Source organism: Petaurus breviceps, unplaced genomic scaffold (assembly GCF_028583685.1).
Source record: "Petaurus breviceps papuanus isolate PSGF00001 unplaced genomic scaffold, PetGlider_PUasm1.0 90330, whole genome shotgun sequence".
Classification (NCBI taxonomy): domain Eukaryota; kingdom Metazoa; phylum Chordata; class Mammalia; order Diprotodontia; family Petauridae; genus Petaurus; species Petaurus breviceps.
In genome coordinates, this window is record NW_027187219.1 from 1,843,442 (window position 1) to 1,915,530 (window position 72,089).

At 39.6% G+C, this 72,089-nt stretch overlaps 1 protein-coding gene, 1 long non-coding RNA gene and 1 pseudogene across 2 annotated transcripts in view; all 3 read right to left on the reverse strand.

Moving 5' to 3' along the window:
* Positions 1-2,489, reverse strand: part of LOC138177058 (uncharacterized) — a 15,603-nt gene extending 13,114 nt beyond the window's left edge. Inside the window, exon 1 of the long non-coding RNA XR_011172424.1 lies at positions 2,412-2,489. This is a non-coding gene — a long non-coding RNA (uncharacterized lncRNA). The remainder of the gene's footprint in view (positions 1-2,411) is intronic.
* A 7,062-nt stretch (positions 2,490-9,551) lies between these two features.
* Positions 9,552-10,102, reverse strand: LOC138177059 (small ribosomal subunit protein uS13-like; annotated as a pseudogene).
* A 29,528-nt stretch (positions 10,103-39,630) lies between these two features.
* On the reverse strand, positions 39,631-55,809 carry LOC138177060 (high affinity immunoglobulin epsilon receptor subunit beta-like). The gene is made up of 7 exons (XM_069108037.1): positions 55,364-55,809; positions 48,519-48,675; positions 47,691-47,825; positions 43,524-43,580; positions 42,762-42,917; positions 42,302-42,409; positions 39,631-40,189 (listed from the first exon to the last, which is right to left on the reverse strand). The coding sequence occupies exons 2-7, from the start codon at positions 48,657-48,659 to the stop codon at positions 40,007-40,009; spliced, it is 780 nt and encodes a 259-aa protein (XP_068964138.1). The 5' UTR covers positions 48,660-48,675; positions 55,364-55,809; the 3' UTR covers positions 39,631-40,006.
* Between the last annotated feature and the right edge of the window lie 16,280 nt (positions 55,810-72,089).

Genomic DNA, 72,089 nt, shown 5'->3' on the forward strand with positions numbered 1-72,089 from the left:
TTAAAATCAAATCTGCTAATATTGTTTAAAAAAAACCTGTTTTGTTTGTTTACTTTTTCTTTTAAATTCTATTAATTGTTTCTTTGATATTTAAGATTTCTATTTTGGTGGTTAAGAGAAGATTTAAATTTGTTAATTTTGATTTTTAGTTGTATTCCCCATTTGTTTATCTGTTCTTTTTCTCTTTTATTCATGGAAGTGTTTAGAGATAAATATTTTGCCCTTAAGACTTCTTTGCCTACATCTCCTGAAACCTGATATTTTGTCTTATCGATATCATTATTGTAAGAGGGGATATTATGGTGTCTTGTTTTGATCCCACAAAAGTTATTGGGAGGTAATCAACAGCTGTGGGAAAGTTCACTTACCTTATTTTACTAAAGCATTGGCCATCCTGGCCCCAGGGGGAACTCAAAAGGTGGGGGTAGGACAAACAGCCCAGACCCTAGAGGTCAAGCCCCTGTCACAAGTATTCTCATTACCATGCCTTCGTAGTTTGCATAAAGAGGGAATGTAGGGAAATAAAGTGAAGAATTTGAGGAATTTGAACTAACTGTAACTCTAACAGGAAGGACAGAACTGTCTAACCTCACTCCTGCTTCTATATCAGTGTGGATGTTCTTAGAGAGCACCACACATGCTTTCTCACAAGAAGAGTAATAAATGCCCTCCTCTGCCCACTCAATTTCTGAGTTCTTTCAATGAGAGGGGGTTTGCCATGTTAAGAGGCATACCATGTGGATCTTCTTGAGGGCACCCAGGGAAGCAGTGAAGAGTGGGAGCTCATCTGGGCTAACTCCCAGACCCTGGCTGGGACATAAGCATGTTCTCACATTCTCATATATTTCCAAAATTTCCTTTTCGACTTACTTATTGCTTAGAATTAAAATATTTTTTTCCAATTAATTTTAACTGATTCTTCAGTGGTACTTTATTGAATCTGATTCTACCTGTATGACACCTGCTGATATTAGGGTTCTGAGGGGATATGTGTATTATCTCTTCTTATTAGAATGTAAATAGTTCAGCCTCGTTAAATCTCTTATGTTTGGTCACTCATATTAACCATTTTCTATTTCTATTGACTTTTAATTTGCATTTTAAGTTTATACTCAACTCTGGTCTTTTCATCAGGAATTATTAAAAGTCCTCTATTTCATTAAAGATCACATTTTAAAAGATCCTGTCTTATTAATGCTCAGGTTTTGTAGGTAAGTTATTCTTTTTAAAAAAATTTTTTTTAAAGCAATCGGGGTTAAGTAACTTGCTCAAGGTTACACGGCCAGTTATTTCTGGGTGTGGTGCTGAGTATCTGAGCCCGGATTTGATCCAGGTCATCCCGACACTGGAGCTGGTGCTCTTACTCACTAAGCCACCTGGACACCCCTAAGCAATTGGGGTTAAGTAACTTGCTCAAGGTTACACGGCTAGGTGTTTCTGGGTGGGTGCTAAGTGTCTGAGTCCGGGATTCGATCTCCAGGTCTTCTCAACACTGGAGCCAATGCTCTTACTCGCTGTGCTACCTGGCCGCCCCTAGGTAAGTTATTCTTGGTTGCAAACTTATATAAGCTTATATAAGAAAAAGCTTAAATTTTGAGTTGATATAAAGTGAGGAACTAAGTCTGTCACAGTTGATCATCACTAAAATACTACAAAGGACTCATGATGAAAAGTACTATCAGCCCCAGAAAGAGGACTGATGAACACTGAGCGAAGATTGGACCATATTTTTAAGCTTTTCTTATTTTTCCTAGCTTTTTAATTTTTTCAACATGGCTAATATGGTAATTTATTTTTCATGACTTTGTAAGTATAATAGACATCATATTTCTTACATTCTCAATGGATAGGGGTGGAGGGAGGGAGAGAATTTATAGCTAAAAATAAAAATGTAAAAAAGAAGAATGAAGGTGAGAAAATAATAAAAATAAAATAAAAGTATAAAACTAAAATAAGGGACAACTCATTCATCTTGGGGAGCCCCATTGGTGATGCTTAAACAGGAGTTATCTTTTGATTTTTTTTATCAAGATGGAAATGGGAATGTTTATAGCATCCTAAACTGAGGGCTAGGAAGGATTTTAGAGGCAAGTAAGATGAAATATTTAAATATGCAAATAAGAAAAGTATGGTCTGGAGAGGTTAAAATAGATATTAAAGAGAGAAGAAAATTAAATCATTTCTAATAAACATGTACTAAGTGCCTTAATATGTGTAAGGAGGAAGAATATAAAAACTTCATTGGTAACAAGTCTACCCAAGGAAAACTATTCTGGACACATTCCTGGCCTTTAAGATGACTCCTATGTTCTCTAAAGCCAGTTCTGAGTGTTTCTGTGGCACCTGTAAGAGTGATCCAGTCCAGTATATCATTTGTAAAAGAAAGGATAATTAAACAATAACAGTTTTACCTTGTGTCTGGGGGATACAGCAATAGCTTGAGCACATCAGATCCATCCTTGGTCCCACAGTCAGTGCTGAGAATGACTGATAAGAAAAGAAAGACACTAGTAATACAATTGCCTACTCTAGGCTTTTTGTCACTACAGTCAAAGGAGTCTTTTTTTCCCCTTTCCAATGGTGAGAAAATGGTAATAAATTCCTTCCTCTTTTTCATTAAGCTGGGGAAAGAACTGCTACTCTCCAGGACCTTTGTGGCTGAAGCTGCAACAGAAAAGGAACCTGTGATGATGAACTGGAGGCAGAAAGAGAATATTTCAGTGTTGGATTTCCTATATCCTGTTCTCTTCATTCTTCCTTTCATTCAATCAAATTCTAAATCTATTTCCTATGATATGTTGACAACACATACAATATTTTGTCCCCTACCTCCATGCCTTTGGACAGATTTGCCCCTCATTCCTGGAAAATTTGGCAATGTAGCACCTACTGCCAGGTGACTACCATTAAACAAGGTCTTGCCTGAGACCTTGATCATTTTTCTTCTTTCTTGTCTCTTTGTTCTTGATTATAGTTGAATGAGTATTATAAAGGTGGATATATCCAGGGTGATAGGTCATCTTGTTATTTTGAAAGTTAAGCCATATTTGACAGTCAGAGATGAATGGATGTCAGGGAAACTGATGGTGTTGGTAGTGGAGGTTGTCTCTTGTAAGTATCATAGTACTTTTGGAGTAGATAGCCACTTTCTTTTCTTTTTTGGATTTTTCTTTTTGCTTTTTGGAGGGGGGAAGGTAGGGCAATTGGGGTTAAGTGGCTTGCCCAAGGACACTGGGCTAGTTTTGTGTTAAGTGTCTGAGGCTATAATTGAACTCAGGTCCTCCTGACTCCAGGGCTGGTGCTCCATTCACTGTGCCACCTAACTGTCCCAGAGATAGCCACTTTCAAAATGAGGACTGGCCAAAAATCTGCTTGCTTTATCATAAGCATTGTGTAGACAGTACAGAGCAGAGGTGAAATGCAAAATACCTGCTATTCATTGAATGATACAAACCTAGTAGTGGTATTGCTGGCTCAAAAGGTAAGCACAGAGCCATTGCCTTTTAGGCATAATTACAAATTGTTCTCCAGAATGGTTGGACTAGCTCACAATTCCATTGACAATACAGTGAGTACCTACTTTTTCATATCCCCTCCAGTATTTATCATTTACTTCTTCTGTCCCACTAGTCAATCTGACAAGCATGACATGGCACCTTAGAGTTGTTTTAATTTGCATTCTCTAATCAATTATTGTTTAGCATAATTTTCTTGTGACTTTTGATAGCTTTGGTTTCCTCTTTTGAAGACTGCCTATTGATAGCCTTTGACCACATGTCAATTGGGGAATGGCTCTTATTTTTATATATTTGTTTCAGCTCCTCATATATAAAATACTTTTCTTTTATTGAATATCCACCTTTTTTCATTGATGATGAAGCTCAGATTTGTAGAACATGTCATTTTGGGTTGAATCTTGATCTTTACTTTTAGAAATATATTATTCCATACTTTCCTGCTGTTTCTGGTAGGTTTATAATAATTTTCCATTTTTCAGATTTCTAGTACTTTATATATGAATGTATTTATCTCAATAAGATCTGCCATTGGTTTGTTAATTTAACCAGTGTATGAACTGATTCAACCATTCTGGAGAGCAATCTGGAACTATGCCCAAAAGGCTATAAATAATTTTTGACTGTTTGACCCAGCAATACCATTTGTAGAGTTGTATACCAAAGAGATCATGGAAGTGGGAGGAAGACCCACGTGTACAAAAATATTTATAGCAGCTCTTTTTTGTGGTGGCAAAGAATTGGAAATTAAGGGGATGCCATCAATTGCAGAATGGCTAAACAAGTTGTGGTATATGAATGTAATGGAATACTATTGTGCTATAAGAAACGAGGAGCTGATGGACTTCACATTTACCTGGAGAGGCATATGAACTGATGCTGAGTCAGAAGAGTAGAACCAGGAAAAATTTGTACACAATTACAGACACAACATATGTGTGACGACCAACTTTGATAGACAGGACTCTTTTCAGCAATGCAGGGTTATAAGTCAACTTCAAAAGACTCATGATGGAGAGAGATGTCTACATTTAGAGAAAGAACAGTTTGAATGCAGATTGAGGCAAACTACCCGCTCTCTTTCTTTTTCTTGTTTGGTTTTGTTTCCTCTTTCCCATTGTTCATTCCATCCAATACAATCCTTCTTTATAATCTGACTAATGCCTAATGTGAAAGTGTTTGCAGATCCTATACTTGATTGCATGCTGCCATGGTGGGGGAGGGGAGGGAAGGGGAGAAAATATGAAACTCAAGGAATTATGGAACTGAATCTTGTAAACTACAAGTAAACAAACAATTAATAAAGACCAAAAAAAAAATTAACCACTGTGTATCTCAGATTCTGCAGCATAGATTTTCTTTTTTTTTTTTGGGGGGGGGGCTATTTTCTTATGTGTGTTTTTTTCTAGAGGAAACCTGTGGATTATTTCAGTTGTTATTTTTATTTCATTATCCAGAAGTTCTGGGAAATTTTCTTGTATTATTTCTTGCATTATGGTGCTAAGGGTTTTTGACATGTTCTTTTAGGAGGCCTAATATCTTTGGGTTATTTCTCTGAATTTTCATGTGTTTTGTTTGTATTGATCATTCATGATTTTTGTTTATGTTTATTGCATTTTGAATCTCCTAGATTGTTCTCCCGTCCAATATACCAATATGACCAGTTAGTTCTTTCTTTTGTTTTGTTGGAGAGACTCCATATTGTGGACTTAAGTTTTTCTATTATCATTATTTTTCCTGTTGCGCAGGCCACAACTCTTATAATTTATTTCCTTTTTAACTTGTTTTAAGACTCTAATTTCTCTCTTCAACCATTAGTGAACATTCTGTTCTGGTTTCCTTATCTGGCAATTCATAGGGTTCAATGCTCCATCAAATGCTGACTCAATTTCCTTTATCTTACATTATTTATTTAGGGACATTCCCAGTTGGTTATATGCTTTGGTAGTCATGATTTCTTCTATTTTATTGACTTCTCTGTTGATTTATTTACTTAGGTTTAAAGTTTCTTAATTGAGTTTTTCCCACCTCAGATGTATGGTATATATATATATATATATATATATATATATATATATACCCTTATATTCTTTTATTGTTCACTTTTCTGACTTATTCTCTTTTGATAATTAATTGCTTCCCTGGCATCTAGACATCAAACTGTCTCAGCTCACTCCCATGATAGAGAATTCACTTTTCTCTGGCCTCATTCCCTGATCTAATATATTTTTTTTCCAGGGACAAGATAGTGCCTAGCTGAATTCCAACTCCTTTTCCTTCAGAACTGGTGCAAACCTTAGCCCTCTAAACAAACACACACACACACACACACACACACACACACACACACACACTGGTGGACCATCCAGGTCCTCTCTGTTCTTTGACTCTTTGGCTGAGCCCTATCTCCTCAGGTAGAGGGCACTCTTTTCTTTCTAGAGTTCTTCCTTTTCCAAAAGCAGGTTGTAAGACTTGAGGTTTGTTGTTTTTTGCTACAAAATTTTAGGGTGAAGGGAGGATCAGGGTCTACTAGTAGAAACCATAGCAGCAGCAGCAGTAAAATGGTTGAGTGGATCCCTGAAACTAAGCAAATGGGTTGAATTATGCACTGTCAGAGTGCATGTTAGGTGAGTGCATTAGGGATTATTTTCCCCTATTTTTTATTCATAAAAGCATTGCCTTTTTAGACTTCTTACTATCATAGCATGTGGAGATAGTGATAAAGGTTCTCTCCCTGTAGCAAATTTCTCTTTGGGGAGTTTTTGACAATCAGCGAGCACTGGACAAAGTGACTAGTCCTCCATTGTGTTACATATATGTTCAGGAAGTCCTCATTGCATAGTATAATTGTCATTAAAAGTTTAAAGTTAGGTTTATAAGTTATTTTAAGGTAAGTTTCTGAATGCCATTTTTTGTTTATTTGGAATGTGTGTATGTATGAATGCATACTCATGAGTGTTCTGTATTTTACTTTCCGTTTGTTATAAGAATAATTGCCTGTCTTATGGCAGATTTGTATTGTAAATTGTGAACCTATTTTATTACCCTCTCCACCTTCTTTTGGGTGGGGTAGACCTAAGGATTAGCCAAAATTACCTTAAGCAATTTTCCCTGAATTTGTGGTTCCTGTCTGGTCTTCACTTATAAGGAGTGGCAACTTTAGGCATTTTCCATGGGGAGGGTTAGGGTGTTGGAGTGTCAATGGCCTCTGTCTCACACACACACACACACACACACACACGCATGCATGTGTGTTTGTTTATATTGCTATCTACCTATCATTTCCATGAGTTCAAATCCAGCCTCTGACACTTACTAGATGTGTGACCCTGTAAATTTGTTTGCCTCAGTTTCCTCATCTGTAAAATGAGCTGGAGAAGGGAATGGCAAATTAGTCCAGTATCTTTGCCAAGAAAACCCCAAAATAGGGTCACAAAGAGTTGGGTATGACTGACACGACACAACAACAATACCTATCATCTATTTGTCTACATATTTATCATGTATCAGTTTAGATATATGATCTAATTGGTGTAGGGTACTCTAAGTAAGAAAACTCCTAGAAATGTGTATCAGCTGCTTTAGATCTGCAGCTTAGAGTTGAGTAAGGGCACTTAGTGTCACACAGCCACTATGTCAGGGACTCGAACCCAGTTCTCGATCCTGAGGCTGATTCTTTACTCAGTATACCTTATTGTCTCTCTAAAGAGCTTGTAGAAAATACAAACTAATTCCTCATTAGATTGTGACATGATGGGAATTCACCTATATTTGAGTTGTCAAAGTGAACTGATCTGGCCAAGGTCTCTGATCTGTTTCTATCATATCAAGGTCTATCATGATCCCTTTGCCTCCTACACCAGAGACTACTGGGGAAGGGAGGACCTGGGAGGAAGTACCAGTGTGGTTTGAATCCATGTTGCTTCCTATTTCCGAAGTCTAAGGCATGTGGTTAAACATTTCAGAAGTAGCTCCAATGATTGCTCAAGGTTACATGGCCAGGTGTTTCTGGGTGGGTGCTAAGTGTCTGAGCCCGGGATTAGATCACAGGTCATCCTAACACTGGAGCAGGTGCTCTTACTTTCTGTGCTACCTGGCCGCCCCCAATGATTCTATTCTTAAAGGCTCATGCCCAGAAGTTATAGCCTGAGTATGTGAGAAAGTATATGGTATTCACATAAGAAAAGAGAAACCATTACTAAGAGGAAATTTTCCAGGTAGATCTGGATTTGGACCATCTGAAAATGAAAGAAAGGAGGTTGAGTCAATTCACTGGTAATAGAACCCCAACTCTTCTGTCTTAGAGCCCTACATTTACAAACTGTTGTGGAAAAAATCTTTAAATGTTGAATCAGAGAACTCACTTCAAATCTTTTCTTTCATACTTCTTACCACTTTGAGCTTCTCTTCACTCATTTAGAAAATGACATAATTGAATTACATCAGAAGTGTCAAATGCATGTTCTACCATACTTCTGAGTACGGCCCAAACCAGATTAAAAACTGATTGGGGCTGTGGTGGAGCCAAGAGAGCAGAGTGAAAGCAGGAACTCACTCAAACTCCTCTGTGAATTCCTCCAGTAACTTCTAAAAAGTGAATCTGAACAGATTTTAGAGTGGTAGAATCCACTGGGAGATGGAATGTGGCAGATTTTCAGTCCAGCAAGATGTGCAGTTGGGACTCTGCAGGGGAAGCACAGAGCACAGGGGCTGCACCAGCACAGACCTGAGACCTGACCAGAGTGGAGCCAGAGAGAACCCAGGAGAGCTGATTCACCGCCACAGGGGCAATTCCCAGACCTCTCACCACAGAATGGGGTACCTGTTGGAGATAAGTAAGAGAAAGTGCAGGGCCTGTGGCAGCAGCAGCTAATTCTGGGGTGACCAACCAACAGCCTAGATGTTTAAAAATCAACTACCTGAACTCCAGGGAGCCAAAATGGCAGAGTAAATCCTACTGCTCAATTCTTTCCCTAAGACCTTGAAAACCCAGAGAATATTGCCTCAGGGCAAAATCCTGAAATAGTGCAACCAGTAGCAGGTTTGGGAGTCTTAGAGGAAGGGCTTGGGGGTGATTGTGCCTAGGCTAAGGTACAGGGTGGGAGCTGTCCTAACAAGCCCCATTTCAGCTGACCAGCAGGAGATCCTGAACCCCAGGGGGGTGGAGCCAGGAAGCACTAACACCAGAACTCCAGGTGTGCCTTCACACAACCAGGGGAACCAGCAGGCACTGGCGTGTGGCCACAGAGCTACCAGCAGCTGAGCCTGACAGAGTTTTAGCTGGGATGTTGAATCCTGAAGCAGCCAGACCACCCCTCCTCCACACCTTATACTTTGAGCTTCAGAGCAACCTTGAAGCAAGTCAGAAAGTCCTGGCCTTGGCCTCAGTCTAAACCCTCAGAGGACACAGCACACAAAGTCAATAACCAGATCCCTAGCTCCCAGCATAAGAAGCATGGGTCAGAGCCCTCTATACCCCAGAAGCAGAAATCCACTTAGGCCAGGAAATGGGCAATCACAATGGGGAAGAAGCAAACTGGAAGAATGAAAATGATTAAATCCTTTTATAGTGAGGCAGATAGAATGGATTAAAAACCATAGCCTTACAATATGCTGTCTACAAGAAGCACATCTGAAACAGGGTGATATACATAGGGTAAAGGTAAAAGGCTAGAATAGAACATATTATGCTTCAGCTAAAGTAAAAAAAAAGTCCTCATCTCAGATAAAGCAAAAGCAAAAATAGATTTAACTAAAAGAGATAAGGAAGGAAACTATATCTTGCTAAAAGGCACCATTGACAATAAAGCAATATCATTACTACATATATATGCACCAAGCAGTATAGCATCCAAATTCCTACAGGAGAAGTTAAGGGAGTTAGAGGAAGAAATAGATAGCAAAACTATACTTGTAGGGGATGTCAATCTCCCCCTCTCTGAACTTGATAAATCTAACCACAAAATAAACAAGAAAGAATTTAAGAAGGTGAATAGAACGTTAGAGAAGCTTCTTGGTTTTTTTTTTGTTATAAACTTTATTTTTTTTTGTTATAAAGTATTTATTAATAGACAAGGCCAGTGACATAGTTTACTTCTTCTTGGACATACCCACAGTGGGACCCCTGCGACCTGTAGTCTTGGTGTGCTGGCCTCGGACCTGGAGACCCCAGAAATGCTGAAGCCCATGATGTGCCCGAATCTTCTTCAGTTGCTCCAGATCTTCACGAAGCTTATTATCCAAACCATTGGCCAGAACCTGGCTATATTTTCCATCCTTCTGTCTGGGAACCAGCCTGGAATCTTGTATTGCCGGGGATTCTGCATGATGGTGATCACGCACTCCACCTCATCTTCAGTGAGCTCACCAGCCCTCTTGGTAAGGTCAGTGTCTGCTTTCCTCAGTACTACATGAGCATATCTTCTACCCACACCCTTGATGGCTAGGATGGCAAAAGCTATTTTCTGCCTTCCATCCATGTTGGTGTCAAGCACTCTCAAAATGTGCTGGAACTTCTTGGGGATTACAACAGACATGGCTGCAATGGCTATGTGAGAGCCTTCTCTCGAGAAGGTAGATCTTATAGACCTCTGGAGAAAATTAAATGGGGATAAAAAGGAATATACCTTCTTTTCAGCAGTACATGGCACATACACAAAAATAGACCATATACTAGGACATAAAAACCTTACAATCTAGTGCAGAAAGGCAGAAATACTAAATGAATCCCTTTCAGATCATGATGCAATAAAAATTGTATGTAATAAAGGGCCATGGGAAGATATATTAAAAGCTAATTGGAAACTAAATAATTTAATCTTAAAGAATGAGTGGATCAAACAAGAAATCATAGAAACAATCAGTAATTTCATTCAAGAGAATGACAATAATGAGACAACATATGAAAACTCTTGGGATGCAGCAAAAGCAGTTCTTAGGGGAAGTTTTATATCTCTGACTGCATACATAAATAAAATAGAGAAAATGGAGATCAACAAATTGGGCATGCAACTGAAAAAGCTAGAAAAAGAACAAATTTTAAATCCCCAATTATATACTAAATTGGAAATACTGAAAACCAAAGAAGAGATTGATAAAATTGAAAGTAAGAAAAGTACTGAACTAATACATAAAACTAAGAGCTGGTTTTATGGAAAAAAAAACCAATGAAATTGATAGAATTTTAGTCAATTTGGTAAAAAATAAAAGAAGGAAACTAAATTACCAGTATCAAAATGAAAAGGGTGAATTAACGTCCAACGAAGAGGAAATTAAAGCAATAATTAGGAATTATTTTGACCAACTGTATGCCCATAAATTTGACAATCTTAATGAAATGGATGAATATTTACAAAAAAATAAAAATTTCCCAGATTAATTTAAGAGGAAGTAGAATACTTAACCCCATCCAGAAAGAGAAATTGAACAACCCATTAATGAACTCCCTAGGAAAAAATCTCCAGGGCCAGATGGTTTTACAAGTAAATTCTATCAAACATTTAAAGAAAAATTGATTCTAATGCTTTACAAACTATTTGGGAAAATTGGAAAAGAAGGATTCCTACCAAATTCTTTCTATGACACAAATATGGTACTGATGCCTAAATCAGCAAGAGCAAAAACAGAGAATGAAAATTATATAAACATTTCCTCATGAATATAGATGCAAAAATTTTAAATAAAATATTAGCAAAAAGACTATAGCAATGTATCACAATTATAATACACTTTGATCAGGTAGGATTTCTTCCAGGAATGCAATGATGGTTCAATATTAGGAAAACTATTAGTGTAATTGATCATATCAACAATAAAACTAGTAGAAACCATATGATTATCTCAATAAATGCAGAAAAAGTCTTTGACAAAATGCAACGCCTATTTTTATTAAAAACACTAGAAATTATAGGAATAAATGGAGTCTTCCTTAAAATAATAAGTAGGATGTATCTAAAACCATCAGCAAGTGTTATATGTAATGGGGATAAGCTAGAAGCATTTCCAGTAAGATCGGGAGTGAAACAAGGATGTCCACTATCACCCCTCTTATTCAATTTGGTAGTAGAATTGTTAGCTGTAGCAATAAGAGAAGAAAAAGAAATAGAAAGAATTAGCTTAGGCAAAGCAGAGACTAGGCTGTCACTCTTTGCAGATAAAATATTTTGGAATCTACCTGCCAAAACAAACCCAGGAAGCATATGAACAGAATTATGAAGTGAGATATAACTAATTGGAAAAACATCAGTTGCTCGTGGCTAGGTTGAGCTAATATAATAAAAATGACAATTTTACCTAAACTATTTAGTGCCATACCAGTACATCTACCAGAAAATTATTTTATAGAGCTAGAAAAAATAATAACAAAATTCATCTGGAAGAACAAAAGGTCCATAATATCAAAGGAATTAATGAAAAAATGCTAGGGAAGGTGGCCTAGCCATATCAGATTTTAAACTGTATTATAAAGCAGCAGTCATCAAAACTACTTGGTACTGACTGAGGAATAGAGTGGTGGATCAGTGGAATAGATTAGGTACATGAGACACAGAAGTCAATGACTATAGCAGTCTACTGTTTGAAAAACCCAAAGACCCTAGCTTCTGAGATAATCATTCATAAAAACTGCTGGGAAAACTGGAAAAATAGTATTGCATAAACTGGGCATAGACAAATATCTTACACCATATACCAAAATAAAGTCTAAGTGGGTACATGATCTAGATATAAGACTGAGACTGTAAGTAATCTGGGAGAGCAAGTAATAGTTTACCTGTCAGATTTATGGAGAAGGGAGGAATTTATGACTAAACAAGTGATAGAGGGCATTATGAAATGCAAAATGGATAATTTTGATTACATTAAATTGAAAAGTTTTTATACAAATAAAATTAATGTAACCAAGATTAGGAGGGAAGTGGAAAATTGGGAAATGATTTTTACAACCAGTGTCTCTGATAAAGGCTTCATCTCTAAAATATACAGAGAATTAAGTAAAATTTTTAAGAATACAAGTAGTTCCATGGTTAAAGGATATGAACAGGCAGTTTTCAGAGGAAGAAATTAAAGATATTTATAAACATATGAAAAAATTCTGTAAATCACTATTGATTAGAGAAATGCAAATCAAAAGAACTCTGAGGTACCGAATCTCACCAGTCAGATTGGCTAAGATGACAAAACAGGAAAATGATAAATGCTGAAGAGGATGTGGAAAAATTGGAACACTAATGAATTATTGGTGGAGTTGTGAACTGATCCAATCTTTCTGGAGAGCAATTTGGAGCTATACCCAAAGGGCTATAAAAAAGTGCATACCCTTTGACCCAGCAATACCACTTCTAGGGCTGCATCCTAAAGTGATCATTCAAGTGGGAAGAAGACCCATTTACACAAAAATATTTATAGCAGCTCTTTTTTGTCATGGCAAAGAATTGGAAATCAAAGGAATGCCCATCAATTGGGGAATGGCTAAACAAGTTGTGGTATATGAATATAACGGAATGCTATTGTGCTATAAGAAATGAGGAGCAGATGGACTTCATAATAACCTGGAGAGACTTATATAAACTGATGCTGAGTGAGGAGAGCAGAATCAGGAGAACTTTGTACACAATTACAGACACATCGTATCTATGACTGATAACTTTGATAGACTGGGCTCTTCTCAGCAATGCAAAGTTATAAGACAAAGTTAAAAGACTCATGATGGAAAGGATATCCATATCCAGAGAAAAGAACAAGGGAGTTTGAATGAAAATTGAAGAAAACTACTTGTTCCTCTTTTGTGTTCAGTTTTGTTTCGCTCCTTCTTTCTCATTTTTCACTTCATTCGTTATAATTCTTCTTTACAACCTGACTAATGCTTAATGTGAAGGTATTTGTAGAGTCTGTGTCAGATTGCATGCTGCCATGGGGGGGAGGGAGGAGGAGAGGGAGGGCGAGAATATTTGGAACTCAAGGGATTGTGGAATTGAATGTGGTAAACTAAAAGTAGATAAACAAATTCAATCAAATAAAATTGAAAAAAATATTGAATAACATCAAATCTCCTTGTATCCTAGTAATCCATTGCCAAGGTCCATTTAATCAGATCAATTTGTCTTGAGTCTCAGGGGTTCCTAGTAGTGGTTTGGCCTCAGGAAATACCTTCTTAGACATTCTTGAATAGGCCTCATTTGCAGGACAGCTCCAAAGCGGGCTCTACTGCTGTTCCAAGTCATTTATAGAAATTCCTAGGTAATTCTGCTAAAATCTGTCAATAACAAGATTTAATGCAATTTAGTACAACCCCTAAATTGGGTTTTCCAATAACTAGTTCATGTGGTGAAACTCAGTTCAAGCCTCATGATTTTCTGATCCTATTAGCAGCAAATCTATATGATGAAAATGGGAACCCATTATTCACCTAAAACTTTAGACAATTTCACTTTTTTTTACATATCACTTGATGTTTCTTTATTCTTTATTTTACTTTAACCTTGTACTTGATATCAGAATCTAAAAAAAACCTCATGAGTATCTGACTTGTAAAATGAACACCTCTATCTTTTAAAATGATCAGACAAATACTTTAAAATGGAAAAGTAATTTCACCTTCTTTAGTTATCAACGAAATTTTCTATGTAAAATCTTAAATCAAATTTTGAGAACTTAATGTATTTAAAGCCTGAATTTCCCACTAAAAACATTTGAAAATCTATCACATCCAAAAGCTCCATATTTTTCACAAGTTACCAGAGCCAGACTCAGAATTAGACAGGAAGAAAATTTCCTATTCTTAAAGGAAATAGCACCATGAGAAAACTAAGTCATGTTAAATCAAGGTGGAATCAGAACTTTCCTGATCCTCCTTGTTTTTGGTGCCTTTCTTACCAAAGTACCTCATAGTTAATTATATTGATTTATATTCTATATACACACATTCTGTATGTAAATATGTATTTATTGCTATTGTCCCCACTAATATATGTTTCTTTTGATGGAAGATTATTTTGTTCACTGCAAGCGTCTTACTCATAGTAGTCACTTAATAAATGTCTGTTGATTGATGGAGACTGAGGCAAGGGAGAGTATGTAACTTACCCAACATCACCCAAATAGTTAAGAGTAAAACCTGAATTTGAACCAATGTCTTCTGACTAAAAGTCCAGTGTTCTTTTTACTATACCACACTGCTATATTTATTTTGCCTTTTGGAGGGCAATTGGGGCTAAGTAACTTGCCCAAGGTTACACAGCTAGTTTCTTGTGTGGGTGTAAAGTGTCTGAGGCCAGAACCAAACTCAGGTCCTTCCGACTCAGGGGCCAGCACTTTGCTCACTACGCCACCTAGCCTCCCCCACACTGCTTTCTTTTCCCTATCTTATATATCACTTTTCCTCAGATACATATTACAAGAATGAAACACACTGACTGTATAAGGAAATTCAAATTGTAGGAAGGGAAATTATTTGCTTAAGGTCACACCTATATTTGAGCAGAAATCCCAGGGTATTTTCCACTATACCACATAGCAGAGGACTTTGGTTTCAGTGTTCTGGGAAGTAGTCAGTCTTAAAGGGAACTGTGATGCTTAAAACAAATAGGCTTTACACATTGATAAGAATTTTCCTTATTGTTTTTTTCAGCTCATGGGTCTAAATATTAAGATTATATTTCTATTTCTTTGCCAATTTATTTAAAAGTCAGGAAGGATGTGTCTCTTCTCCCATAGAGATACTGTGTTCTAGGTTTTGCCTGGCCCTCTTTTCAAGCAGCTTCCTATCATATCTATTGCTGTTGCTTCTGTTTTTCTAAAAATACAACTAAGAAAGGGTGTAAATAATAGATACAGTAAAAAAAAAAAATTTATGTGTAAGCAAATTCCCAGGCAGTTCCTCTGATTTAACTTAAGCCATTTTATTTTTGTGCATTACAAGCAAAATTAATTTGAGAAAGAGAATTACCCCTACAGATTCTGGAGCCCCATATTTCTAGACCATTCTCATTGACCACAAAATGCATGATGAAGAAGGACCAGTCTCTTGCTGCCAATGGTACAAGTTCAAACCTAATCTCAGATGCTTACTACTTATGTGATCCAGGGCAAGTCACTTATCCTCTGTCTGCCTTAATTTCCTCAACTGTAAAATGGATCAAATGAGACAATGTTTGTAAAACATTTAGTATGGTTCCTGGAACGTATGCGGTGCTTAATAAATGCTTATTTCCTTTCTTTACTTCCACCTGTACCCATTTAGAGTCTGGAATACCCTATTGAAGTATGAGTGTTTCTTGGAAAGCCCCTAAACAGCTGAGGACAAAGGGAGAAAGAAAACTGGATATCCAAATGTAAGAAAGAAATTAATTTTGAAACATCTTTCAAAGGCAACCTGGTATAGCAGACTGTGGACAATTCACTGGGAGTCTGGAGATCTTCATTGCAGTCCTCATCCATTACAGTCTTACCTTGGTCAAGTCACTTCCCTTCTTTGATCTTCAGTTTTCTTCTTCAGCAAAAAGATGGACTTCAATTCGATCAGGGGTAATAAACTTTTTGTATCCTATGAACACATTTGGCAATCTTAATAAAACAAATGAATACCTTCAGAATAATATTTTGAAATTCATAATACAAAAATAAGGATTTCAAAGGAAAATAGTTACATTGTTTAATGCCAAGCAAAGGCAACTTCCAAGGTTCAAAATGCCAACATAGTAACTCTCCATTTTATTCAGTGACAAATTAAGGCAAAACATTCACAGAACAGAGAAAATCAGAATACAGCATTCACCAAGTATGATCCAATAATTTCCAAGTACTACTCCACCCCTGGACAGTACATTCATTTAGTCAATCACAAAGTCTCTCTTCTCAAATGGAGATGAAGATTTGTTCCCAGTCATAAACAAGGTATATTCATTTGGTCAATCACAGATCACAAAAAGTCAAGTTTCCCACCCCCGGATCACAACTGAATTGCAATTATCATCAGTTAATGCCAAGCACCTTCTCAAAAGAGTCAGTGGAGAGCACAAAGGCCATCTACCCCTGAAGCTACAGCAAGGTTAAGATAGCATCACAGCATTCCATACCCAAAGAAAGGTCTTTTCTTCCTCTTGAGTTGAGGCAAGTTCTAAGCAATCTCTGTTCCTGGGGAGATAAAGCTTAACAAAGCCACAATATACATTGCCAGTGTCCTCATCAATTCACTCTCTGCCTGCAGAACAGTTTCAGGACTCCCAGAAATATCAGCAAGATCCTCTTCCAGGATTTCTGTAAACATACAACAAGAAAATTCTTCTTCAGGGCTCCTGACCCAACAGCAAGGTTCCAGAACCTCTGCAACAGCAGCACTATCCTTCACCAGCAGACGAATCTGGCAAAACAACATCAAAACAGACGGACAAAATACCGGCATCACAGCCATGTCTCCTTAGTCCTTGGCAGCTCCAGGTGGGGCAGCTCTGAAAAGTCCTGGGCAGCTCTAAGTGGCCCTCAGCAATCCTCTCTCTGCCTCCACAATGCTGCTTCCAAAAGTTCTTCTGCCCCTCTCTCTGCTTGGGCCTTCTCTATATCCACGGCACCAGCTCTTCCCAGTTCTGCCCTCTTTTTTTACATCAAGTCCATCCCACAAGTGATTCATAAACTCTGGGTTTCAACACTCAACCCCAAAACCAAGCCAATAGAGGGGTATCTTTAAATTCCATTACTATTACAATTGTAATAATGAGATACCTCTTTCCTACCCAAGTTCATGGACTCTCTCACATCTAGCCACAAATGCCTTAGGGGTCCATAAACCCAAGGTTCATAATATCAAGATCAGCATATCTAGACTATCTTCTAGAATTAACATGCTGTATTATATGTTCTAGTTTCCTCTCTAATGTCTTGTATTTTATGTTCTAAATTCCTTTCTAGGTTTAAATATTTTATGTTCTTTCTCCTAGGGATTTAACTCTGACCTTCTATATCTTACACTCTAAGTTTTCTGATAGGTCTGATATTCCATATTCCAGGGTCCTTCTGAGTTTGTTGAGCACAACTCCACCCTTCCCTTCCCCTAATTGATCTGTGAGCAGGCATTTCAGCACAACTCCACCCTTCCCTCCCTTAATTGATCAGTGAGCAGGAATTTCAGCCTAGGATAAAATCCCTGCTCCACTCTTCCCAGTCCCCTGCCCTCCCCCCAACCCCACACATCCCCATCTCCATCCATTCTAGGTTCCCTGTCCCTCAGCCTAGGGAAAAACTTTGAGGGTACGGGAAAATTCAAATATACACTGATCAATCACTGATTGTAGTTTCAGTTTACGTAACCTGACTATTGTAATCTCTTTAAAAACCGGCACATTGTCCATGCCAACTCACTGTCTGATCTGGGTATGTGACCCTGGCAGTTCCACAGTAATAAAATTCACTTCCAAATTTATTCTTGGGGATCTTCTGTCTCAATCCTTTAGGCTCTACATAATTGGAGGCCCCAGCAAGATCTTCTGTGTTCCGTGGCACTACAAAGATCCCCGAATAAGAAGAGCTCTCAGCCTTGGGAGGTAGGCATCTGCTTGCCCCAATCCCTAAGGGGTTATCCCCTGAGGATGTTACAGAGCCCCAGGTCTCAAGGAGGGAAAGATCGCACCTGCCTTCCTACTTCGACTTACTCCTCATTTGGCCTTTCATGGATCCAGGACCTCCAGTTTGGGAGTGAATAAAATTTTGTTCTGGTTAAAATTCTGTTCTGTTTCTTGGAGGGGGAGGGCTAAATGTAGCCATTGGGTGCCAGAGGCATCTCCTTCTCACCGGGCAAATCTTGAGATGTCAAGGCCTCTTGCCTGTCAGTACTCTGGTTAATGTTTGTATGTCCTTTATGTGTCCTACACTCGCTTGAACTCATTTGCTTCCTGTTCAGAATCTGTGGGAGGTGAACAAACAGCTAGGGACTATTGTTTGTCTGTATGTGTACTATGTTTGTAAAGTTTTGTCTTGAGCTCATTTGCTTAAAGCCTCCCCATTTTTATTCTGCAAAACTGGTAATTCGAGTGGCTATCAGACGAGCACCTTCAAGAGCTTTTCTGATTTCCACTGGGAAGACATATTTGTTTATAAGACTATATTGTTTGTCTGTCTTTTCGTCCTAGAACATGGGAGGTTCAGCCAGTACATCAAAAACTTCCCTGGGTTGCATACTAAGCCATTTTAGAGTAGCCTATCAGGATGGGGCAGATTATGTGGTCCCCTTGAAGAAGAGGAAACTAATTTCTTATTGCATAAATGAGTGGTCCACATTTGGAGAGGGCTGGCCCCCTCAGGGAAGTTTCAATAAGCAAATTATCCAATCAGTGTGGTGAGTGGTCACAAGGAATCCAGGACATCCAGATCAGTTTCCTTATATTGATGTCTGGCTAGATCTCGTCACCCATCCTCCTCCCTGGCTTAGGAAATGTTCTTTCCAAAGGAGTATCCGAATCCTTGTGGCCCACCCACTCTGGGATACTCCTATTGACCCCGAGGCCCCTAAAAATGCCAGAGCCTTAAATATTGCCTTTGTTTCCCAGTCTGCCCCTGACATTAAAAAGAAACTCCAGAAACAGGAGGGTTTTGAGAGCATGATTATATTCCAACTGGTATAAATTGCCCAAAAGGTTTATGACAACAGGGACAGGACCTCTGATAAAGCAGACAAGAAGCTTGCCCAGGTCCTTGTGGCTGCCCCTCATACTCCCAAAAGGGGTACCCAAGTGGGTGCTATACCACGTGGTACCCACACCCCTCTTGCAAGGGACCAATACGCCTACTGTAAAGAGTTAGACCACTGGAAAAATGAATACCCCCAGGAAAAGAAAAGAAAAAAGCCTGCTGCTCTCCCCAGAGGGTCTAGCATTCACTGATTGATGGGGCCCGGGGATTTTTCTAAATAGACCCCCATAGCCTCCTTCCCCCTTCACATTGTATATGCTTTCTTCACTATTCCCCTGACCCCCACTAGTCAACGACTTTTTTCTTTCATCTGGATAGACCTTGAGGGTGGGTATTCCAGCCAGTTAACCTGGACATGTCTGCCCCAGAGTTTCAAAAACTCCCCTACCCTCTTCAATGAGGCCTTCCATAAGGACCTTATGCCTTTCCACAAATCCCACCCCTCTCGCTCTCTAATTCAGTATGTTGATGACCTTCTCCATGTGGCACTGAAGTGCCCACCAGAAAGTATACACCAAAGCCCCCTAAACCTGTCAGAAGGGGCCCCTACCAAGGTCCCTGGAAATCACCTAATAGGCCACAATAGTAAAGGAACTTTTCACCTGTGTTGCTAGAAAACATGCCCCAGATACAGGTCTGTTTATGTTTGTATCCAGGGCTTTGCTAGGCAATCAAGGCTTCACTAGAAACGGCATTAACGGAATTGCACCCCACTTGGAACCACACTCTGTTGTTAGTAACACCTAACTCTATATAAGTGTATCTTACAGAAGACTCAGGGCTGTCTTCCCTACTGGGGAGGCAGTCGCCAGCTGGTAAATAAACACTCCTATTAAATTTCAATTGGCATTGCTGTCCTATTTTCTTGGCTGTCCACTTCATTTTGGAGGTTCCACCGAGATAGTCTTTGGCTCTGTATTGACAGCTGGACCAAGCTCCCTGGAGGGCCAGGAGGGCAGTCCGATCTATGGGAGGCCACTGAGTGACATTCCTTGGCCCCAAGCTCATATTGCTTTCCTGAGAGAACCAGGAACCTGAGTCCCTACCAAATTCTTTCGATTCTGTCCATGAGTGCTTTGCTGCTTCTCTTTGTCCTGTGAGTGCTCCTGTATAGAAAATGGCAAAGCTGGATGTGGTGTTGATGCCCTTACTGGTTTCCGTGGGACGCTGTCAGAGTACCCTGTTTTCCATTTCTCTACATTTCTATCTGATAATCATAATTGTCTCTTAATTGTCTCTGTAACCTCTACTTTTATTCGGTTCATGTTTTACTTTGTATCTGTCACTAGATTTCGCTGTAATCTTAATTGTCTCTGCGGTTTTTTTTTTGTCTCTAGGTGTTTCTGTAATTTTAATTGTGCTGTCTACCTGTGTTTCTGTGACTTTAACTCTTGTCTCATCCTATTTCTGACTATATTTATAGACCAACCATCATCTGTGATCTTAATTGTCTTTGTAATCTTATTTTTTGTCTCATTTTGTCTCAACTTGCATTTATGAGCCAACAAATATCTGTGCCCCAGGGCGTCGAAACCCCTTTAGCCAAAGAAAGCCACAGTACTATTTGGCTCCAAGTCTCAACCCAGGGAGCCACTGCCGAAGACCAAAAGCTGAACGAATGCATGGCCAGGGCAGTGGTGTCGGTTTTGACTGAAATAGGCATTTTCCCCTCCCAGAACAAAGGACCCTGCCATCTGTGGAAATACATCCCCTTCGGGAAGGAGGAGGGCAGTTGTGAACCATCCCATCGGCAACCACTGGAAGGAGATCAGTGTGCCTACTGCAAACAGAGGGGCCACTGGAAAAATGCCTGTCCATCCTGTAACCCTAATCCAGTCCTCCCCTTGAAAAACCAAATTGGGGGGGGGCGGCTCCCAACATCCTCTCCACAGCTGATTCTGACCTGCTCTCTTCTTTAGGAATCTTGGTTGTTCCAACTGGAGTCCAGGGAGGGAGGGAGGGCACTTTCTCCACTTCTCGAGAGGTTCCCCTGGGCCCCCCTTTCGAAATCCAAACTCTCAGAGCCACCGAAGAGACAAAGCATGTATTTTGTGTGCTGTTTTGTGTATATCCTGTCTCTGGGATCCCGGTGACACCTTCATTGCACCTACCGGCCCCAGAACTCCAGGCAGGTAGAAAGGATGAAGCCTTCTTCCTTTTGCCCGCTGCATTTTGTGTATGTCCCTGTCTGTGTGATTGTGTTTGATTTAAAAAAAGAAAGGGCAGCCAAAAGCAACCATGCAGTAAGAGTTATGCTAGAAAGATTAACAGTCTCTTAAAGAAAAGTTGGCAGAAAACCAGCAAAGATCCATCTAAGAGAAAAAGGGTCACTTCAATGATCAAAGAAAAATAGGTTTCCAAGCTGAACTTTGGAATAACACTTAACCCTTTCCTGGGTCACAGAAAGACAACTCTGCAACATCATTGGGAATATAGCTGAAATTTTAAAGGAATGAACACCTAAGAAAAGCTTATTTGAGCAAAAGATCAAAAAGAAAAATCCACTAAGATTCTCCTCCCTGTAGCCCTACCTCTGACAAGGCTAAGGGGTATGGTGCCTTCTCACTGTGATCCAGCTCTGACCAGACTAGTGCCACAGTGACAAGTTACAACTGCTAAGATTCTCTTCCCTGTGGTCCCAGTTCTTCTTAGCTAGGGCTACGGAGCCCTCACCATGTCATCCAGCTTTGACGGAGCTGAGGAGACAGTAAGAAGTTTGAAGCATTAATATTTTTTTTCCTCCCTGTTGTCCTGGCTATGACTGAGCTAGGGCTGCAGTGAAGTTAATTTGAGTTAACCTCCCCAAAAAAGATAAAGGGGGGAAGGTACAGTAGCTACATTGAAGCTACACGGGCTTGTCATCTGCCTACATGAAAGGTTAAATCCCTGGAATAGAACATTTTTTTCTGAATAGCATGGGAACAGTTAGACAAGGGAAAAGAATTATCCCATATACTAAGCCTGGGATACATCTGAGCTACTGAAGTGTGTGTTAGATCTGAGCTAATTAGCCAATTATATTCTTTCCACAGCCTAAATAGTTTAGTAAAAGGGTACTTGGCCTAGCTCCCACTAGCAACAGACTTAGATCCCCAGGTACCCTGAAGCCCACCCCTCTAAGTAAGCAGAACCTGAAGTTTCTACTTCATGTTCCCCAAACCCTCTCCTCAATGCTCCAGGCTACAATCTCCTGGCACTCCCCAGTTGAGTACTGCCCCTTTTCTCCCAAATCGACCATCCCATAACCAGGGTCTGCTACAGCTAAGCATTCATAGATGTTTATTTGATAGATTATAAGCTGATAATATGCTTTGAGTGTGATGAATTTGGGAAAATGGAGGGTTTTTCCCCTGAAATATAGAGTTTACTCTGTACAATGAAGCCCCAACTTCACTATCATATAAGAGGTTTCTCCCTTGCTACAAACGATCCCTTTGCTTGTTCCAGTGCCAAGGAATTAAAGAAAGGTTGCTAAGGACTCCTGGAAAACAATGGAGCAGGGAGAAAAAACTCCAGAATATAGAGCAAAAAGGGAAAAACAAGAGAGGTACAGCTAAGAGAAAGATGAAAGAGAGATAATCAGAAAAGTGAGAAAAAAGCTTGTCAGTGAGAAACAGTGTGTTCCAAACTCTGCACTGACTGGTTGTGTGACCTAGTATAAATCATTTAACCCTGAGTCTCAGTTCATCTATAAGGTGGGGAGATGAGAAAAAGAGAGGAGAAAATGAGGTCAGAAGTGAACCAGCCTCTTCACTTGGTCGCAGTTTATGCTATTGTTGTATTTCTACACTGTATATTGTAAAACATGAGTGAGGAGAAAATTGTGTAAGATCAGGAATGTTGCTTTAAATATGTATATCTGCTATTTAGGAAAAACTTGTAAAACTATTAACTAAGCTATTTTGGGCTACTACCGTGTTTCCCCAATAATAAGACCTATCCCGAAAATAAGCCCTCCCCTTACTGTGTAAGATTCCTCTAAAATAAGCCCTCCCCTGAAAATAAGCCCTCTGGTGTTTTTCTGTCCAAAAAATTTAATAAGACAGTGTCTTATTATTGGGGAAACATGGTATTTTAATGCTAAAACCTATAACTGTTAATTCATTACTGTATATGGAAAGGAGGAAACGAAATGGATGAAAACTTATCTGACTAGTTCTGCCCATTCTGAGCAGTCTCTCCTGCTTATAATTCGTATAAATTTTCCTTATGTTGTAAAATTGTCAAATCCCCTAGAAACTATCTCCAGGCAAGGCCATGCTGCCCGAGAAAGGAATTTGTTTTAGTATATTTTAGAAGGATTTATTGCAGCCCCATGAGAATAGAAATAATTATAACTGGCTCTGAGCTGTGATTGGTGAAGCTTGTTGTTTAAGGTAAAAAGTACTTGGGACCATAACTAAATTCTATTTTGAGTCTGAATTTGGGTATAGTTGTCTGCATTAAATCAGTGTCTGAGAGAAAATGTCACTAGCTACTCAGAGGAATGTGATCCTGTACTGTCAACAGGTGGAAGTCTACATTTGGTAACGGCCGAAAGGACAATCTTAGCCTATGTCTGGGATGGAATCCCTCCTGGCTCAGTTTACCTATGAGGTTCCTTTGAAAAGGAATATTTCCCACCTATTCCTGAGTCTAGCACTGAGATGGAACAGATGCTGCATGATTGGATATCTATGAATGTACCTGAATTTACACAGAGCCAAGGACGTCTTCTCCTGGCACATTTGGAATGTCACATGTCCCTGCCTTTTCCCTCTATAACAGGTCTCTGTGCTCAGAGCAAGAAATCAGCAAAAGATATGAGATTTTTCATGTTAGCTTCCTGGAACATCTAATATTATTTGTCATCTAGAATTAGAACATGTATAGAAAGTTATGCAAACTGCTTAAGATTATTTAAAAGTTTTCAACTAACTTCCTTCATAAAAGTTTAGTGATCATTTATAAATCTTGAAAGTGTTTTGAAGAAGGAAAATACTTTTAGAAGAAATTTTTAAAATCTCTAGTGTGATTTTAAGAGATCCACTAAAACCTCCACTTGCAAAATTGATGTAACAAGTTGTAAAGCAGAAGAGAACTTGCTGTTTTAATCTGAATTTGTAGTTATTCCATCATCTAAACAAGTGTTAACAATTGTAATTGAAAATTATGTGTAAAATTTATTCCCCTTTTTGAGATTCTGTTTGGTACCCCACCTCCTTATGTATGACTGCTCTCCAAGCTCTCCAAAACATCCAGGATGCAGTCCGAGCAGTGTACCAGACCACTCTGCTGTTAAGGTGGCTGGAAGAAAAGCCTGCATCGACCCCTCACAAATCAAGGTGAAGGCTCCTCCCGACCCACCAGATCTGTGAGTGACAGAGCCAGCCGGTGACTTACAACTGAAGATTAAGAGACTGTCTTGATGCTCCTGTTCCTGGCATTCCTGCCTTTGGCCAGTTCCAACTCCTATACTCCCACCTTGTGCTCTTGGACTCTTACTAAGACAATTGATGGGGACTCTAATTTAAAAAATGTGACTCATGGCCAGCCTACCCTTTTTTTTTTTTGATCACTGTGCCCCAGATCTATGTTTTCCCTATAAAGGCATGTATTCTGTGGAGACCAATGGTGCTGCTTGTGGAGACATGGGCAGAAAAGCAGCCTTTGGTCAACCCAGTTGTATGTCTGCCCTGAGGATGGGTCTCCCGATGGTGGGGGACAGGGAAATATCACTGTGCCAATTGGGACTGTGTAACCATTGCTGACTGGGTCCCCGGTGGCAGCTGTGAGCACCACATTTGATTTTATTGTAGTACCCTTAAGTCATGTAACCCAGTTGTCATCAGGGTTTTGGATTGGACCAAACAGGATTGGAAAACTGGGACACTTTGGGGAATCAGGTTTTATGTCACAGGAAGGGGCCCCAGGGCCTTGTTCAATATTCAACGCACTCCGGTGCCAAGGGATCTTACTCCTACCGGTCCCAATCCAGTCCTCAAATCACCTCCTGGTGGCAATCTAACCCCGGATGGGCCCCCTGTTTCACCCATTACCATCACCCCTGCAGACTCTGTTAGCACGCTGGTAGACCCCAAGTTCCTCGGACCCGAGATTAATTTTTGACTGTTTGTATGCAGGAACACCTTTTTGCTGGCAGCCCCCATTTTAGTCCCTATCCTAGTTGGCCTTGGTATGGCAGGATTGGCAGCAGTGGGTACCACAGCCCTAGTGCAAGAGATCGGACCCCTGGACTCAGTTGAGTCTCAGTTTCAACTATGAACGAGAAAAGGGGGGAGTGAAGTGCCCACCAGAAATAATACACCAAAGACCCCTAAACCTGTCAGAAGGGGCCCCTACAAGGGTCCCTGGAAATCACCTAATAGGCCACAATAGTGAAGGAACTTTTCACCTGTGTTGCTAGAAAACATGCCCCAGATACAGATCTGTATCCAGGGCTTTGCTAGGCAATCAAGACTTCACTAGAAACGGCATTAACGGCATTGCACCCCCCTTGGAACCACACTCTGTTGTTAGTAACACCTAACTCCATATAACTGTATCTTACAGAAGACTTGGGGCTGTCTTCCCTACTGGGGAGGCAGTCACCAGCCGGTTAATAAACACTCCTATTAAATTTCAATTGGCATTGATGTCCTATTTTCTCGGTTGTCCACTTCAGCACCTACTGAAAGCACTTGTTTATCTGCCACCTCTGACCTTCTTTCTCTCTTGTAGTCTTTGGGTTACCAAATTTCTTCTAAGAAAGCTCAAATCTGTTTATCTCAGGTCACCTATCTCAATCCCTTTCCCCCTCCTGAATCCAAACCATTCTAGACTTACCTACCCCAAAGACTAAAAACAGGTTCGTGAATTTTTGGGTACAGTAGGTTATTGCTGGCTTTGGATTTTGGGTTTTGCAGAAATTGCAAAATCTCTTTATTCTGACACTGCCGGAGCTGGGCCCCTTTCTTGGTCTGTCCCAGAGCAAAAGGCTTTTGATACCCTTAAGGCCACCTTGGCCTCAGCGCCTGCCTTAGCCTTACCTGATATTTCCAAGCCTTTCCATCTTTTTGTTGCTGAATCTAATGGGGGGGGCTAAAAGGAGCCCTCACTCAATCCCTGGGCTCCTGGCTCCACCCTGTCGCCTATCTTTCCAAATGTCTAGATTCAGTGGCTGCAGGTTGGCCACCTTGCCTCCAGGCCATCACTACAATGGTCCTTCTTGTTAAGGAAGCTGTGTTCTTAACCCTGCCACTTTACTCCCTGACCCTGAACCTAGTCCACCCTCCCCTGCTGTCCACGATTGCCTTCAGGTCATTGATCAGGTCCAGGCTGCAAGACCCGATCTCACTGACACACCCCTGCAGAACACTGACCTAATCCTCTTCACTGATGGCAGCAGTTTCCTGTACACAGGGATACGCAGGGCTGGTGCAGCGGTAGTGTCCTCCCCATCTCTCTTGGTTCTATGGTCATCACCCCCTCCCTCCTGGGTCCTCTGCCCAATGTGCAGAGCTCGTCACTCTGACCCAGGCCCTCCGCCTCTCGGAGGGAAAAATCAACGAACATTTACACTGACAGCCTGTAAGCCTTTGCCACAGCTCACGTGAACGCGGTCTCCTGACTGTGGCCATAAAGAGCCTGGCCGTAATCCTATCTCTTCTTGACTCTGTCCGGCTTCCCTCCCTAGTTTCCATCATTCATTGTCCAGCCCATCAAGAGGGTGACACCCCAGAAGCGGTCAGCAATCCAGCGGCAAATCTGGCTGCCCGCCAAGCTGCTGGCTCTTCCCTTTTCCCAACTGTCTGTTCTCTTATGGAAATGTCCACTGTACCCATTTTTCCCTCCTATTCTAAAAAAGGATGGTTCTCTCATAAAACAAAAGGGAAAAAAAGAGGAATCAGGTTGGTGGTTCCTCCCAGGAGATCGCCTCCCAGTTCCTGGGGCTCTGGGGAGGGAATGGATAAGGATTTTTCACCTGGGGGAAAGAAAACTCGGTCTCCTGGAGAAGAAAGCTACTATATTATCCATCTAAAGGAGCACCTGTACCTGTCTAGCATTGTGAGTCCCTGGGGAGATCTAAATGAGCACCTGTCTAGCATTGTGAGTCACTGTAAGACTTGTGCATGGGTAAATGCGAAACAAAATAATATAGGACCAGTGGGGGTCAGAGTAAGAAGGATTACAGCCAGGGGAACACTGGGAGGTCGATTTCACTGAGATAAAACCAAATGTGCAGAGATACAGGTATCTCCTAGTATAGGTGGATACATTCTCTGGGTGGGTAGAAGCATTCCCTGTGAAAAATGAAACAGCCCTAATGGTAGCAAAACAACAAAACAAAAAACAAAAAACCAAAAAAAAGACTTCTTAACGAAATTGTCTCTTGGTTTGGCCTCCCCATGAGAATTGGGTCAGATAATGGACCAGCATTTGCAGCCAAAATATCACAAGCAATAGCAAAAGCTTTAGGGATTACTTGGAAATGACACTGTGCATATCAGCCTCAGAGCTCCAGGAACCCCGATGTTCAAATGGTAATACCAGCTGTCACCACTGGGCCCTGGTCAAGTCATACGCCCCCTCTCCCTCCCCTCCTCCCCTGCCGCCCCACACACATCTTCAAAGATTCCAGAGAGGGAGAACAGGAGTCTGAAGGAGTTTCTCAACAACTTTGTCCTGGAAACCCAGGAATCCTGGGTCACCCTTTGTGGCGGCAAGCACCCCAAGCGTGTCCTCAGGGTTTGCAGCCCATACAGGTTCTTGGATCTGCTTTGATAAAGGAAAGCAACTCAAAATGGGTTAACAAGCTTACTTTAATCAGTCAGACATATATCGTTTACCTTGTTCAGGGGAAAAGTCGGCACCCCAAACTTCAAAGTACACAGGCAGAATTATCAAGACATTAACAGATCAAGTAGACAGATTTCCAAACTGTCCAACCATTACATCCATACCAAATCAGCATCTGGGTTTTTCAAAGCCGGGGGGGGGGCCCTGGACAACGGCTTCCCAGAATACAGATCAAATCACAGAACACTTCTCAAAGTGAGCCCCCAAAACAAAGCCTCACATCAGGGCTTATATAGCCTTCTCCTGGCTCAGAGAATGTAACAACCTTTTGGACCCACTGGCCAATCAAAAAGTATCAACTGAAAAACAAGCCTCCCACCCCAGTCTCCAGGTGCACTTTAGCCTAGGGACAGGGAAGATCTTTAAATTTGCATTCCATTACATTCGGCCCCAAGATCTTTCATGCCCATAGCATAGACAATTTACTTTTAAATTAGCACCGAACATTTCTTAGGTCACATTTTCAAGATACAGAACTAAAGTTACCAAAGTGGCTACTGGCCCTTAAACAAACACAAAGTACATAGCATTATCATCTCAATTCAAAACAAGAGTTCAAATAAAGTTCTCTGGGGGGGGGAGGGGTATCCTTCCCCTCACACAGCTCCAGCCCCTGCCTCCAAGCACAGAGAGGGGGCTGGGCAACAAAACCAACAAGGTGGGGTCCTTGGGGATCCAAGGCACTTCATCCCACCCACCATAGTCACAAGTCCATCCTCCCCCTGGGTCCCAAACTGTGGGATGCAGCCAGGAAACACATTCAGTGCCCCTGCTTTGCTGCTCAGTTCTTATCTTTTCCAGTGGCTGAATTCTGAGCTCCTGGGCTCCTTCTCCTCCCGCAGGCAGCAGCCGCTCCTGGCTTCTGCCCAGGTCCTGATGCAGGCAGCTCACCATTCCTGCTCTCAGCTCAGCGAAGTCTGCATGCAGGCCACTCTTCTCTCCTGGTCCATGGCTCCACAGAGTCACAGCTACCACAACTGGGAAAGAAACAATTATCCCAGTCCCCATACTTTCCTTTTACTCTGCAGATCCTGTTCTGATGCCATTTTGTAGCAGCAAGCACCCCAAGCGTCCTCAGGGTTTGCAGCTACCACAGGTTCTTGGATCTGCTTTGATAAAGGAAAGCAACTCAAAATGGGTTAACAAGCTTACTTTAATCAGTCAGACATATATCATTTACCTTGTTCAGGGGAAAAGTCGGCACCCTGAACTTCAAAGTATAAAGGCAGAATTATCAAGACATTAACAGATCAAGTAGACAGATTTCCAAACTGTCCAACCATTACATCCATACCAAATCAGCATCTGGGTTTTTCAAAGCCGGGGGGGGAGGGGGGGCCCTGGACAACGGCTTCCCAGAATACAGATCAAATCACAGAACACTTCTCAAAGTGAGCCCCCAAAACAAAGCCTCACATCTGGGCTTATATAGCCTTCTCCTGGCTCAAAGAATGTAACAACCTTTTGGACCCACTGGCCAATCAAAAAGTATCAACTGAAAAACAAGCCTCCCACCCCAGTCTCCAGGTGCACTTTAGCCTAGGGACAGGGAAGATCTTTAAATTTGCATTTCCATTACACCCTTCCACCACTGGCCCTGCTCTGAAGCAGATGCACTCCCAATAAATTAGAACTGACCCTATTTGAAATTATATTTGGAAGACCACCACCATTCTTCCTCTAATCCGGGAAGACCTAAATGCTGAAACCACTAACTCTTCCTTCATCAAGTTCCTAAAGGGTCTGTGGGTGACTCAGAAAAGAAACTCCTCCCCTCAGTCCAAGCAGCCCTCCTGGTCCCAAGCTCAGCCTCAGCGCACCCGTTTAAACCTGGAGATTCTGTGCTGGTAAAGAAATCCACCACTGCAGATCTGGAGCCGAGGTGGAAGGGACCACATGTCGTGATCCTCACCACACCCACTGCTGTCAAAGTGGACTTTATCCCCACCTGACTCCATCATACCAGAGTGAAGCCTGCTGTCACCTCAGAATGGAAAGCAGAAGTCCATGAAGACACCCCTAAAGCTAAGACTTATCCGATCCATTCCTGATCCTCCTTTTACCGCCTTGCACGGTCCCCTACAATCCCCATGCCCCCAGACCAAGCTATACCTGGGTGGTAACCACAGGAAATGGACAATCCTGGACTTTTCAGAACCAGGAACACATACAGCTCCCCCTCAACTCCCTTTTCCCCCCGAACTGTACTATTTGGGGGCCCACCAGCAGATGCAGGCTACCTGCTCTGTTCAGACACAGGATGCTGTAGCAGGAAGCACCCCAGTGTTCCCCAGGGTGTCTGCCAACACAGGTTCTTAGATCTGCTTTGTTAAAGGAAAGCAACTCAAAATGGGTTAACAAGCTTACTTTAATCAGTCAAACATATATATCGCTTACCTAGTTCAGGGGAAAAAGGTCAGCACCCCAAACTTCAGAATATACAGACAGAATTATCAAGACAGAGAAACAGATCAAGTAGACAGTTTCCAAACTGTCCAACCATTACATCCATACCAAATCAACATCTGGGTTTCAACATCTGGGGTTTTCAAAGCCGAGGCAGGGCTCTCAACAACGGCTTACCAGAATTCAGATCAAATCACAGAACACTTCTCAAAGTGAGCCCCCAAAACAAAGGTACACATCAGGGCTTATATAGCCTTCTCCTGGCTCAGAGAATGTAACAACCTTATTGACTCACTGGCCAATCAAGAAGTATCTACTGAAAAGCAAGCCTCCCACACCAGGCTGCAGGTGAACTTTAGCCTAGGGGCAGGGAAGATCTTTAAAATTTACATTCCCATTTCGTTCGGCTCCAAGATCTTTCATGCCCATAGCATAGACAATTTACTTTTGAATTAGCATTAACAATCATAGGTCACATTTGCAAGATACATAACTGAAGTTACCAAAGTGGCCACAGGACCTTAAACAAATGCAAAATACATTGCATTATCACCTCAATTCAAAACAAGAGTCCAAATAAAGTTCTCTTGGGCAGAGGGGTTTGTCCTTCCCCTCACACAGCTCCAGTCCCTGCTTCCAAGTATAGAGAGGGGGCTGCTGAACAAAACCAACAAGGTGGGGTCCTTGGGGGACCACAGCACTTCATCCTACCCACCATAGTCACAAGTCCATCCTCCCCTTGGGTCCCAAACTGTGGGATGCAGCAAGGAAACACATTCAGTGCCCCTGCTTTGCTGCTCAGTTCTTATCTTTTCCTGTGGTTGAATTCCGAACTCCTGGGTTCCTTCTCCTCCCACGGGCAGCAGCCACTCCTGGCTTCTGCCCAGGTCCCGATGCAGGCAGCTCACCATTCCTGCTCTCAGCTCAGCGAAGTCTGCATGCACGCCATTCTTCTCTCCTGGTCCATGGCTCCACAGAGTCACAGCTACCACATCTGGGAAACAAACAATTATCCCAGCCCCCATACTTTCCTTTTGCTCTGCAGATCCTGTTTGTGATGCCATTTTGCAGCAGCAAGCACCCCAGCATCCCTAGGGTGGCTGCCACGATAGGTTCTTAGATCTGCTTTGTTAAAGGAAAGCAACTCAAAATGGGTTAACAAGCTTACTTTAATTAGTCAAACATATGTATCATTTACCTAGTTCAGGGGAAAAAGGTCAGCACCCTGAACTTCAGAATATACAGACAGAATTATCAAGACAGAGAAACAGATCAAGTAGACAGTTTCCAAACTGTCCAACCATTACATCCATACCGAATCAACATCTGGGTTTCAACATCTTGGTTTTTCAAAGCCAAGAGGGGGCTCTCAACAACGGCTTCCCAGAATCCAGATCAAATCACAGAACACTTCTCAAAGTGAGTCCCCAAAACAAAGGTACACATCAGGGCTTATATAGCCTTCTCCTGGCTCAGAGAATGTAACAACCTTATTGACTCACTGGCCAATCAAGAAAATCAATTGAAAAACAAGCCTCCCACCCCAGGCTCCAGGTGCACTTTAGCCTAGGGACAGGGAAGATCTTTAAAATTTACATTCCCATTACAGATGCCCGTGGGCCTGTGCTTGTGTCACAGCTTACCTTCTTCTAGCCCCGGTGCCTCCCTGTGCTACAGGGCAGGCAGTAGTGGGGGATTGGACCCATTGTTCCAAATCCACACAATCGGGTCTGACCCCTGGCAACCCATGCTCGATCTCACCATTCAAAACCCCTTTGACCCCACCTAAGGAGTCCTGGTCTCTTGGGTCCTGGGAATCATCGTCCCTGCCTGGGGGATCGTGGTGCTCTGGATGATGATGAGGAGGAGGAGCAGGTGGGAAAGACGGTCGTACTGACTGTAACTAAGATCGTCACCCCATTGGTCCCACAGGGGACTTGGCTATCCCTGCCCCAATAGGGAACCCCGATGTCCAAATCACAATACCAGCTGTCACCACATGGGCTCCGGTCAGGTCATAGCCCCCCCCCCCCTTCCCGATCTTCAAAGATTCAGGAATCTCACAATTATCAAGTCCCCTTACTTACCGTCCTGTCAGCTGTTCATAAAACACTTAACAGCTCTAACCACATGTTGGGAAAAGATTGCTGGACCTGTATTGAACCCCAGCCTCCTAACTATGTAAGGGAATTGTGAGTGGGACCACCCAAGGCTCACCTTCGGGGATGTACAGGGAACAGGTATCTGCCTCATATCATGCAGCACTCCTTTGTCTAGCTCTTGGTATAGCTCAATTTGAACACAAACCCACAAGATTCAGGCCTCTGGCTCAGACTACTTTCCCACCCCTCTAGGAGCTTGGTGGACATGCCACAATGGCCTTACCCAGTGCGTCTCTGCTACAGTGTTCCTCAGAAAACAACAACACCCTGAGGGCTCCCTGTGCATCCTAGTGGCCATAATCCCCCGGGTCACTCTTCTCCTAGGTGAACAAGGTTACATTACTTTTCCCAGAAGGGCAACTGAGCCACCACTGAAGGCGGGCAGTACCACTCCTCATTCCCATCTCAGTGGGCTTGGGCCTTGTGGGTTCTGCAGTGACCAGGATGGCTGTCTTGATTAAGGGAGAGGCCAACTATCAGGCCTTAAGTACCTAGGTAAATATTGACCTGTCTCTCAAAGAGCAGTCCATCTCAGCCCTGGAAAGACAGGTGGACTCTCTGGCAGAGGTGGCTCTCCAGAACCACAGAGGCCTTGACCTTTTTCTTAAACAGGATGGTCTGTGTGCAGCCCTTGGTGAAGCTTGTTGCTTCTATGCAAACAATTCTGGAGTGGTGCAGGAGAGTCTGAAGTTGGTACCCCAGAATACTGCTAATAGACAAAGGGAGATGGAAAAGTATGAGAATTGATATCAATCCCTATTCAGGACATCCCCCTGGCTCACTACATTGGTATCAGCGTTGGTTGGTCCTCTCCTCCTCCTGACCACAGCTCTGATTGTAGGACCCTGTCTCATTAATGGCTTTCTACAATTTGTCAATTTGTAGAAATCCCGTGTCAACTCCATTAAAATGTTAATTGTCAGGGACACCCACTACTATCCTTTAGGAATAGAATTAGATAATCTGGATGATGTGGCCCCAGCCATGTCAATGGTTTGACATACCTACAAAGAAAAGTAGGGAATGTTGAGCACAACTCCACCCTTCCCTCTCCATAATTGATCTGTGAGCAGGAATTTCAGCCTAGGATAAAATCCCTGCTCCATTCTTCCCCATCCCCTGCCCCCCCCCACATCTCCTCCCATTCTAGATTCCCTGTCCCTCATCCTAGGAAAAATCTTCTAGGGCACAGGAAAATTCAAATATACACTGACCAATCACTGATTATAGTTTAAGCTTACGTAACCTCAATATTGTTATCTCTTTAAGTACTGGCACATTGTCCATGCCAACTCACTGACTAAGTATGTGACTCTGGCTGTAATCTCTTTAAAAACTGGTGCATTTTCCATGCCAACTCACCATATGATCTGGGTATGTGACCCCGGCAGTACCACAGTAATAAAATCTACTTCCAAATTTATTCTCGGGGATCTTCTGTCTTGCTCCTTTAGTCTCTACAAGTTGACATGCTATAGTATGTGTCCTAAATACTGTTTTCTATTCTCTGATCCATTCCAGACCTGATATATTATATTCTATATTTCATGGTCCCTTGAAGATTGAGTGTTATGATTCTAAAATGCAATACTTAAGAAAAACAACTAAATTTATTTATTTCAAACATTCTTCTCTTTTTATATTTTGAATTCTAAATTCTCTCCCTCCCTCCCACACCTCTCACTCCCACTGAGGAGATAAACATATGATACTAATCATACAATTGAAATCAATCAAAACATATTTATATATTAGTCATATCACAAAAGAGCAAAAAAAACATGAAAGTGATACTTCAATTTGCATTCTGAGTTCATTAGTTTTTTAATTCATTAGTTTTAATTAATTCTCTGGAGGGAGATTACATTTTTTCATCATGAGTCCTCTGGAATTTTCTTGGATCATCGTATTGATCAGGGTCGTCAAGTCTTTCACAGTTAATCATTTTTGCAACTTGCACAATCGTCTCCTGGTTCTTCTAATTTAACTCTGCATTAGTTCATATAGGTCATGTCATGGTTTTTTTTTTTCTGGAATCACTCCTTTGTCACTCTTTATAGTACAATACTACTTTATCAAAGTTACTCAACTTTTTTGTGTATCTTTCTGTTTTTAGGTTTGCCTCTTGTAAACAACATATCATTGTATTCTGGTTTCTAAGCCATTTTGCTATCTACTTCTATTTTATGGGTGAGCTTATTCCATCCACTCTCACAGTTATGGTTACTACTGTGTATTTCCCTCTATCCTATTTTCTTTTGTTCATTTTTTTCTTGCTCTTTTTATCCTATCCCTCTTCAAAAATGTATTTTGCTTCTGATCACTGCCTCTCTTAATGTGTCCTCCATTTTATCATCCCCTACCCCACATCTCTTATTCTTCCCAGCACATTTCCCTATTGGGTAAGAAAGATTTCTGTGCCCAACTGATTTTATACACACACACACACACACACACACACACACACATACACGCACATACACACATACATATACATACATACACTCATACATATATATGTATACATATATTTATAGTACATATTCTTCCCTCTTTAAACCAAATCTAATGAGAGTAAGCCACCTCCCTTTCCTTTTCCATTGTAAAAACTCTTTCTTGCATACCTCTTTTTTTGTGAGAAAAATTTCCCCATTCTACCACTGCCTTTCTCCTCCTCCCAGGGAATTCCTCTTTCTTATTCCTTCATTATTTTAGACCATGCCAACATAATTAATTCACACCCATTCCCTCAGTCTGTGCAGACTCCAAACTGCTCTAACCATGATAAGATTCTTAGTAGTTATATGTATCATCTTTCCATACAGGAATGTAATCAGTTTAGCTTCATTGAATTCTTATGATTTCTCTGTCATGTTTATTTATCCTCTCTTCAGTCTTCTGTTTCAATTTCAAATTTTCTATTCAGTTCTGGTCTTCTCATCAGGGATACCTGAAGGTACTCCATTTCATTAAATTTCATGTCCCCCCCTCAAAAGATTATATTCATTTCGACTGTTTAGGTTATTCTTGATTGTAATCCTAGTTCTTTTGCCTTCCAGAATATCATATTCCAAACCTTTAACTCCTTTAACATGGAAACTGCCAAATATTTTGTGATCCTTTGAACCTATGGCTCCATGATATTTGAATTGTTTCTTTCTGGCTGCTTGCAATATTTTCTCCTTGACCTATGAACTCTGGAATTGAGCTATAATATTCCTCAGAGTGTTCACCTCTTTCAGGAAGTGGATTATTTCAATTTGCATTTTATTCTCTAATTATAAGATATCAGGGCAGTTTTCCTTGATGATTTCTTGAAATATGGTGTATAGACTTTTTTTTTGATAATAGCTTTCAGGAGTCAAATAATTCTTAAAATATCTCTCCTTGATCTATTTTCCATGTCAGTCATTTTTCTGATGAGGAATTTCACATTTCCTTCTATTTCTCCATTTAAAACATTTTGTTCCATTGTTTCTTGATGTGTCATGGTGTCATTAACTTGCATGTGTCCAAGTCTAATTTTTAAAGAATTATTTTCTTCGGTGAGCTTTTGTGTTTCTTTTCCCATGTGGTCAATTCTGCTTTTTAAGGAGTTTTTTCTCTAGTGAATTTTTTTTCCCCTTTGGCCTATTCTATTTTTTAAAGGAATTCTTCAGTGAATTTTAGTGCCTCTTTTGCCTTTAGAGACGTATTTTCTTCAGTATTTTTTGTGCTTCACATAACAAGCCGTTATTTTTCACTTCATAAATTTCTTGCATCATTCCCATTTCTTTTCCAAATCTCCCGCACTGCTACTCCTACAGCCCTTTTAGCCTTTTCTAGTAATTCTGTTGGACTTGGGATCAATTAGTACTTTTGTTTGAGGCATGACCTGTGGATGTTTTCAAATTGTTGTCTTCTTCTGTGTCTGTGTCTCAGTCTTCTCCACCATTACTTTTTATGGTTAAGTTCTCTTATTGTTGTTAGCTAGTTTTTCTAACTTATTTCTTGACTTTGAACCTTGTATTAAAGTTGGACTGTGCTCACCTGGGGGTGGGGAGACTTTTTCATAATGCTGTTTTCAGAGCTAGTTCTGGGGGTTTGCAAGTTTTCAGTGCTTCCAAGCAAGTGATCTGGGGAGAGGTGAGGTCACTTCTGTCCTGTTTTGTGCTCAGGTCTTTACCCAGAAAGACCTTGCAGCCGCTGGCAGCCACAGGCATTAGAGTCTCTTTGCCTTGGAACTGAAACTAGGGATAATGCTCTTTTGTGACCAGAAGTTCTGCATTCTGCCTTGGAACTGCAACCCAGACAAGCTTATGGGCAAGAGTTGCCAATCATCACCAGTTGCACCCAGTGCTAGCAAGGAGTCTCTTTCTAATGAGGTTTCTGATGCCATTACTGCCTCTGGACTGAGAGTTCCTGAAGCTTCTGCTACTGCTTCTGCTATCAGAATTGCTCCTCTAAAAAGTAATTTTTATAAAATTTCCATGACTATCCATTCAAATCTGAGATTGAGGGGAATTTGATGTAATCTCTAGCTTTCTTTCCTCACATGACTGTCACCATCAACTCTCTCGAGATCATTTTATACCAAATCTTCTAAGAAGAATTTGTCAGTCTGCATAGCTAGTGTCACACAGAGATGTCTTTGATGAATTGGTATTGATTTTATATCTTCAAGAAAGGAAAAAAAGAATCTAGAAACCGTGCTGAGAAAATCTAATTCTAGTCAAGTCCCCCACTGCCTGTCCTCTAATTTTTGTTACTTTGTTTATACCTGCCATTACCAGGAGGTTTAGGTCTTATCACAGACACATCTTGCTTAAAAAGCAGAATACCTTTTGATAGCTCTCCTATAACTTTCAAGTATATGGTCTTTCTATGCATTTCTGGAACCAGAAAGCAACAGAGAGGTCCTAGCCTGTTGTAAGATGCCAGACCAATTGTGCCATGCTTCATTGAAAGAAATGGGTCTCTTTCCACTTGAAAGCATCTGCAAACAGCTGCACTCATCTCCAGATAGGGAGCATCAGCACTTTAGACAGCACCACTATCAAGCTGAGATCATTCTACTTGGAGTTTGACCCGATTCTGAGACATAGCAGTCTTTTTCTCTCATTGGAGAGTGGAACTAGATTTAAAGGTCATGTTCCAAAACAGCAGCTTCTTCTCCCATTCCAGGGTAATTTTTCCCCCCAATAAGGCAGATTGAGGCATTAATGCTCTAATTATCCTAGTTAATTATTTTTGAGATACATTATATTTATTATACTATTTATGTATCGTATTAATATAATAATTAATTGAATAATATAATACATATATAATGATAATACATTGAGATATATATAACACAATATACATATACATAAATACAATAATAATACATTGTGATATATATTATATAAGATTTAGTTTTATATAACCAGTAGCCTGTTGGATGTCTTGACCTGAATGCCCCATAGATATTTTAAACTTAACAAGAACAAAACTGAACTCATTAAATTTTCCCCCAAATCTTCCCTTCCTCTTAACTTCCCTGTTACTATTGAGGATATCACTATCCTCACAGTTATCCATGCCCCAAACTTGGGTGTCATTCTCAATTCCTTACTATCTCTATTCTCCTCCCCCCCCCATATAAAATCTGTTGCCAAGTCCTATCAGTTTTACTTTTATGACATCTCTAACATAAGCCCCCTTCTCTCCTCTGACACTGCCACCACTCTGTTGGAGGTCCTTTTCACTTCAAGTGTAGACTATTCCAATAGCCTGATAGTTGATTTTCCTTTTATAAGCTACTTCTAGACCATTTTTTACTCACTTATCAAAGTGATCTTTCTAAACTTCATATTTAATCAACCCCTACTTAAATTCTAATTTCTTCCTGCCAACTCCAGGATCAAATATGAAATCCACTTTTCATTCAATGTCTTCATAATCTGTTTCCCCACATTTCTAGGCTTCCCCTACATGTTCTCTGTGATGCAATGATTCTGACGACTTTAAATTTTTTGAACAACCTAGTCTATCTCTCAACTCTGGGTATTTTTGCTAGCTATACCCCTGCCTGGAATATTCACCCTTCTCATTTTTCCTCATAGCTTCTCTGGTTTCTTTCAAGTTTTAGGTAAACATTTCATCTTCTACAGTTAGCCTTTCCTTGTTCCTCTTTATTCTAGAGCCTTCCTTCTATTGATTATTTTTAATTCATATTTGATGACAAATAAAGGGGTAGAGCACAGCATTGTGGGTAAATTTTTGGATTTGGGATCTGGAAGAGTTTGGAAAATCAATTTAACCTCTTTGAGCCTCATTTTCCTCATCTGCAAACCTCATAATAATTGTGAGGCTGAAAACATAATTTATAAAATCTATGAAAACAATCTATTTAAAAGTTCTAAAGTAATAGTACTTTAGAGCTTTTAAAAGAGAAATGAATTAAAACCCCACCTCTGACACCTGCTCTAGGGTAAGACCTTGGGTAAAACCTCAGTGTTTTTGCTTATAAAATGGAGATACCAAACTTTTTAATCCTTATGACACCAGGTTCTTATGAAGAAAGTCCTTTTAAAACCTTAATGTGCTAAAGTAATGTAAGTTATGAGAAAGATGATATGAACTAGGATGTTCATTAGAAGAAAGAGAAAGACTGAGAGCTGCACAAAATACTGTCAGAAACTATATCCTAGGATCACAGATTTGGTTCTGGTAGGTAACTCAGAGAACATATATCCTAACCCTTTCATTTTAAAGAAGAGTAACCAAACACTAGAATGGGTCAGTGACGTCACACAGGAAGCAAGAATTAGAGGCAAGGTATGTACCACGGTCATGGGAAATGCAGGGAATATAGCAGGGGCCCTAGAGTCAGGAAGACTCTAGATTTCCTGGGTTCAAATCTGGCCTCACACACTTATAAGCTATGTGATCCTGAGCAAGTCACTTAACCCTGTTTACTTCAGCTTCCTCATCTGTAAAATGATCTGGAGAAAGAAGTGGGAGACCACTCCAGTATCTTTTTTCATATGACAAGTTTCTTCATTTATTTTTTAAAATTTATTTATTTACTTTTAGTTTACAACATTCAGTTCCACAATCCCTTGATTTTCAAATTTTCTTCCTCTCTCTATCCTCCCCTCCACCCCATGGTGACATACAATCTGATATATGTTCTACAAATACCTTTACATTAAGCATTAGTCAAATTGGAGAGAGAAGTTATCACTCCAGCATTTTTGCCAAGAAAATCCCCAAAGGTGTCACAAACAGTCATAAACAACTGAAACTATTGAGGTTTTTACTTGACTAAAGTTATACAGAAAATAAATGACAGAGGCACAAGTCAAACCGAGATATTGTGAGTCCAAGTCAATCAACCTTTATACCTTACCATGCTCTTATCACATTTGTTGGTCTCTAGGACTAAGTTCTCTGGAGCTCTTCTGGTGATTGATATATTCTAGAATGAAGTGACTCCCTGGACTCACTTTTTGTGTCTTTTGGGTCAATGGATATAGAACCTCTTTTTGATAGCTCTATGTTTTCAGCAATTGGGGAATAAATGGATAATTCTTCATAAAAAACTTCATCGGAAGCTTTGTGATGCTGAGGGAATAAAATGCACAGACACACACAATTTTAAATGGTCAGACCCTCCTCAATCTCCAATTCAGGTCAAATTCTTTAGCCCCCTCTTTTTGTTCCTCTGAGGCTGTCAGTATCCCCTCTTTATCAACTCTCTTCCACCATAATTCTGTGGTGGAAGGATCAGACTAGATTGAGAAATTCTAGGTGAGCAGATTCCACCAGGTGAGTAATGGGGGATAAAGATCTGTATTCCCACCCCCATCAACTTACTAGAAGCATTTCTAGGCCAGAAATTCTAGTTTGATTTCAAGACTTATATCAGCCCTATATATGTGCTACTATCTTGAGGGAGAGGTTGGAGTGATCACTCTAATGAGATTAAGGAAAAAGGTAGGGAAGTGGGATTTTTGTATACGGGTATATTTCTGGATGATAGTACAAGTCAGCATACGATGTATGTAGGGATAGGTAGATGATAGATAGATAGATAGATAGATAGATAGATAGATGATAGATAATTGATGGATAGGTACATAGATGGTAGTGAAAGAGATAAACAGATAGATAGAGATCTTTAAAGCTCAACCCAAATGCCATCTTCTAAATGAAACCTTTCCTTATGTCTCCTAACTTCTAGTACCCTTTCCCCAGTTTCATTAATGTATTTTGCACATTCCTATAAATGCACGTTGTCTCCCCAAACTAGGTTTTTTCAAGGTTATTTCACTATTGTCTTTGGGTCTCCAGTTCTCAACACAACTTCTGCTATGTTTTTGGTACTTAGTCATGATTGTTGATTATCAGTTTATTGATTTATTTTGTTGAATCCTTTGTGCACAACCTTAGAACTGAAAGAAGCCTCAGAGGTCTATGAATCCAAGTTACTTAACCTCTTCCAACCTTAGTTTCCTCATATATAAAATGGGAGTGATAATACCATCTACTCCACATTATCATATGAGGATCAACTGACGATACAAGTATAGTGCTTTATAAACTTAATTACTGTATGAACACTAAATATTATTTTATATAATAACTTGCATTTATAAAGTACCTGAAGGTTTAAAAATCATCTTACACGTATTATCTCATTTGATCTTTGAGACGACACTACAAGTATATAGCAAAACTAGGACTTGACCAAAATGTTTCTAACTCTCGGTCAGAGAGGTGGCGAGGTAGTGCAGTGGATAAGGCACAGTCCTGGAGTCAGGAGGACCCAAGTTCAAATCTGGCCTCAGACACTGACTAGTCAGGTCTTCAGCCAAGTCATTGAACTCTGATTGCCTACAAAAATCGTAATAACTTGGAATCTCAGATTCTCCTCACTAACACCTGTTCTGCGCCACAGAATTCAGTTTTATTGTATTTTGTGTAACTTTGAATGAATTCACATGTGAGTCCTTTGCCCTCAAATTATCTTATACCTCTCTATATCTGTGTCTTATATATATCTATATCAATATTTTATACCTCTCTGTATCATATAGACACACACATATTTCACGGTAGTCAAATACACGGTCATTTGAAAGGGAGGGCATTAGCAGCTGGATGACTAGGAAAGCCTTCACAGAAGATGGCGTCTAATCAGAATCTTAAAGGAAAAGAGGGATTCTGTGGGATAAAGATAAGGAGGGAGTAAAATATTTTAAAAAATACAAAAAAAGAGATAAGGCAGGAGTACATTCCAGGCAAATTGGGATGGCAAATTCAAAAGCATGGAGATGGAGTATGGAGTTCCATGAGTGAGGAACATAGGAAAGTCTTGACAACTGGATTACAGAATATGGGAAGGGGAATAATGGCCAATGAAGATTTGGGAAGAGAAAAGGAACAAATATATGTCTCCCACAATTTTTCTGAGGATTGAAATGATGTTATGATGTGTATCTTCAGAAACCCAATGAACTGGGAGAGAGTTATGGACTTTCCATGAATTTCCCTAGTTCTTCCTTTCCTCTGTTTTACTTATTGACATCAAATTTTACTTTCCAAGGTGATATTTTAGCCATGCTTCTACCTTGCTCAAGAATCTCTTGGACTTTTTGATTTTGAAGAACTTCTTAACTTTGAAGAACTTTTAGCTCTGCATTCTAGACACTCCACCATTTATCACCAACCTACCTTTGAAATCCATGTTTTCACTATTTTTCCAATTATTTCACCGACAGAGAATAATATGCCAATGCCCAACTCCAGGACAGTGAGGATTAAGACCATGACTGTAGTCTCCTGTCAAACAGTGGAAAACAGTCACAGAATGGATGCATTTTAAAGGGTTACTTGCTGATAACTTCTGAAGGCAGGCCTACTTTCAGGACCACTACATCAAAAGGACCATAGTTAATGGGACCTAGAAATTAGACCAACATAATCAAGGCTTCTTCACTTCATAATAACAGGATATTTGTGGTGGACACAGCAACTGCTTTCTCACTTGACTACATACATCTACACAGCACCACTCCAAGTCCTTTCCATAGCTTAAAGGCCTAACAACTAGTCTTACTATGAAGAAAAAAGAATGAATTTTCAACTCTAAGGAGGATAATAACATTTTAGGGTTTCAATGAGAATCACTCACAGTTAAAAAAGTAACTGCAAAGCAATAATCTTCAGTTTCTTGATTCTGACATTCATAAAAAAAAGAAGATATTTTCTTCAGATTGAACCAGGCATTTCTTATCCCAATCCCTGCGACCACAGAACTGAGAATGGCCATCACCAGACTGCCTTGCACCTGAGAGACAATTAGAATAGTCATTGAGCCATTTGGTTTGGGCATATCCATTTTCCTGTTTTCAGGAAACAGTCTAACCTGTTTTCAGAGTTGAAAGAGTTCACTATTTGGTATCAGGGGACCTGGATTCAAATCTCGATTATGCTGCTTGGTGTCCTTGACCAAGTCACTCCCATTTTAAGGGAATCACTTTAATTTTCTGGAAAATGATGAGGGTTAGATTGGATAATATCTAAACTTTCTACCATATAGCCTAACAGAACTATCTAGCATTTGGGACTGGATTCCATGTTTGGTAGAAGGGACCCAATAAATGGTGTTTTGGAGCAAATTGTCATACAGAGGTGTGTCTGGGCACAACGCCCTCTGGAAGAGTGAGGATTGGTCATTCTTTAAACAGAATTCTCAGGTGTGTTTCCCCATTCCATGAACTTCTTCACAAATATCACTATACTGTATTATACAACACCATGCTATAATATGCTACCTCTTTTCTCCTCTCCTATACTAAATACACCACTTCACTCTCCTAAAGACCTTCTCTACTTAATAATCACGATTCTTCCTACATTATCAGTAACAAAGAAGGACAACGCCTTTACTCACCAGACATTTGGTGCCTTTTCTTTCAGATTCAATCAACAGCAATCCAGAAATGGTGAACTGTCCAAGAGAGGAAAAAATTAAACTTGTCACTTGACGTTGCCTTCCTGCCTCACTTCTTCCACATAATATAAAACCCTAACAAACTCACTACATTTATTAAGGCCTCAGAGCCTGACCTGATGATCCATAGCCCCCCCAGAACTAAATGTTGGGAATGCGGAGAATGTAAATATTATTATTAAAGAAAAGATTACTGAAGTTGAGGGAAGGACATTCCAGTCCCCAATATTTCACAGTGAGAACCAAGAGGATCATTTCATCATTGACTTTAATTCTGCTGATCACATCTGTAATGGGAATGTAAATTTGTAAGATCTTCCCTGCCCCTAAGCTAAAGTGCACCTGGAGCCTGGGGTGGGAGGCTTGTTTTTCAGTAGATACTTCTTGATTGGCCAGTGAGTCAATAAGGCTGTTACATTCTCTGAGCCAGGAGAAGGCTATATGAGCCCTGATGTGTAGCTTTGTTTTGGGGCTCACTTTGAGAAGTGTTCTGTGATTTCATCAGATGAAACTCTGGAAAGCCATTGTCCAGAGTCCCCCGGCTTTGAAACCCAGATATTGATTTGGTATGGATGTAATGGTTGGACAGTTTGGAAATCTGTCTACTTGATCTGTTTTTGTCTTGATAATTCTGTCTGTATACTTTGAAGTTCAGGGTGCTGACTTTTTTCCCCTGAACTAGGTAAACGATACATATTTGACTGATTAAAGTAAGTTGTTAACCCATTTTGAGTTGCTTTCCTTTATCAAAGCAGATCCAAGAGCCTGTGGTGACAGACACCCTGGGGACGCTGGGGTGCTTGCTGCTACAACATCTCACCTGCCCATCTAGAATTCCAAGCTACTAGTCTATTTATCTGAACATGTTTCGACCTTTCCTTATCAGTTAAAAAAAGGATTTGATTCTTCTCAAAATTTTTGATGGAACTAACTTGGTTTATATTGTTTCTTCTCCACCATCACACCATCCCTTATTTTTTCAGCTCTTCAGATATGGTATATCATAACTCACAACTATGCCTAGAGTGATGTATCTGGCCCAAAGCCCCAGAATGCTAAGTTTAGAAGGGGTCAAATTCAAAGAAGGGGGAGGTTATTATAGCCCTTGCAATGCTGAAATAGTATAGAGGAAGAACAGATGAAGAATATGGAAATGTGAAGCTACCACCTGGCAGGCTCACGTGAAGCCTTCCTACACTTCCTACATCTGCCCTGCACTTCTTCTGTCACCCACACTTATGCTATCCCCTATGTCCTTGAATCCTGCCCAGCAGGAGGTAATATTCAAAGATCCCTGTCTCATCCCTACTCTCTACTTCCTCCTCCCATAGAAAACAAGGATATATTTTCTGCCACTTGTCCCAGGTGTGGTTTGTGGTGGTTACCTGAGGGTGAGATTTCTAATTTCAGCTCTGTTTTCATTATTAGACATTAAGTCCATTGGGGCTTATATAGTTACAGAAATTGCATCGTCTTTTTTTTTTTTTTTGCTTCTTCAGCGTCTACAGTTGAGTCTTGCACGTAACGGTAGTAAAGGTGACTAAAGCTGAGAGAAATCTTGAAAGACACACCCAGAAGTTGGCTTTTAATCAAAAGAGTAGGGAAAGCACTGGAGGGTTATGCACTGTAGACAGCAGGAAAAGTGACACATTTTTTGAGCCCGTAACACTGCTTTGTATTTAATTCAGATACAGCTTGTCCAGGCTCACACATTAAGGGTCAGAGAAGGGATCTGAACCCAGATCTTCTTTTTTTTTTTTTTTAAGCAATCGGGGTTAAGTAACTTGCTCAAGGTTACACGGCCAGTTAATTCTGGGTGGGTGCTAAGTGTCTGAGCCCAGGATTCGATCTCCAGGTCTTCTCAACACTGGAGCCGGTGTTCTTACTTGCTGTGCTACCTGGCCGCCCCAAACCCAGATCTTCTTCTGCCATGCCTTTTGCTTCATTGCCCTCACTCTTTTCTAGTTATATTATCTCTACAAGAAAAGTGGGTTTTGGATCCCTTTTGAGACTTAGAAATTTAACTAATATCTTATTGGGTATAATGATGTGGTATCTTTTGTTGTCATAAGAGCATAGGCCAAGATCCAGGAGGGATTTAATTTCACAGATCAAGAAACTGAGTCCCATAGAGGACAAGTGACTTGACCAAGGTTAAAAGGGAATAAGTAGCAAAACCAGTATCTGAACTCAGGTTCTGTGACTTTAAGTTCTATGCCCTTTCCACTGCATCATACTGCCAATTGACAGGCTGTATTTTGGCTCAATTTATTGAATGGATTTGTTAATCAAAATGGTGGAAAACTCTTAGTGTAACCTTCTTTTCTTCTTGGAGACTCCTAACCTCCCTTTGTACATCACCAGCCTTTTGTGGCTGGAAATTATGGTCATCCATACTCTGTATTCTTGATTGGTACATCATTTAGAATAGCACACCCAGTGGACTCTCATTCATTACTGGCTGCTGTGGAAAGCAGGACTGTCCATGGATAGAAATGCCTCTGTCTGATTCTCCAGGGGAGTGCAAGCCCCAGAACACAGAATTGTTGGACTAAGTTGAGGCCCCTTTGTGTTTACTGGTGATTCATGTGAAGTTATGTTCAGAAAAATATATATACTGTTGAAAGTCATGTGTGTGGAACATCTCACTTAATAAACTTAGCACACAGCCTTGGGACTGGTGTTGGTTGATTTAGATACGGAGAGGCTGGCCTGCCAACTATACTAAGGTAAAATGGATGGAACAGTAACAGTGGAGAGGAGAGACTTCTTTGGTTAGCTTTTGCACTGATAGAAAGTCTTGTGACTGGTGCACACATTTAAGGGAGGTAACTCTCAGTGTTCAGTGTAGGAGCACTAATGATTCTGTTCGTGCTAGGGCAAGTATAGAGCCTGATGGCCTTGGAAGAGAAGAGAACCTGTGTGAGGAAGGGGCAATGAATTGACTGGAAACTTGCAGGTAGGAAGTGAGCCTGTATAATTTCATAGGGATTGAGGCTGGGTGTCTGTAGTGGTGTTGTAAGTCTTTAGTTCATGCCAGAGAATTAATCTGAATGCCAATTTATAGAATGATAGCAATTTAGTGTTGTAAGAGGTCTTATATTTTTCTAGTCCCAAACTTTTATTTTGTTTGCATTATTAATCTCTTGCTCTTTTATATCACTTTCATTTCCCAGAATGTCCCTCATGCTCAGAATTACCCCTCTTTTTTAACTAAGGAAAGCAAATAAACAAAAATCAAACAAAACCCCCCTAAAACTAAAAAGTATGTATAGTTGCTGGGAGGTGGGGTGTGTGTGAGGTGATTCAGCAAAATCAATCATCACATCAGCATCAACATAGTCTGACAGTATATGCAATATTCCCCCCTCAAAGTCTCTCTGTCTCTGTCTCTCTCTGTCTGTCTCTCTCTCCCTTTCTATCCCTTCTTCTATCTCCCTTTTTGATTTCTGTAGAGAAGAGAAAAATCTATTTTCTTTTCTCTTCTTTCAGACCAAGAATGACCATTAGAAATGCTTGGGTCTCAGTTTCAATTTTTGCTATTTGCTCAAAGGTTTTTATTTTAATCACAAGAAAACTGAGAAGCAAAGTCTCAGTGACCTGCTCAATATGTTATAAGTAGTAATTAGCAGACACATGGTGAAATCTTGTGTCTTTTGATTTAAGTCAAGTTTCTTTTCACTATACCATGCTGTTTTCTCTTCTTCTTTCTTTATCTCTTTTCTCCTACTTACTTTTCCATGCTAAATCCAGAATTTATAATGGGGGAGGAGTCTGCTGTCATCTGGCATGGTAGGCTCATTGTATGAATGGCCACGAAGACAGCAAATGATATTAAACCATTTTTGATGCTGCATTTTGTTTGTAGAATATGCATCTCAGAATACCAAGTAAGAACTAACTGTCCTTTTGTTTCAATGGGAGTATCCAGAAGACATTCTCAGTGTCTTCCACATTCCCATAAATTATGGAAAATATTCACAATATGATTCTGGCAGGTAGGGTGAAGATAGGGGATGTATAAGTAGGCAATACTGGGAATTAGACATATGAGATGTTTGACAGTTGTGCATTGGGACTGAGCTTGACTGACTTGAATAGACTTACCAGTAATCCTCCCCATATTGGATAGCCCACGAAAACAGTTGAAAAAAAGTCATCCTGGGATTTTAGAAAATTCAGAATGAATTCGTGAGTTACTCCAAAGAAGACGCAGATAAGACCAATCACAATCTGAGTTACCTGCAAGGAGAGAAATGCACTCATAACCAAAAACATTTTCTGGGATGGGTACTTTTTATTCAGCACAACTAGTTAGGAACTAAGTCATGATCCTGAATACTAGCTAATTACTGAAAAAGGCTGAAGGAGATGATGCAGATTCATTCTTCTTTGCTAGGGTGTCAGTGAATATAGATTCGTGATGCCTTGATGGAGTTGTATTAGATAATCCTAAAGAGTTTTTTTCACATAATTTCAAACATTTTGCTAAAAGTACATGATATTCCTCCTATCTCTGATATTATCTATTCTAGGACCCCTGCTAAGTCTAATATTTTATGTTCTAAGTCCCCTCTCAGCTATGAAATTCTATGTTATTTTTGCTGTCTCTTCCAGGTCCGTGACATTTTCTGTTCTAAGATGCTTTAAGGTCCATTTCAGTTTAAACCATTCAGTTTGATGAAGTTATTTCCCTGTGGGGAAAAGCGATCATTATTTTCCTTTAAGAGTAGAAACACACACTAGTAATTTTCTCATTCTTTTTTCCAGGGGTTGGCAGATACCTGAAACCAGACCCTTCTAGGAGAATCCAACAGCAATTCCACAGCATGAGCTCCTGAGTAAGAAGAATTTTCTTTCTAATATGGTAATAGCAGCACCTTGCCAGTGTTACTGGCCCCATCTAATTTACCCAAATCTCCATGAAATGATTACCCCCAAGAATTCCTGTTCTTCCCTCAGGAATGCTTCCAGCTTGCTCTGTGGTGGGGAGGGAGATTTCAGTTGCTTTGCTTTTTCCTTCTGGAAGTCTTCTTCAGTGGGATCCTCCACAGACTGGATAGGTGATGAGATCATGATTACACAGTAGATTCTGTAACAGAAAGTCATTCATTTCACTATTACCCAGCACACTCTCTGTGCAGGATTGGGTAGTTATCATTGGCTGTGGAAATGATAGTGGTCTCAAATGGTTTCCTTGCTAAATGTGGAGTTGAACAAGCCATAGTCACATGACAAAGTTAAAGAATGAACCATATTCATCACTTCTAAGAAGGACAAAGCAATCAGTAAAGTCATGAGTTAGGTTTTTTTTTTGGTTGACTTTCTATTTTCAGGGTTCATTATTTGGTATAAGTAGAGTGCCTTGCCTTTATTGATCAAATGCACCAGGACTCAGGGAAATATGAATGAAAATATATTTGATGTCTCAAAAATTTTAACTTCATTCTATACATCCTACTATTCCTCAATACAGATCTGATCTGTCCCCAATTTTGCATCCTCCAAATCATCCTTGTCCTCTAATTCCATCCAGAAAACACTTATTAAATGTGCACAAAACACTTATTGAGTATACAAAACTGTCACAGGATAGTCCATGTTTTTAGTGTACTTACACTACTCCCATCATAATGATCCATCCATGTATTATTGACATAAGTCTATGAGTCCTCCAGACAGGCCAGCTTGAGAGATTTGTGCAGGGAAAGATTACATAAAACTGGGGAGTTCAAAGAAGACTCAGTGGAAGTGCTAGCAGCTGAGCTAGACATCAAAGGGAGGGCGGGATTTCACAAGTGAAGAGATGCATATGTGTGTTGGGGAGAGATATAATTAAGGTCATGGGGAATAATCATTTGAACAATGCCATGAAATGCATGGTGTAGAGACAAGGAGAGAAGATCCCTATATCTCCCCTCTTTTGATATGTGCTACTTCATCTTAGAAACTAGCCTTCATTCTAGTTAAAGTATGTAATGAGTTTTTCCATTTTCAGTTCACCCAAGTTCTCTCTACTTTTTTCCTTGCTTCTAGTTTAATAAAATAGACAATTTTACATCTAGTCAATAATGATGATGAAAGTATTGCATTGAATGACTTCCTAAGTCCTCTTCAGCTACAAATCCTAAGTGCCTTCTATATATATATATGTATATATATATATCATTTTTGAAAATACAAAGACAAATATGAAATAGTTCCAGTCATCAAGGAAATTAAGTTGTACTTGAAGGATTCTAAATGTAGAGGAAGCACAAGACAACTTGAGAAGTCACAGGGCATTAGGAAATAAGGGAATCTGGGAAGGATTCACAGAGAAGTTGATATCTGAACTGAACTGAATCTTGAGAGGCTAAGTAAAGAAGACATACAGATAAAATGTTTCTTAAGAGCTTATGGTGTATTAGAGAAATGCAAATTAAAGCAACTCTGAGGTACAACATCATGCTTATCAGATTGGCCAATATGACAGAGAAGGAAAATGACAAATGTTGGAGGGAATGTGGAAAAATAGGTACACTAATGCATTGTCAAGGGAATTGTGAACTGATCCAAACATTCTAGAGAGCTATTTGAAATTATGCCCAAAGGACTATAAAATCGCTCATACCCTTTGACCCAGCAATACTACTACTAGGTCTGTACCTCAAAGAGATCAAAAAGAAGGAAAAGGATCTATATGTGCAAAAATATAGCACCTGTTTTTAAAATAATATTTTATTTTTTCCCCAGTGGCATGTAAATATTTTTAAACATTCTTTGGTATCTTTCTGTTTTGAGCTCTAAATTCTATACCTCTCTCTTTTCCTTCCCTCTCTCTGAGATGGAAAGCCATCTGATATCTAGGTTATACATGTGCAATTATATAAAACATTTCCATATTAGTCATTTAGTTCAAGAAGACACAAACAGAAAGGAGGAAAGAAATAAAGAGAAAAATAATATGTTTCAGTCTGTGTTCAGACATCATAAGTTCTTTCTCTGGAGGCAGATAGCATTTTAATCCTGAATCCTTTAGGATTGTCTAGATTAATTGCATTGCTAAGAATAGCCAAGTTATTCACAGTTCTTCACCATAAAATATTACTATTTTGTACAATGTTTTCCTGATTCAATTTGTATCAGTTCATGTATGTCTTTTCAGGTTTTTCTGAAATCATCCTGTTTGTAGTTTTTTATAGAACAATAATACTCCATTATAATCATACTACAACTTATTCAGTCATTCCACAATTGATGGGCATGGGCATCCCCTCAATTTCCAATTTTTAGCCATCACAAAAAGAGATGCTATAAACATTTTTGTAAACATATGTTCTTTTCCCTTTTAAAAAATCTCTTTGGGATACAGACCTAGCAGTGATATTGCAGCTTGAAAGGTATATAAATATTTATAGCCCTTTGAGAATTGTTCCAAATTGTTCTCCAGAATGGTTGGATCAATTCCCAATTCCACCAACAGTGCACTTAGTGTCCCAGTTTTCCCACATTCCCTCCAACATTTATCATTTTTCTTTTTTGTCATATTAGCCAATCTGACAGGTGTGAAGTGGTACCTCAGAGTTGTTTCAATTTATGTTTCTGTAATCAACAGTGATATAGAGCATTTTTTCATATGTCTATAGATAGCTTTGATTTTTTTTCTGAAAACTGCCTGTTCATATCCTTTAACCATTTTTCAATTGGGGAATGACTTGTATTCTTATAAATTTAGATCAGTTCCCTGTATATTTGAGAACTGAGACCTTTGTGAGACTTGCTGTGAACATCTGGCACCCCCCCCCCCCGGCCCAGTTTTCTAGGAGCTCTTTTTATGGTAGCAAAGAATTAAAAAATGAGGGAATGTCTATTAATTGAGGAATGGCCAAACAAGTTGTGGCATATCATCGTGATGGAATATTATTGTGCTATAATAAAAGACAAACAGGATACATTCAGAAACAACATAGGAAAAGTTATATGAACTGATGCAAATTGAAATGAACAGAAGCAAGAGAATACCATACATAGCAACAGCAATATCGTATGATGATTGTGACTGACTTAGCTATTCTTAGCACTACAATGATCCAAGACAATTCTGAAAGACTTATCATGAAAAATGCTGCCCACCTCCAGAGAAAGAACTGATGGAGTCTGAATGAAATTTGAAGCAGTTTTTTTTGCTTTCTTTTTTTGTATGCATTTTGTTTTGAAATATGGCAAATATGGAAAAGTTTTATATGACTGCATAAGTTGTATAAAATTACTTGTCTTCTCAAGGAGGGGTAAGAGAAGAAGGGAGAGAGAAAATTTGGAACTCAAAATTTTAAAACATGAAAGTTAAATAATTTTTGTTTACATATAATTGAGAAAAATAAAATGAAAATTAAATGTAAAAAAGGAGCTTATCATGTGCTAGATTATGTGCTAAACTCCAGGGAGTTTAGTAAACAAGTAAATCAGTTTTTAACCTCAAGGAGCTTGCATTTGAATGGGGAGAGGCAATATAGGGGAACTAAAAAAGGGCAGAAAGAATGGGCATTAGCATACATTCCAGGGATGAAGTGGAAGTGGCCAGAATGACTGTTTAGAATCCAGAAAAAGAGCATACGTTTGGAGAGCAGTGAATAGTCCACATACTTTCAAGTCTGTCAAAGGGCATGCTATGAAATAAGGGAGAGATCTAGTTGGAGAACAACTTGTGGAGGACCTTATATGCTGGGTTTAGGGATTTGCATTTTATCCTCTAGGTATTTTGGAGTCAGGGGTAGTTTTTGAAGAGGGAATTGGCAAGATCAGGCCTGTGCCTTAGCAAGATTATTTTGGCACCTCTGTGGTGGGTGGGTTGGAGGGGGGTGAACATGGAAATAAGAAGGTCTATGAGAAAGTTCAGGTGAGAGGTGATAAAAGTGGGAGTGTATAGGCAGAGAGAAAGAGATGGATGTAAGAGCATCATCTGTAAAATGAAGATTGGATTAGATAGTCCCAAGGGTCCTTGCCACATCTAAATCTATGCTCTTGTGAAATTTTGTGCAGTGAGAATCAGTAAGATTTGGCAAGTAATTAAATTTGGGCAATAAGGGAGAGGAAATAGTCAAAGAAATTTAACTTTAATTTGACTTGTATGAACTTTGTAACTGAAGTTGTAAACCTGGTTGAGTGTTGATAACCTTTAATAGAGATAGTGGGATTAAAAAGGGAAGATGATTAGTTGTGTTTTGGACATGTTGATTTTTAGATGAGCATGCGATGTCCAGGAGGAAATGTCCAGCAATCAGCTGATGATATAAGACTGGGGTTCAGAAGATAAATTAGAGCTGGATAACTTAAAGGTAAAGTAAGAAACCTTCATATATGGAAGTATTCCCTTAATGAGGTATCCCCTTCAAGTAGGGTGACAGTTGAAGAAAGGTTTATTTAAATTTGATGTAAGGAAACACAGAGCTCGTCCAAAGAGGACTGAGCTGTTTCAGGAGGTGGAAGATTCTCCCATACTGGGGCTCTTCATCTAAAACCTCAGTGACCACATTTCTGAGACATTCTAGAAGGGAGACCTTTCCAGGAAAGATTGAATTCGATGACCTCTAAGGTCCCTTTTTGGGATTCTGTAATTTGGATGTATACTTAAAAATGATACTTGAACACCTGGGAACTGGCAAAATCACCAAGATTAATAGAAGAGAAGACACCCAGAATGAGCCCGGGGAGACACTCATGATAAAGGGACAGGAAAGTGAGGATGATTTTCCTGGGTGACAGAGGAGCAGAAGTCAGATACAGAGAAGAACTGAGATAAAGCATTGCCTTGGAAGTCAAAGGCATAGAACCAAGGTTATACAAAGGTGACAAATGTCAAGGATACAGTAAGAGCAATAAGAGAAATAATTAATAGATAATTGGTAAATGAAGAATGAAAGCTCATTAGAATGTTGCAATAAGAAACCATTTTGGAAGGATTGGAGAAGTGTCTGGGCAGTGAGGAAGTGAAATCAGAAAGCATTTACTGTTTTTTTCTACTAGTTTTGTCATGAAAGTCATGAGATGTCTAGGATTAGTAAAGGATTTATAAGGATAAGATAAAACTAAGACAAAAAAACCTAGGTGAAGAAGGAGCGAGTAGTTAGGGAGAAATTGAAAATGGGAGGGCATGACAATGAGGTGATCAATGTTCCAAGTTACTAAATGAGTTCTGAGGGAGTAGGATTAATTTGTTAATTAAGGGAAAAAATGGAAGTCTTGGCCTCAGTGAAGCAGTCAACCTTATTCTCATCGAGCAGAGGAAAGGAAAAGGTGGGTCAAGAGAAATTTTGAGATGTACAGATAACAGAAAATTATTTCAGTAAGGCTATTAAAATGGCTTATCTATTATCTTGAAATGGTTGGTAACAGGACAGAATAAAGAGTTAAGGAAAAAAGAGAGGGTTTGACCAGTCCCTGGGGATAATAATAGAGGAAATCAAAGAAGAAAAACATATGGTTACCATAAAAGAGTGAGACAGTTTATATAATACAACCTTGCTGTGGACCCAACTGACATGACTGTTGCATGACTTTCTCAGGGGACATGGAGCAAAATGGAATTGACAGTGAAGATGACAAAGGGTAAGACAAGTGACTTCCCCAAGGTCACATAGGTAGTAAATGGCAGAGCAGGGATCCAAAGATCAGGGATTTTCCAATTGTGCCATGAAGAAGCAAAGAAATTTGTTGACTTGTCTCTTTAACATACAATGCTTGGAGGTCATAGATGTAGAGGTGAAAAACACTATGATCCAATCCTGTTGCCCTTTAAATACAAATCTGGTGTTTAGCCATTATAATGTGAAGGCATTTCTAGACTGTTTGATATAGCAGAGTTAAAAAAAACAACACTATTTAAGTTCATTTTACTGTAGGAGTCCATCTCCTCAACTCTCTTATCACTGCCCCCTCTCCCAGTCCCCTTCTCAGGCAGACACTGCCTGGCCATGAATACTCATACAAAGGGTAACTGCAGAGCTTCTATTTCTATCCTTATACTCACTGTATCCTCTCCATAGTGTTAGGCAGGTTCCCTCCAGCTACCACCACTCTCTCTGAAGTGGGGTTTCACGTGGTGGTTCACAGTACTTACATGAGCAGAGAGTCACCAATTATAATCTTTCCAATAAGATAAAAGACCACCAGGCCTTATCTAGACCCTCTAGATCCTCCCAAGTTACTATATGCCATTCATATGCACCAAAATGATCCCCAAGATGTCCCATTTGCTCTAGAGTTGAACCTTCCTATACGTATGGTTTTGATCAATTAGTATGTGAGTTCATTGAGAGCAGGGAATCTATCCTTGGAGCTTGGCACACAGTAAGTGTTTAATAAGCACCCTTTTTAGTTTGTTGATTCATTAATTCATTTATACAGATGAAGAAATGGAATCTTTGAGGAGAGAAATTCAACTTTGAGAGAACTACTAATTAAGGTCATTTAAGAAGATTGGGTAATGACTAGTTGGAAATATGGAAGAATGAATTATTATTAAGGTATGAATTGAGATAGATGGCCTTTGAATTCCCTTCCCCTATAAGATTTTATGATTCATTAGCATAGAGTAAGCAGCCCCACCCCCTACTTTTTTCCATCAAGGGCTTAGTCATTTTCTATCCCCCAAAGACAGAAGGATGAGGGTATAACTCAGCCTCCTACTCATACATAAGCTGGTCTGTCCTCAAGGCAAGGGCCCTATAGTTCCAGAGTCTAGGAACCCCCTTCAGTACTGTCTAAAAAGCTAAGATTTACACAACATTATCTGTACATACCTGAGTCTTTCGAAAGTGATCTAGGGAGTTGGCGACTGGGAGTGTCTCTTGACCATGGGTCTTCCTAGTCAGTCTCTTCCAGAGAATGAGCTACTCTGGGATGTGAGAGAACAGATACCATGGGGCCCTGTGTACTTCCTCTCTCACTGAACTCTAGAGGGGTTTGGATCATGAGATATTTTACTCTGATCATTATCTACAGATAACTGCCTTTCTTAGTCAGAGATACTCAATAGCTAAGACTAGCTAGAAATCTTTCTGTGACACTCATTAATTGTTCAATTACACTCACTTGTCTGGTATCTTTGTGAATGTAGTAGGGGAACTCTCATCTCTTAAGTGTGTCTGCTTCCTTAGGCAACAATATGACAGGTTTGGGAAGGGGGAGAGAGAGAGACAGAGATAGAGAGAGAGAGAGACAGAGACAGAGAGACAGAGACATACAGAGACAGAGACAGAGAGACAGGCAGAGACAGAGAGAGACAGGGAGATGGAGACAGAGAGACAGAGAGACATACACACAGACAAAGAGAGAGCCAGAGAGCCAGAGACACACACAGAGACAGAGAGACAGAGACAGAGAGAGACAGGGAGAGAGAGACAGAGAGAGATACAGAGACAGAAACAGAGAGAGAGAGTAGTCAACCTTATTTTGTCCTTAGGTTTTCTTTTCCACTTGGGTCACTCACATGATCATCAGGCTCATCAAACATTATGAGAGGTAGTGTTTTACTAACAATGGAAACAGGTAGAGAAATATGGGACACCCAAAATTTCCTGAACTTTGGGTATTGCAGAAAATTTAGAGAAACCTGATTCTGAGCACCACAAAATCCTTTCTCCTGATATCTAGACTAAGTATGTCTAAAGTGTATTTTATGTGTATATGTGTGGGTAGTAAGAGAGAGAGTAAAGGGAAAAATGAAAAGAGGATGGGGCAAGTAGAGCAGGAGAAGGAGGGAAGAGGGGGAAGGAGAGATGGCTTAATATAGGGAGAGGCTGCCAAAGATAGAGGAGAGGAACAGAATGAGGGGGGGAGAGGAAAACAAAGGGTAGAGGAGGGAAGGAAATAAAGTGGGAGGTGGAAATTCAGGGGCAAGGAACAGAGGAAAGGAAGATATATAAGGAGGAAGGGAAGAAAGACCAGAGAAGTTATTAAAGAGAATGAAAGGGTGGAAGGGAAAGAGTAAGGGAGGGAAAAGGAGGAATGGAGAAAAAGAGTAGGGGTTAGAAGGGAGGCAGAGAAAAGGAGAAGGAAGAGAAAAAAGGAGGAAGTGAAATGAGGAGGGGGGAGAGAAAGATGGGAGAAGCAAGAAGAGAGAAAGAGAAAAGACAAGATAAGAAAAAGGAGAGAAGAAAAGGGATAGAGTCAGGAGGAGAAAAATGTGAATAGATGGTATGTATGTGTGTGGAGAAACCATCTCAATGAATCTTTTACAGCCATAAGTTCCAGCCTTTCTTTCTTAATAAAATGTTTGTTTTCTTTGCAGTAACTATTTATTTTAATGGAATATTCACTAATATTTTATGAATTCATGATAATAGAGCTTAGGGGAAAATGGAGACGGAGAATTATACTTAGAGAATCTAGTTAGGAAGTCAATGTTTTATGGTAGATGGGGCTCTAGTTAGACTTGGATTATAGAAGATCTGGGTTCAAATTCTGCCTCAGATACTAGTCATGTGGACATGGTCCAATAATATAACCTCTCTGAACATGAAGTCCCTTGTCCTTGTGCTTCTAAGTAGTTAAGTCAAAGGTTTGAACCTAGAATCACTGACATGATGTATTATTCTCTAAACTTTTTCAAAATATATGATTCAAAATACTTTTGTTTCTTTTTCTATTTCTGTATGGGTTTCTTGGTTTCTTACTTCATCTCCTACTCCCAAGTTATCAGCTTCATGTGTTATCAGTTTGTTTTTTTCTGTTTTCTTTCCTTCCTCTAGCTTAATATCTAAGAAAGTGTTTAGTCAAATGCAAGTGGACCATAATACTGATACCAAGAGATGATTCGGAATACCCAAACTGGAGTTCTTGTCTGAATTTCATTTGAGTCTGAAGAAACTGAACAATTGAGAAAGTCCACATAATTCCAGAATCATGTATTAATCTCTCTCCAGAAGAGACACACACACACACATACACACACACACAGACAGAGAGACAGAGACAGAGAGACAGAGACAGAGATACAGAGACAGAAAGAGACAGAGAAAGAGACAGAGAGACAGAGACAGAGAGAGAGACAGAGAGAGACAGAAAGACAGAGAAAGACAGAAACAGAGAGACAGAGACAGAGAGAGAGAGACAAAGATAAATGATTGTTAATAGATAGATACAAATGGAGAGTTTATGGGAAGAAACTCAGTTCAGATGGATGATATCAAAGGGGTAATGGAAGAAGCCAGAGAAACTCATGAAAACTCAGTTACAAAAAACATGTCATGAAGATTCAGTGACTATCTGTGGGAACTTTTCCTGGGGCCATCTATACCAATTTGTTTGACAGACTGGAGAAAGGCGAAAAATCATGGTTTAGTGGTCATAATCCCCACACCTTGATTCCTGAGGAATACCTTTTATAAGAATTAAATGCCCTAGGAATGTAGCCCAAGGGCCATTCTGGGCCCTCTTCATTCTCTGTATTATTTTTGGAGACCTCATCAGCTCAACCATGTTTTAACTAACCATCTCCATGTAGTTTGCTCCAGATCTCTAGAATCAATTCTGATCCCTGAATCCAGCACAAGATCACACAATATATGTCCCACAGGCATTTCCAAAGCAGAATTTATCTTTCCTTATAACCCACCCTAATCTTCTTTCTGCTTTTCAGGTACACAACTTTTGAGCCACCCTCAACTCCTCTCTTTCTCCCATCCCACACATCCAATTATTTGCCAAATCTTGCAATTTTTGACTCAGTGATACTTTTGCATCTTTCTTCTCTTCCCTCACATGACCACTTCCTTAGTCCAGGACTTCAATAGATTTTGCCTCAAGTATTTCCCCACTCCAATCTAGACTGCCCAGAATGGCACATTGATATTCCTCCTCACTTCTGATTTGTCCCACAGATCCAACCGTGGGTCAATAGCTTCCTGGTGACCTACTTCTTGGTTGTCTAAAACTGTCCACAACTGGCCCAGCACAAAGCCACTATGATGCTTCTCTGGCTGTCTTCATTCCAATTTTTTGTCTGTGTACTCTTTATTTTTCTGCCTTTTCTGACACCTCTCCCTACACACACACACACACACACACACACACACAGACACACACACAGACACACACACAGACACACAGATTCACAGACGCAGACACATATGCACCCCCCCCCCCCGAGTAATTTTCCACTTCTATATTTTGGAACAGTAATCAAAACAGTAGCACCATTCATGGGAAAGAAATTTCAATCCAATTATTGCATGGGGTAAGTCATCATCCTGGTGACATCCCAAAGTAAAACACTTCTCCCTAGAGAGTTTCCCCTTCTATGTCCTTTCTTCCCTTTTTAGGAAGCAGCTATATGGTGCAATGGACTGAACGCTGGACCTAGAATCAGAAAGATTTGAATTGAAATCTGGCCTCAGACACTTAATAGCTATGTGATCTTGGGAAAGTCATTTAACTTTTGTATGTCTCAGTTTCTTCAACTGTAAACATAATTGCATCTACCTTGCAGGATTGGTGTGAGGATAAGATGAGATATTTCTAAAGTGCCTAGCACAAATTCTGGCACATGGAAGGAACTATATAAGTTCTTATTTCCTCCCTGCACCTAGAAGGTAAGCTCCTTGAGCTCAGGAACTAACTTTCTTTTTCTTTATTTCTAGTGCTTAGCACACTACCTACCATTAAAAATATTTATTTATTTATGTTTAGTTATTAACATTCATTTCCACAAGATTTTGAGTTACAATTTCCCCCCATCTTTCCCCTATCCCCTACCCCAAAATAGCAAGCCCACTGAATACCCCTTCCCCCAATCCATTCTCCCCTATATCTACCCCAATCATCCTCCTAACTTTCTAGCGGGGCAAGACGGATATCCATACCCCAGTGACTGTACTTCTTATTTCTCAGTTGCATATAATTTTTTTTAAACATTTGTTTTTAAAACTTTGACTTCCAGATTTTCCCCTTTCTCCCTCCTCACCCAGCCCAAGTGGGAAGACAAGCAATTTAAGATAGGTCATACATTTGCGGTTACCCAAATCATTTCCAGAATTGTCATATTGTGAAAGACCAACTATATTTCCCTCCATCCTATCCCACCACCACTTATTCCATTTTCTCCTTTGACCCCATCCCTTTTCAAAAATGTTTGCTTCTAATTAACCTCTCCCCCAATCTGCCCTCCCTTCTACCATCCCCGCTCCTATCTATTACCCCCCTATTTTCATGTAGGGTAAGATACCCAATTGAGTGTGTATGTTATTCCCTCCTTAAGTCAAATTAAATGAGAATAAGGTTGTTTCATTCCCTTTCACCTTCCTGTTCTTCCCCTCCATTGTAACAGTTTTCTCTAGCTTCTTTTATATGAGATAATTTACCCTAATCTATCTCCTCCTTTGTCTTCCCAATAAATTCCTCTCTCACCTGTTAATTTTATTTTTTAGATTCATACATTCATATTAAACTCATCCTGTGCCCTCTGTCTATGTATACATGAACATACATATGACCACACTCACGTATATATTTATATACACATACACCCTCCTATACATACATCTATATGTATGTATACATACATACATATACACACACACAAACACACACATATATTCCCTTCAACTATCCTCATACTGAGAACAGTCTTATGGGTTACAATTATCATTTTTCCATGTAGGAATGTAAATAGTTCAACTTTAATAAATTCCTTATGATTTATTTTTCCTGTTTATCTTCTCATGCTTCCCTTGCTTCTTGTAGTAGAAAGTCAAATTTTCTGTTTAGCTCTGTTTTCTTCATCAAGAACGCTTGAAAATCCTCTATTTCATTGAATGACCATGTTTTCCCCTGTAGCATTATACTCAGTTTTGCTGGGTAAGTGATTCTTGGTTTTAGTCCTAGCTCCTTTGACCTCTGGAATATTATATTCCAAGCCCTTCAATCCCTTAACGTAGAAGCTGCTAGGTCTAATGTTATCCTGACTGTGTTTCCACAATACTTAAATTGTTTCTTCCCGACTTCTTGCAGTATTTTCTCCTTGACCTGAAAACTCTGGAATTTGACTATAATATTCCTAGGAGTTTTCGTTTTGGGATCTTTTTAAAGAGGTAATTGTGAATTCTTTCAATGTCTATTTTGCCCTTTGGTTCTAGAATATCAGGGTAATTTTGCTTGATAACTTCTTGACAGATGGTGTCTAGGCATTTTTTTTTTTTGATCATGGCTTTCAGGTAGTCCAATAATTTTTAAATGATCTCTCCTGGATCTATTTTCAAGGTCAGTGGCTTTTCCAATGAGATATTTCACATTGCCTTCTATTTTTTCATTTGTTTGGATCTGTTTTATAGTATCTTGATTTCTCATAAAGTCATTAGCTTCCAATTGCTCTGATCTAATTTTGAAGGAGTTATTCTTTTCAGTGAGTTTTTGAAATTCCTTTTCCATATGTAAAATTGACTTTTTAAAGGCATTCTTCTCCTCACTGGTTTTTTGAGCCTCTTTTGGCATTTTAGTTAGTCTATATTTTAAGGTGTTATTTTCTTCAATGTGTATTTTTGTGGCTCTTTTTGCAGGCTGTTGCCTTGCTTTTCATCATTTTCTTGCATCATTCTCATTTCTCTTCCCACTTTTTCCTCCACTTCTCTTGATTTTCAAAATCCTTCTTGAGCTCCTCCATGGCCTGTAACCAATTCATATTTTTCTTGGATGCTTTTGATGCAGGAGTTCTGACTTCACTGTATTCCTCTCACTCCATGCCTTGATCCTTTTTGGCTCCCCAAAAGGAATCTATAGTTTGATTATGTTTCCTGGGCCCACTCATCTTGCTAGTCAGTTACTTGACTTTTGAGCACTTTGCAACAGTAGAACTCTGCTTCCAGAATGGAGAGAGCTCTCTCTCAAATTGCTGTGTTGTTTTTTTTTTTTTGCAGCTGCTGGAGCTGTTAGTTGGGTTCCCTCTCTGAAGCCCCCACAGGCTCTGGCTCACTGGTCACACACCCCAGGACCACCACCCAAGGCCACCATCCAGAGGCAAGCAGGTTAAAGCAAGAGCAATTACCTATGGATGATTGCTCAGTCCTCCTACAATCTGTACGCCAGCAGCTCCTCAGACAGCCAGGCGAAGGTGGTGGCACAGTCACTGTGCCTCTGCCACTTCTTGCCCCCAGGGGCTGTGGCCCGACCTCGCTCTTGGTACCCCTATTGCCACAAAATTCCACACTGACCTTATACTTTGTTTTTGGCATTTATGGGTTGCTAATTCTGGAAACTGGCACAGCTGCTGGTGATCCTCTCTCTTGAAGTCTGCTCCGGCCCCCTGCTGGTCAGGGCCAGGAACCACATGGCTTACGTGGGACTGTGCTCAGCTCCCAGCCTGGTGGGATAGATCCTTACTATCAGCCTGATGGGCTTCTTTTAGTGGGAGCTTTGTTCCTCTCTGTCTAATTGTGGGTTCTGTAGATCTCAAGTTTGTTTAGAGTCATTTTTTTACATGTATTGGAAGTGATTGGAGGGGAGCCTATGCCAAGTTTATGCTTTATTGCTGTCATCTTGGCTCTGTCCCCCACTATCTACCATTTTACAAGTGCTTAATATTTGCTTTTTCATTAATTACTTTAGTTTACATCAGTTTCATTAATGCCACAAACACAAGTCTGACCATATCACTGTCCTGTTCAGTGTCCAAGTGCATCACTATTGCTTTTAGAATCCAATAGCAAGTTCTCTGACATTGAAATCCCTTCATAGTTTGACTACATCGTGTCATTCCAATTCCATCAGACATTTCTCCCCTACATTTATTCTTTGATCCATCTAGACAGATTTAGACTGGCCCCAACACATGACATTTCATAGCCCATCTTTACATAGACTCTTTTTGTATGTGGAAAGTAATTCCTGCTCACTTATCTTTCTTAGAATACCTTGTTTCCTTCAAAGCTCAGTTTAATGTCACTTTCTCCAAGAAGCCTTTTCTGATACACTTTACTGCTAGTGCCTGCTTCTAACAAAATACCTCATATTTATTTTGCATGTATTTTCTATGTTTCATTTGAACTGACATATGAACATGTGATTTTCACAATAAAACATAAGCTTCTTGTGGGCAGAGATGTTTTAATTTATGTATTCCTTTCACCATTGCCTACTACAATGCCTGGAACATAGTAGGTGCTTAATACTTGTCAGCTGATGGATTGATAGAACACAGAGTTCTTTGTGAATCTTATGACAAAATCTCTCATTATCTACATATAGACAAGAGAAATATAGAAGGATATGTGTTGTGAGGAAAGAACACTAGAAAACTATAAATATAATGGACCATATTACCTCATATCATATAGCACAATACATTCTAAATGAATATATGGCTAAAATATTAATGGATTATATCAAGAACAAAATTGAGAAGAAAGGAAAGAGATACTATTCAAATTATGACTGGGGGAGGGGATTCTGAGATGGACAAGGCATAGAGAAGAGCTCAGAAGATAAATCAAAGAAATTGAATTACATAAAATTGAAAAGCTTCTGCCCAAGTCAAAACAAATCAATTGGAATTAGAAAATAAGCAGTTAATCAGGAAAAATTACAACACATTTCTCTGATAAACATCTTTTATCTGATATTTCTATGGAATTATAAATATAAATACATGAAATATACACAGGAAGAATATGACAATCATATATGAGTATATAGAGGTGGGAACAATGGGAGGGGAGGCACATTAATATACTTTTGATTTAGCTGAATTAGTCTAATTAGTCTGAACAATCTGGAAAGTAATTTGGAGCTCTACTATTGACGAACCCCTTATTTGGGGATGGTTTAATAAATTGTTGGATGTGAATATAATATAAACCTTAGCAATAAAAAATGATTAATATGATGGATTCAGAAAATCCTTGGACGACTTGTATGAACTGATTCAGAGTGAAGTAAGTAGACCCAAGAGGACAATTTGCAGATAGATACAATCCTGAAAAGAAAAATCACTTTTATGTCAAATTTGTGATCTATGTCATGTCCAATCAGAATATAAGAATATTAAAAAAAGAACTTGTATCCAAAGAATAAAAATATCACATTAGAATTAATAAAATAATAGTAATTCAAATCTGATTGAAAGGAAATAGTGTGTGGTTTATAATATTTACAAAATCATAAGTTTTGCCTTGTTTGATTTTGATTTTCAGAGATAACAATACAGAGGTGTGGCCTGTAGTAAGGGACACTATTATATTCTGACCAATTCAGTATTCCAGATGTAGAAGACAGACCACCTCTGAAGTCAGAAGCCAGATCCTCATTTGCTTTTGTTTGATTTGGTTTGGAATTATTTGTTTTCCATTTCCTTCAGGACAAAGGAACACAAGTCTATTCATAATGCAGGCATATAGTGAAGGAATATTAGAAACTAGGTAGCACAGTGTATAGAGTGCTGGGCCTGGAATCAGGAAGATTCAGCTTCCTGAGTTCAAATCTGGTCTCACACACTTACTAGTTTTGTGATCCTGACCAAGTCACTTAAGCCTTGCTTTGGTTTCCTCCTCTGTAAAATCAGCTGGAGAAAGAAATGGCAAATTACTCCCATATCTTTGGCAATAAAACCCCAAATAGGATCACAAAGAATCAGACATGAGCGAAACGGCCCAACAACAATAATAACAACAATGGCTGCAGCACCCTGGAGAAAGGAACTTGGGTGCTATAATTGATTTTAAGAAGAGACAGTGTGTCCAAGTAAAAGAAGATAGAAAAAAGAAGAAAATAATCAACAGAACCTCCAGTTTCATCATTGTAGGGAACACTCATGAGGCAATTCTGATAGCATTTTCTTTACAACTTATTTTACAGAGTTGCTTGGGGCACTGAGAGATTAAATGCCTTTTCTCTGGGTCACAAATTCAATTTGTGGCAGAAACAGGATTTAAATCCACATCTTTCTTGCTTTGAGGCACTTACATTATGTACTAAGCCATGCTTTCTCTCTAAAAGGATAGAACGTATAGAAAATATTTTGGTCAGTGCCTTGAGGATCTTGATTTTTTTTGGCAGGAAGGTTATCAGAACTGCTAACAAGACGTGAGTCAAGGGTCATATTGCTCATATCCTCCTTGCTCGGGATGTATCTCATCATAAGGATCAGGCTGAAAGAGCAGGTCTTCATAAGGATTTTCAAAAGGGATGCTCGATTTCTCTTCAGGAACCTGAAAGAACAATTCAGAATTCCAATGGAGAAGGCCTACACCAATCATCATTCATCATTCTTATTGCCATTATTCCCATCAGACTCATCTTGTCCTCTCCATGCTCTTCCTTCCTTTTTCTTCTGGCTACCCAGTTTCCATTCTAACAGTCCCCACCCCAACTGGTTTGCCTTGCTGTATAGAAGTAATGGAAACTACTTCAATCTTGACTGGCATCTCAACATTCTCCAAACATACAGAAAGGAGGAGCATTTTCAATCTGAGTTCTTAGATGAGTAGAAAATGTTTTGGAAAGAGCATATTCTTTGCTATCCCTTATCTCTTCCTCTAAATGAAGAGAGCCCTCTCTCAGGCAAGCAAACTTTAGCAGGTGAAGGAAACTGAATGTGCAGAAAATGCAGACCTCAGTTCAACCTCATAACACCTTAGTGCCAACATCTCAGGGACTCAATGTCCTTCATCTTCCTGGTCACCCTTCTCTCAATGACTTCAAACTTATCAATGTCCATGGCCAAAAGTTTCTTTTATGCTTATTGAGTGTAATCTTCTGATATGCACTACTGAAGATATCAACATAATTCCAATGAATATGATTTTCATAGAGTTGATTTAATAAGCGGCAGAGAAATTAGAGAAGTGATCATGGAGCCAGGGGCAAAAAGTTAAAGTCTTGCTTCTTACTTACCTTGGTTCTGTGACCTGTGTTAGGTCCTTAATCTCATGGTACTTAAAATTTTTCTCCAAGACTATATGTTTCAGAAAAGTGCCAACCTGCTTTGGTAGAGGAACTTTCTTCATATAGAAATTTTCTATATCAACAACTGCCCAAATCTGTGATTATTACTAATAATAACTAGCATTAATATGGAACTTTAAGAATTACAAAGCACTTTATGAGTGTTATCTCATTTGTTCCTTATATCAACCCAATAAAGTTGCTGCTATATAAAACCATTCCCATTTTACATCATGAAAAATTGAGACCCAGAGTTACATTGTTAGTAAGTGTTTCAAGCAGGAATTGGATTCAAGTCTTCCTGACAGCAAATGTACCAACAAGCCATCTAAGTTACAAGTTAGAGAGACATGTGACTGTGGACAATCAGTATGGCTTAGCTGCATAAGCTCTCTTTAACTTCATAGGTGCATTTGGTAGGTTGTCAGTAGTGAATTCAGCCTTAGCTATGGTTAAGGCAATGTGTTTCTTTGGTTTGGTTGGGCTGAAGAGGTTGGCTTTGCCTCTTCAAATTTATGGATTTTTGTGTAATATGTGTCTGAATTGAGAAATTGAGATATTCTAGGAGAGATTCATTGGTAGTTAACTGTTTGAACTGATACTATAAAGGCATGGGCAATTTGACTACCAGAGACAGAACACACAAAAGGAGTTTAAGGAGGTTTCCTGGTTGTAAATATTCCCTAAAGATGTTCCTCCTTAATATTAGGGGCGTAGTCAATCAATATTCCTTCAGTTTTCCCTGGTTCCCCCCCCCCCCCTTCCAGATATATGTTATTCTACAGAAGTATAGCTTGAAAAGTGCACTTTGGCTTACTAGCCATGTGACTTTGGGCAAGTCACTTAACCCCAATTGCCCTCCAAAAAGCAAAAAGAAAGTGCACCTTGATCTGAAAGGCAGAAAATGCAATAAGAAAAGTTGAGATGCAGAACTCCATAGCAGCCAGTGTGAGCTTCACCAAGACGAAGGCCTGTAAAATATAATACAATTAACGAAGAATTGCTGATGTATAACAAACACAATTGTGGAGAACATAGGCCAAGGGACATAGAGGTTGCCATTGGGTTTGACCTTGCCCTCTGGGTGCCTTAAACAATCCTTAAGATCCTGGCTTAATAGCTTCATAGAGCTATTCACTGTAAACAAGGGCAGGAGAGTGAGGGAATGGAAGAAGGAAAGGAAGATGCCAGGTGGTAATGAAGTAGCTCTATCCCATGACCCCTCCCCCCACCCCGGTTTATTTCCTTTCTACTGCCTCTTATCTTCTTCCTGGCTCCTTGGCCTCTTCCACTCATCTGCCATACTGCAAGTGGCTAAATTTTATTGTTGTTCTGTTGTTTCAGTCATGTCTGACTCTTTGTGATCCCTTTTGGGGTTTTCTTGGTAAAGACAGTGGAATAGTTTGTTATTTCCTTCTCCATCTTGTTTTACGGATAAGGAATCTGAGACAAACTGGGTTAAGTCATCCTTAAGTGTGCAAGGCCAGATTTGAACTCAGAAGATGAGTCTCTCTGACTCCAGGCCTGGCACTCTATACTACCTAGCTGTCTTAGTTGGGTAGGTGTTTATGACCTACATAGTTTCCTGCTCTGGGCTCCCCTACAATTTACCAGAATTCCTTTTTGGATGGGGAGGAAAGATCAATAGTAGGGTGCTGTTGTATCTCACTTCAGAGCCCATTAAGGCCTGAAAGCTGGGACAACTGGGACACTCCCTTGGAGGTTTCCTGAGATCCTTAAATTTTCACTAAAAGTTGCTAAGGCCAACTACTTAGGTTCTTGTGATTCAGACAACTGTTCCCATAAAAAGATGAAGGGGAAAGCAAGGTCCCCATGTAGTGTGTCAGATATCAAAAACAAACACTTACAGTGATAGTGATTACGTTCTCATAGCATGTGAAATCTTCATGACCTCTCTGGCATTCGTGCTTTACAATCATATCAAGTTGAATTATAATTATTCCAGCCAGTGCAGCTGAGGCACTTAGAATGCTTGTTGCCAGGCAGCATTTCACCTGAAGGAAAGACTTAAATTTTCACTTTCCATCTCTCCTACGTGCTTCTCCTACAATTTGGGCTGAAGTCGTCTTTATCTCTCAAGGTTCCATTAATCTAACAGAAGCCTCTCCCTTCTACAGTTCCTTAATAAATACTAACTGAATTTCAATTTGAGTAACATCTTGGCAGTGACGACAACTTTAGATAGAACGCTTAAAATAACTCTTTCCTTCAGGAAGATATTACTGTTTCTGTCTTCATTCATTTGGGTGCCTGTCTATTAGTCTGTCCCCCCAGCTACATGTAGTAGGGCTTATTGACCCCATTTCCCCTGGCCTTTATGAGAGAACATGAGACATGATGCTTACTAATTCTTAGAGATAAGAGGAATACGTAAAACTGTTCTTTTTTTACTTGCCAGTGGGTGAAAGAGGCAATGTTGTCACGTACCAGAGCTTTGGAGGATATCTTCGCAGAAATAAGTGAGAAAATGCCTGAGCAGGTAAACTGTAAATTAGGGAAAAGTGAGTTATATATGAAGTCAATTACCACATTTTCCCCAGCTTTTAATAATTCTTTGCATTCTTTAAAACCTCAGATTTGATATGGTGGGAAACAGGAAAGTAGAAAGGAAGGAAAAGGAGAATTCTTCCCAATAATTTTTTGCTAGACCATCTGCTGTTTATTCTATTTATTTTAATGCTAGTAGAAATTCATCAATCTGTATTAATTGAATCCCTGTCAAATCTATACCTCTCACAAGACTAATAAGGATTGTTCTCTCTGGTAACTAAACAGAAAAGATGAGATAAACAGCCAATTATCTGTAATAAAAAACTATCAAAATGCATAAATCAACTTTTTTATATTGAAGCTAACATGACATGCATCTGACTGATATGGTCTCTATGCTCCCTGTGGAGTTAATATCAGCACTGTCCTCACAGTTGGCACTGTTATACTTGGATGAGTAAATGAATTGTTATGTTCACTCCCAAGTGAACCTCGTAAAAAGCATCATTCTAGACATGATGGGAAACTCGTGGACACTGGTAAGGAACCAATTGGTTGAATTTATGAAGGAAAACAATACGAGTTTATCATTGTGTGGTGCTATTTCTACTGGTGATGAGATTGACTCTCTAACAATTTTTTTTAAAAGTCTTTATTAAAAGTGTATTGCCTTTGAGTGAAAAGTTTGCAATCTACACATTAAAGATATCAAAAAGTTCTGTGTTCAAGCCTGACCATAGGTGAATTTGTGAAATAAGTCCAAAATGTTTTTAAATGCCTCTCTAATTATCATTCTGTGCCATTTCCTGATGTCTTCTTTCCACCATCAATTTCCTCTCAGATCAATAAAACCTTTAAAACTTCATTCATTCATCCACTCATCTTCCTAAAATGTGTCAACTGATAATAGTTTACACTATGCCAGCTCCTAGGTGTACATGAATCTTACCAAATAATATTTGAAGACTTAAGGATTGTTCAGAATTGTAAGGTCATTATCTCTAATGCTGGAACTTGGACCACATGATAGAACAAGGTGAGGGGACTGTTAATAGGGTCATAAATTTCCAAGTTGGAAGAGACATTAGAAACCATGGGATTGACTTTCAAATCATATGTACCACAAGATAGATGACCAATCATTTTCCCTCATCTCCACAACCTCTCAAGTATCTCCAAAACAGAAATTATATATCTAGCATAAAGCAATCTCAGCTGTCTCAGTGGTCTAAGGCATTCAGGATCCAAAACAAAGCTTAAAAAAAGCACAAACTGACAACTAGCCTCAGCTCGTTCAGAATTCCCTTCTGCATGGCCAGCCATGCTACTGGCAGTGAGGCTGCACTAGCCTAATCTCCCAACACATGAATTTATAACAGAACTCAAGGAACCAACACAAGAACTTTTAACAAAGTGCAACCCCAGAGCATGGAGCCTTTCACCTCTTTCCAGTACATCCATGCTCAAGACTTTGGAAAAATTTTTGGGCAGCACTGACAGTGCCATGGCAGTAATCTGGGCTTCCAAAGCTTTATGGTGCTGTTATAGACAACCTGATCTGTATGTGTACAGAGGTGGTGGTGGCACTCATGGGGCACTTCACTAAGCCTGAATGAAAAACCCTGTATTGATTTGGGGTCAGTTCTGTTTCTCCAAAATCACTTATCACAGAGATTTAGGCTGGTACAGTGAATTATCCAGACTGGAAGAAAGATGAGACAATTTGGGGTTCAGCTCCAGAGAAATCACCATCAGTGGGAAGTCAGAAATTGAGTCACAGTGGAAAATAAAAAGAAAAAGCCAGAAATCAGCAAAGATCTTAGGAAAAAGAAAACTTAAAGACCTTGAACAAAGGCAGATAAATCAAAAAGAAAAATATTAACAGCAAAAAGATATATGATCCTTATATCTACTAAATGAGTCCAGGTATCTTTGAGTAAATACTACAAAACAAAGGAAAATGATTCAGCACTTAATAAAACAAAGGACCATCTTGAACTTGAGGAAAATATGGAACCACAAAACATTGTTTCTTATGGGTTTAAAAGAGAAATTAGACGTATGAGAACAGAATGTATGACCTGATTAACAATAATAATGACTAAAGGAGAAAATTTTTTATCTGCAATGACAAGTCTCACAAACAATCCCCAAAAGACAGAGTGGTAGATTGTGAATACAAATACAAAAAGTACAGGACAATCTAGAAGAAGACAAGTAAAAAATAAGACATTAAAATATGTACACTATCCCAGCAAAAACATACTGATCTTGAAGACTGGATATATCGAAACAACCTAAGGACTGTAGTTCAATCTGTTTGTACCAGAAAACAGAATGGAGATATGCATGGGTCAAATTGAGGGCTAATGATGAGGGAAAAGTGACTCCTGTGGTCTCTCAGGAAGAGTAGAGTCTGCAGGAGAGAGGGTGAGGAAAGGTGAAGAATGTTTGAAAAGGGCAAGGAAAAGTGGGTAGACCTTGCTTTGATTACCCCTATAGATGAAGAGAAATGTTTTGTAAAGGGAGATAGGTCTGGCTGTGGTCTGGGGTTTTGGTACTTGAAAAGTCCTCTTGTTTGATCTTTCAAACATATTTTCTAGCTCTGTTTCATATTCTATTTTCCTTTGGAGCTATAATATTCTATGCTCTTTTCTCTTTGGGAGAAAATGAAATATTTTCATTTTAAGTTTGGAGATAGAAACAAATATTCCATCTCTTTTCTTTTTCAGCCCAAGGATCTTTCAAATTATGTATTATGATATTTTTGATTAATTAAACTCTAGCCCATTGACGTATGAGAAATCCACAGCTGAATAAGTAATACATAGCTCACTAAGGAATGATTTGAGCACATTGTTTAGTGTGAATGGTGAGGAGGAGAGGTAATGAAGCACAAGGTTTCATGATAATATTACTGAAATCTCATTATGTGATCATGGACAAGTCACTTGTCCTTTCTGGGCTTCAGCTACAAACCCACCTCTTATAATAAAGGATTTTTCTGGATCTTGCCAAAGGTTTCTTCCAGTTCTATTGTTCTATGTCCCTTTGTCTAGCAGTTCTAAATGAAACATCTTATGATACATCAGAAAAGTAACTTCATAAATGTACTCACACTCAGTCCTCCCCAAATTGCATAGCCTGAAGTAAAGATTGCAAAATCACGTCTTCCTTGCCTTTCTTTCCACAACCATGAGACCCACCTTGTCCATAAGCTGGTATTAATCAGTCCAATTAAGATTTGAAGTACCTGGATGGAAGAAAGAGGCAATAAGGAAGGAGATAGTTTACAATAGGAGAGTTTCTATCTGAAGAATATCTAGGTCCACTGTAGTCATTGTCTCTGTGATATGCAAACCAGATCAAGGAAGAAGCCCCTGGATATTGGAGTAGACATGTGGGGTTATATCACTAAAATTGGCAATGGGCTTTATGAGGGAAAACGTTTTCTCTATGCTTAAACATAGCCAGGAAGTTCTTTCAACTCTCGAATAGTGTTTATCAAATATGCGCTATCAGCACTACACTGGGTGCTAGTAATGGGTTGGGAGTTAGGAAGACTTGAGCTCATGCAAATCCTACCTCAGATAATTAGCTGTGTGACCATAGAGAAGTCACTAAATATTTGCCCATAATTTCATCATCTGTAAAATAGGGATATTAATTACATCTACCTACCAGGACTGTTATTAGGAAAAAAATGAGATGATATTTATAAAGCACTTTGTAACCATGAAAGCACCATGTACATGTTAACTGTCATAACCACCATCATCATCATCATTGTCATCATCATCATTGATGGAATCTTAAGAAAGCTGCCTCCAGCCCTGATATTCTAACTTCCTTACAGGCACCAATGAACAGCTGGCCCATTGCCCTGCCTAGTCACTCCCTCCCACCCTGTGATATTCTAACTTCTTCATATATGCCTCACTGCTTACTACAACAACAGGTCTTTCCATGAAGCTGTATTTTTCATAGAACAGCAAACATGTCCATGTGATGTGATGATCTCAGCCACTGCCTGTAGCTAATCACTACCCCCAGACCCATTCCTCATATTTTCCTCAGAAACAG

Excerpts from the sequence above, each read along its gene's own strand:
- LOC138177060 (XM_069108037.1), bottom strand. The coding sequence starts at position 48,659 with ATGATCTCATCACCTATCCAGTCTGTGGAGGATCCCACTGAAGAAGAC. Across the intron at positions 42,410-42,761 it reads TTGCAGTTACTTTTTTAACT|GAGACTACAGTCATGGTCTT; the intron begins GTGAGTGATTCT and ends ACTGTTTGACAG. Across the intron at positions 40,190-42,301 it reads TGAAAACATGGATTTCAAAG|CATCACAAAGCTTCCGATGA; the intron begins GTAGGTTGGTGA and ends TTATTCCCTCAG.